General features: G+C 44.6%; 1 protein-coding gene across 2 annotated transcripts; it reads right to left on the bottom strand.

Annotated features, from left to right (window-relative positions):
• Positions 1-27,329: 27,329 nt before the first annotated feature.
• Dmrt2 (doublesex and mab-3 related transcription factor 2) lies at positions 27,330-33,478 on the bottom strand. Of its 2 annotated transcripts, XM_057779014.1 has the most exons (5): positions 33,146-33,478; positions 31,905-32,468; positions 30,715-30,817; positions 29,059-29,139; positions 28,606-28,667 (listed from the first exon to the last, which is right to left on the bottom strand). In XM_057779014.1, exons 2-4 carry the CDS (start codon positions 32,430-32,432, stop codon positions 29,084-29,086), a joined length of 687 nt encoding a protein of 228 aa, XP_057634997.1. In that variant the 5' UTR covers positions 32,433-32,468; positions 33,146-33,478; the 3' UTR covers positions 28,606-28,667; positions 29,059-29,083. The 2 variants fall into 2 exon arrangements, with proteins under 2 accessions (XP_057634996.1, XP_057634997.1); XM_057779013.1 differs by lacking the exon at positions 29,059-29,139 and having other exon boundaries at positions 27,330-28,667.
• Positions 33,479-72,089: the final 38,611 nt, after the last annotated feature.

Genomic DNA, 72,089 nt, shown 5'->3' on the forward strand with positions numbered 1-72,089 from the left:
CTAAGGACCACATACGAACAGGACTTCATTAATGTTTCTCCTGCAGTGTGAGTGGATTAAAGAACTAAAAACACACTAACATGGATCCACCACTGTCCCCTTCCAACGCTAGGGTTAATATGCACACTGCTCTGCTTGGCTCTTTATGTAGATTCTGGGACTCCAAATATAGGTCTTTCTGCCTGTGTGCCACGTACATTTTCCACTGAGCCATCGTCCCACCTTCCAGTGGCCTTAAAAGACTTCTTTTTTTTTTTTTACCTATACCCTCCTTCCTCATTAATCTACTTCAGACAAGAAACTTTTTCTCTTTTTATTTATTCCTTTATCTCCAGTAGAGACTCCTGAGATCATATTTCATTCAATGGGTTGCTTCCTTCTGTGTTCAAATTTTCCCAGATTTGGCAAGCCAGAAGCCATTCCAGCTGGTTCCTATCATCCTTTTGACATGGCTCTATCACTTTTTATGAGAACAGCTTTACTTTCTGGCATAGCAATGTATTCTCACTAATCCCTTTTTTTTTTTTTGGTGTTTAAATCGAAATGTACCAAAATTATGAAAATTCTCCACTTCACGTAAGTTGACAGTCATGCTCTCAAACGATTTTGTGTAACGTGAACTAAATATTTTATTACATACTGACTTACAATTTTGTTTTTAAATGAAGGAGCCACCATTTCTAACATTATGTGTATTTACATGCCCTCCCTCTTCTGACAAAATAATTAAAACCTTCAACATACAAATGTTTGGTTACAGCATGCAAACTGGTAATGATTGGCTTTGTTATTACGTCTGTGTATTTTGCTGAGCCATAGGGACCACTGTAGCCCAACGCATCTGCTTCTACCTTTGGTTCTTTCTCCTTAGCTCAGAAAGGAACTGCTGTGCTTTGACTGAAGACTGAGTATACGTCAGTATCAAGAGACATCTGCTGAGGAGCACAGTAGGAGAGAGATGCAAGCTTTGCAAAGAGACCTGAGCTCGAACACACCTTCTACCACTTGTTACTACAAGCGCTGGGCACCGGGTTGTCCTCCTCGGTCTCTGTTTGTCACCTTCTTCTATAATAGATACCTCAAAGGCGTGTTGTGTGGCTTGAGACGTAGCTTTGAAACCTCCCAACTCAGACACTGACACATAATAAATACTCAAAAAAAATCTATATTACTTTTTCCACTTCAAATCATAGCATTATACAGTTCTGATATGATTTCCCTCCTCACAACCCCTCAGTTGCTTCCTATGAAATTCTAAAAAGAGAAGCCACACACGATCTGACAATGATACTCTTCACTGAAGTCTACCCCCTGTAACGGGGGTGCTGGTGGTCATGCAGGGGACAGCCAGGTTCATCCCCTCGCACAGATTAAAAAAAAAAACTGAACCCAAGAACAAGCTGGAGAGAAAGGGAAAATAGCAGCTTTATCTCTTCAGGGTGTGGGAACCTATGATTGGAAAGCCAGTACATGATCACTGGCTTGAGTATTTTGTAGGGCCCTGTGTCCTCCCTTCTCCCCTGTTGGTTCTGTTTAAAACCAACCCACCATTTCTTCTCACAATGTCTTCTGGGAACAAGAACCTCCTCTCAGGGAGCCTTCCATCTCTTTTCTTGACTCCTGTGTTCCTCAAACCCTCTTTCGCCGTAGTTTCCACTTCTAGCTTAGCCTACCAGGAGCCTCTGGCATGGGAGAGTTGTTTCATGATTCCAACATCTCCTCCTGTATCCTCAGAGTGAGGTGTTGTGATATGAAGGATAAAAGGCACTGGCAATCAGCATATGCATATAACGCATCTGATAGAGTTTACCCCCAGAGAATTATGCATATAAGATATTTTCATTGCCTCTAAATTCTTGCTTCTTGCTAAGTCCCTCATCAAACACTTTATAGCAACGAGAGATGTATTCCAAATAATTCTGGACACAAGATGAGAATTCCCGTTATCACTTTTCCATTTAAAGTAGTTCAAAAAGAATTTTAAAATCCTATAGGTTTCTCAAAACAGTAAATGAAATATTAGGATTAGTTAGAAAAGTTGAAATGTAGCATTTTCAGATAATAGTATTCATTATCCACATAGAAAATCAATGAAACCATCAAATGTAGAGTTTAGCAAAAGTTGCTGTATTATAAATTAATAAAACTAACATTTCTATGTATTAGCAATAACCTTGAAAATAAGATGTTACTTATAATAGTAACAAAATAGTGTATCTAGAATACATATTTCCTCATGAGAATGCGCATAACCTTTATCATATTAAAAATAACAATATCCTGTTGAAGAACATAAAGGAAAGTCTGGGTAAATGGAGAGGTCTCAATGGTTGGTGTACAGAATGACCCTTCAGAGAAAAGGTGTCAGGGCCCCCCGAGTTAATCTACATATTCACAGAATCTCATCAAGGTCCCAAGGGGATATTTTAAAAGTAATACCTCAAACACATTCTATTATTTTTTTTTAATTTTGTCACTATGGGTTTTTTTTTTCAAATGTATATCTGTGCACCATGCACATGTCTTGTTGCCTGTGGAGGTCAGAAGAGGGCATCAAATCCCTGGAACTGGGGTTTACAGACAGTTTTCACCTGCCATGTGGGTGCTGGGAATCGAACCTGCGTCCTCTTGCAGAGTGCTCTTAACCACTGAGCCGTCTCTCCAGCTCTCCATTCTAATATCGATATAGAAAATAGCTACAGCGATTCTGAAAGAGACAATCTGAAAGTGGAGACTCGCTCCACCAGTCATGGAGGCATCTGACAGGACTATGGAAACAGCCTGGCTTCAGAATCAGGGACAGACACAGAAACCACCAGACAAAGCAGTTCTTGCGATCAAAGCAACATGTATATGAGAACTCCACGGAAGTCTGGTGCAGGGAGGAAATGGACTGAAAACTGTGACAGAAGCCCATCCCCTTCATCCCAGCACTCGAGAGGCAGAGACAGGCTGATCTCTGTGAGTTCAAGCCAACCCGGTCTACATAGTGAGTTCCAGGCCTGCCGGGGCTGCACAGTGAGACCCTGTCAAAAAAAAAAAAAAAAGGAAAGAAAAATTGTGTTAGAAATGATGAGGTAAAACATATGGACCTTTTAACTTAAAAAGGATGCCCCTCACATCAAGTAGAGACATGCATGTGGGAACCCAAGTAGAGCGAGAATGTAGAGCTATAGAAAAACTAAAATAACTAGAAAGCAAAATTTAAAGAAAATGTAGGGCATTTTCACATGGGCATGAAATAAGACTTCTAGCTCAGAACCCTAAAAACAAAATACTAAGTTTTGTAATTATGAACTGAATACTAACAAAACACAAACCAGTACAGAGAAACAAATTGATGAGCTTGGGGTAAAATATTTGTAACATAGAAAAGCAAGAATTTAACAAGTATAATATACCAAAAATGCTACTGGAAATCAGTAAGAAACAAGACATGAGCCTTGATTTTTTTAAAAGGAGCAAAGTGAAAAACAGATAATTTTCAAATAACTACTGAGAACATTACAAAGTGCTCAAACCCTTGCATAAACAAAAAAACTTCAATAAAATAAGACTATTATTACAGAAATAAGTTGAAATCATGTCAGGGACAACAGGTTGTAAGAATCTAGAAATCTTTCATGCTGTGCCAGAGGGCACAGGAAGCTGGCACTGCCATTCTAGGATGCAAAGTATCCTCTTTGTCTCCCGAGTTCTTTCTGAATCTGTGTGGCATGGAAATTCTTGCACGTTTCCTAAGAGCAAAGGCATGAGGTCATTGGCTATGATGTGATACATGATGACAACCTATGTGCCCATCCATAAGTGAAGAATAAAATACAGTGGATGCAGTGGTCACTGTCAAGACCTGGCGGTCAGGGAAAGTGAGGAGTTAGCATCTAATAGGTAGAGGCTCAGTTTGGAGAGGTGTAAATTCTGGAGACAGATGGCATAGTGGATGCAGAAGAATGTGAACATGCCTCATGCCAAAACCTACACATTGAAAATGACAAAAATGATAAGATTTTTTTTTTGGCTTTTTTTTTTCTTGCTGATTTTTTTTATTAATTAATTAATTTAATTATTAAAGATTTCTGCCTCTTCCCCGCCACCACCTCCCATTCCCTCCCCCTCCCCCAATCAAGTCTTCCTTCCTCCTCAGCCCAAAGAGCAAGCAGGTTTCTCTGCCCTGTGGGAGGTCCAAGGACCACCCACCTCCATCCAGGTCTAATAGGATCAAGAACCCATTGCCATTGTTCTTCAGTTCTCAGTAGTCCTCATTGTCCATTATGTTCAGCGAGACCGGTTTTGTCCCATGCTTTTTTTTTTTTTTTTCTTTTTTTCTTTTTTTGATTTTTCGAGACAGGGTTTCTCTGTAGCTTTTTTTGGTTCCTGTCCTGGAACTAGCTTTTGTAGACCAGGCTGGTCTCGAACTCACAGAGATCCGCCTGCCTCTGCCTCCCGAGTGCTGGGATTAAAGGCGTGAGCCACCACCGCCCGGCTTGTCCCATGCTTTTTCAGTCCCCGGCCAGCTGGCCTTGGTGAGTTCCCGATAGATCATCCCCATTGCCTCAGTGTGTGGGTGCACCCCTCGCCGTCCTGAGTTCCTTGCTCGCATGTGATAAGATTTTTTTTGAGACAGGGTCTCACTCTGTACCTCTGGACAGCCCACAACTCCTCAGAGAGACAATGCTTCCCTAGAATCCACCTGCCTCAGTCTCCCAAGGGCTAGAATTTAAGTGCTAAATAGCGACAATCAGCTAATATTGTAAGATCCTGGTTTTGGATATTTTACAACAAATTTTTAAGATTTAAAAAAAAAATGAGTCCACAATATAGAGTAAATTACAAGAGTTAAAAATAGTGAGCTAATTGCGGGGCTATAGTGGTGCCCGTCTTTAATCTCAGCACTTGGGAGGCAGAAGCAGGTGGATCTCTGTGAGTTTGAGGTCAGCGTGGTCTACAGAGTGAGTTCCAGAGTTCCAGGACAGCCAGCGGCTATTGCAAAGAAAAATCCTGTCTTGAAAAACAAAAACTAAAGACAAAAACAAAAAGGAAGTTCAGACCTACCAAGCTAAGAGGACAGCCTGGACTGTCAAGGTCCTGATGGTGCCTAATCAGTGATGAGTGGCCACACAATGCTACCCGAGGGCCTAGCAACAGGCAGAGGCCCTGAAGGTTGACTGTCAGATGTTAAGGGATTGGAACACCTGGGTATTGGAGGGTATATAAGGTTCCCCCATTGCTAAATAAATGAGTCTGCTATCCCTTTCACTGGACTCCCAGAGTCTATAGTGTTGATATCACACCTTCTCACCCCCTCCCCCAGGAAAACGTTAAGAGTCCAGCTACAGTGAGCTAATTGTAGTTATAGCAACATTTATCATAAAAACAGAATTGAATGATGAATGAAAAACAGAAACATGTTCGAAACAAGACTTGATATTTTGCTGGAATACATTTCCAAAGATTTGTTACCAGCATGTTAGCTTGGACACTTACCGGGGCTAGGGGAGCAGGAATAGAGACCAGAGGATGTGGGGTGCTAGGGAAAGGTGGGGAGTGGAATAACAGAAGGAGAAGGGTGTTCCGTGGACCAATGATGAATGACGACAAGGTATTATAAACTGAGATGTTTTCACTTTCAACTAAAAATAAATTACATCACACCATAAAAACCCTCCAAAAGAATAGAAAGTCTATGGTTTAGAGTTTGTTATTTCCTTCTTTGGAAGTGGAGTGAAGTGAATTAAAATTTTATTCCAAATGTTCTGGATCTTCGGTGCATTCTGGCGAATGGTGATTTACCCTCTGGCTACACACGTCGCAAGTTCATCTGTGTTTTATGAGCTTTTAAACGTCCCCAGTGATCTCTCATTACCACACTTTTCTTCTTTCTCCCTTTTTCCTCCCCTCCATGAGGAGCCAGATTAAGGGGTGGGTCAGACAAGAGTTACCGAGGACGCAACTATTTAAGAGGTGCGAAAAATATCACTGGAATTATAGCAAGATGGAAAAATGATTTTTCCTAGCACTCTTATTACAGAAAGTACTTTGTGAAAGCACAGAGAATCCGGCAATAAATTGTATGGGGTGGGACTGTGTGTGGCCCCACTTCCAGGCAAATATATGAATACTAACAAGAGGTTTCTTTACACTAAAGGCCACAGGAGACAATGTAGAGTTAGCCACAACTCCGACAGCCATCCACACAGTCCATGTATAAACAAGGAAAAGCCTTAACCATTTGGGTGTACAGACACCCCTACTTAATCCACTTAACCACAGCCCAGCACTCCTGTTGTTCATTTGAGTGATCATCTTTAAGACCACAGAGGGATTTAGGGAGAGGGAGGCAGGGGAGGGAGATGCTGAACTGCTTGATCTTCCTAAATGTGGCTAAATAAACATGGGATGTGTGTGCAGGTGTTCGAGACTGACCCTATCAGTTAGTCACCTGCTCCTATCTGGTTCTGCCTCCCAGTAAAAGAGGACAGCATTTCAGAGGTCCCTTCACTTCCCAGTGTGGAAGCCTGTGACTCCCTGTAGCAGGTATTCAGTGCTCAGCTATGCCCTTCCTCTGATCAGCCTACCGTCATTGATTGGAAGGGGTAAAAATGGTGAATAAGGACCACTGTCGTTCCATTTATTAAAGGAACAAAACTGCTGACTGGCTATGCCAAAAAACAAAAGTCTTACCTCACCCTTTTAAAGGACAGTTTGGAGAAGACAGACCAGTGCTGGCTCAAGGAGGAGTGGGGGTTGGTCTCATGTAACTCAAGATGACCTGAAACTCACTCAGCGCCCAACGGTGCACCTGAACTTCTGATCCTCACTTTCCCAATCGCCAGAGCTGCACATGTCTGCCGACATGCCTGGCTCCCCGGGTGCATTTTTGAAACCTTAATTACTAGGAAAAGGAAATAGGGACAATAAATCCGGGAGGTAGTTCGGGAATATCAGAATTGTCTGCCTGCGCACATCTCTGTGGGGTGTCTGGCAACCCATAATTCTGTACCCTCGGTTCTCCTCCCATCTAACACACTGACTCAACTTAATCCGAAGTATAAAGCAGGCATCTAAAGGCTTGCTTTCCACTTGCTATTGAATAAACAGAGTTCCAACTGTGTTTTCGCACATGGATTAGCGGTTTTTCTTAATATCCCAATTTTTTTCACTAATTCCACATATTAAGCTGTTTAATAACCTGTGTCATGCACTAAACAGTTTGCAATAGTATGCTCCTTAACTCTTCCAGACGACTTAAAGGCTGAATCCCAAAGAAGAGAAAAGAAGTCTGATTCGATAGCACACTTTGGTTTCGTTTCCTCCTGAGCAAAGTTGATTGGCAGACACTGCAGCAGGAACAAGGGACACTTTGTGGTGCCAGGCCTGCTGCCACTGGGGTCTAATGGGCATGTGGTTTCTTAGAAAGAGGCTGAGTTAAGACTGGGCATCCATGTGGAAAAGCCACTACCCATCTCAAAATGGGTTCCAAAGGTCCTTTCCAGCCTTTGGGTTTCATTTGTTCGTGACCTCTTAACCAATACCATTTTCTTGTGAGTCATAATGACGTCTAATTCTTAAAGACGCAGAAGCACTAGGTAGAACATTCCTCACACATTATTTTCTCACTCATTCTCAAGAGCCCTGGAAAGACTCTCTTACCCTCCTCAGGATTCAGGGCAGAAACCTGTGACATACCTCTCCTGAGGTCACAGGGCAGGTGGAACTCAGCCCAGACCCTCAAGACGTCTGTCTTTGCTCTGCTGACCCTGAAGTGTGCTTCTAATTATAAGCAGCACTTGTTCCAGGCTGTCCCTGTGACCCTCTGACACCAGGTTTTAGTGGTAAAGTTCCCCGCGGTGCAACCACTTACCTCCCCCCCCCCGACACTCCCATCCCACCCCCGTGAAACAGGGGGGCTTGCTTAGAGGGCTCACTTACAGCAGCTTCAGAGGACCAAGCCAGCCTGGAGGAGGAGCTATTTCCAAAAGGGTGGGAAACAAGGTGACTGACAGCGGTAGACCGTGTGCTCCTGCAGCCTTCCCAGTGGAGCTGAGACCGGTTCTCATAATTTACATGCTCCATTTGAAATTTTGATGCTGGGGCACCAGAATTAGACATCTGTTCCCTTGACATTTTAACCAAAGAGTGCTAGTTTATTGCTGAGCTTAAGGATAAAAGAAGCAAGAAATGAAAGTTGGGTTGAGCTTTTTCAGGTTTCCTCCTCGCTAAGTACAATCAGATGTTGGATCCGCAGTCTGACATGGGGTGGATGCTCAGTTTATCAGCTCGTTTTTTTTTTTTTTTTTTTTTTTTTTTTTTGAGACAACGCTTTTCATCACAAGAGAAAAAGGAAAGGCCCTATACAAATAGCTTCAGTTAAATGCATCAAACAGCCCCAATATTGTGGTGCCAGAAAAAAAAAAAATAAAACGGGAAAGATATCTAAACTGATTTATGAGGTTTTGTGGGGAAGCAACTGCCCTTTCATCTCTCAATACACGGTTTATCTTTGACCCTGGAGTACTAGCTGGAATTCTGGGCAAAGGGCACCTACTCAGAAATAATCTACCCAAGACCCCAGGAGCTACATCATGAGGTAGAGATCAAACGCCTTTTATGTTCTTTTTGGTCCAAGATGAAGACTGTGGACCTGTTATAGTTTAATACGAAAATAAAGAATCCATCAGGGGAATCTGCTGCCTCAGCAAATGCTTTCATCCAAAAGGACAAATTATTTGTGATATTAGATCCAGTCAGTGTCTCTATCCAGTATCATGGAGATGGGGAGATGGGATGGTACCGTTCTGAGGGCAAACGTAGGAGTTATTGGTTTGACTTTCCTTTTATAAGAAAAAAAAAATCACAGCGCTGTCTGTTCATCTTTATCCTTGACTCTAAAATAATGTGCGCTCCTATGGGATTTACACTGCAAGGAACTTTCCACGTCTTCCTCACACTTTCTCCTTTGGCCAAGAGCATCTTTTCCTCTAGGCTTCCATGAGGACTAAAGCTGTAACTTATCAGCTGAGACCTAATTAAATACACGTAGCTGGTGTATGTTTAGTTTGTTGGCTTGGTTAGGGGTTTGTGACTTGGTTGTGTTTGTTTGTTTGTTTGTTTGTTTGTTTGTTTGTTTGTTTGTTTTTCAGGAAATGTAAGGAGAAACTGGGATATCTGGGAAAAAGACATTGACGGCCACAAGATGGAGATCTACCTGGCATACGAGAATCTTCCGGTCTTCAACACCCTTGCCTCTGTCTTGTGTCGTCTTCCTGATCAAGATGGATTCCAGAGTGTTAACAGCCTGACCAATCAGAGCTTTCCTGGGGTTTATACTGTGACAAGAGCAGGAGTTTGGTATCTCAAGAATAAACACTCTAAGTGCGATGCTGACGTGGAAGCTGGTCTGTAACAGGAGGGAATGAGAGAAGCTGCGACAGACAAGCAAAAGTCCTCGAGAGAGAGAGCTGCTCCTGGGGCTCAGGTAGCCCCTTACCTTTTATGAGATTCAGTTTCTAATTCTTCTGTAATATACATGAAACATACATTCTAAAAATCCTCATTTTGAATTACCCTCGAGAAAGCTAGGGTACTACAAGCAGAGCTCAGTGGGCCATTCAGATTTCAGTGTAAAAGACTAGACAAGTACAGACAGCAGCGGTCCAGTACATGAGACTGCAGACAAGAGCAAGGACCCATTTAGAGACTGACCTAATGGCTGTTCGTGTTGCATTCTGTCAAAGACTCTAGTTGCTCTCCATTTCCTCAAACTTTAGCTTAAAAGGTAATGGATTAATTTATTTGTTGGAGAAAATTTCACAAGAGCATAGCATTTAGACTGTAGTGTGGTTATCACCAGCTTCCTTTAACCATGTTTATAATGAAAATCTAGAGCAGAGAGCAGAGCACGTGCAGTTTGGTACAGAAAGGATCAAAAATGCAGTTAAAGTTGTGGACAAGGCACTATGTGTAGACAATGTAACTGTAGCTATTTAAAAGCGTAGGGCTATTTTTAAAAAGACATACGCTTATATGGGACAATAGAAAGGTTTATTGACTACAAGACCCCATCTATTGAACTTTCCAAGATACAACAATGCAAACTCATTTGAAAATTTGAGTTCCTGAAATAAGAGAGCCTTCAGAGCATCCTGCTCCAATAGGGCAACTTAACGAAGTGTTGGTTCTCAAAGGGTGCTGCAGTGCTGGTTCAAGAGGGCCCAGCTACATCTCAAGGCTGCAATAGAACTGGGCATCACCCACAAGCTTTGGGTTTTTCAGGAATGTAAAATACAAGAGTGGAGGAATCATAGAGGCTTATATCGAAGTTCTAGGAAATCTCTGATGAACTGGAGCAATGTGAGGCAGGGTTGAAAGCACCGAGCTGTAGATGATGGAGCCATAAAGCCAGAGCTACCCAAGACTGTCAGAGTTCACATCACACCACCGCCTGCCCTGGATGCTGGACCTGGAGCAGCAAGTCTTTCGTGTAGCTTCAGTCTCCTTTATGAATGGAAATGTTTATTTGGTACTGTTGAATATTGGAAGTATGCAACTTTCTTATTTTATAGGGGCTCAACAGCTAAGGGTTTTACTTCAGTATCAGCAGAGGCTTTGACTCCTGAATGGTGTTGATACAATTAAGACTGTCGAGAGTCTTGAAATTGGACTAAAGACATTTTGCAGTCTGCGTTGGTCATGAGCTGATGGAAGACAGGAGTGGAAGGTTATAGTTTGGTTCTAAAATGCCCCCCGATAATATCATGTGTTTGGACACCTGATCTCCAACTGGTGGCACTTTTGTAAAAGACTTTGGAAACGTTAGAGAGTAAGAGGAACCCAGAAAGAAGAACTAGATCACGGAGGATAGACTCTCATCCTTGGCTCTTTCCTGTCATGTCGCTTTCATGTTGCTTTTACCACCATATACGAAGCCACTGCTATGTTCTCCATCCTCTACTGAGTCACTGACACCATTACACCTTCCCCACCATAATCCACTGAAATCCCCTCAAACTATGGAGCCAAAATAAATGTTCCCTCCCATAAGTTGCTCCAATGATGTACTTTGTCCTAGCGATAAAAACAAAATAACTGGTAATAGACAGTATGGAATTTTTAATTATTTTACCTTTATCACTAATGCTATCCATTACTTTGATATCCTTTGTCTTTTGTAATATAGCTTATTTTAATCATTTCTAAAATCACAAATAGTAAAGAGCTGGTACTAGTGGAGATGGAATTTGGTATTAAGCTTATGCTGAGCATTGGACCCATTACATTGACTGACATTAGCCAATGGTTCCTGTTCATCAAGTATTAACTTTCTCCTCCTTCCCCTTTCTCACATCCTCTGGAGGCTTAACCTCCCCCACCCACCTCCAACAGGAGTTTGGACTTGGCCATGACTTGCTCTAAACAATCACATGGAAATGCCCCTAATATCAACAAGCAGAACTTACGTCATTTTCCCTTGGGTTTTACCTCTGACTCTGCTGTTAGTAAGTTTGGTGATCTTGACAGTATGGTCTGAATCACAGACAGACCCCCTCTGGCTATGATACTGCATGAGTGGATACACCCTGCAGATGACATTATAGAAGAGAAGGTCACTGGGACTAAGGAACGCACTCAACACCACAATACAAAGATAAGCCTTGGCACAGTGCACAATGTGACACAGGAACTCTTTGGGGAATTGCAAAGATATCTTACCTCCTGGATTCTTTTAGGAAAAGCCAAATTTTTCTCCCCTACCTTACAATAAGCATACTTGTTGAACTTCAATACTGTGGCAGCTCTTTCCCCAGCCCAGAGGAAAAGCCAAGGTCAATGCCTAGAATGCCCCCCTTTTTACAGTCTTGTATTGAGCACAGCAGCAAACTGTCTCTGGATCAGTCATGAGGTCCATCCTAAACGTCTAAGAAATAAGAGAGGGGGAGACATAGGGATCAGAGGAACCTGAGTGAGTGCAGACCTGAGTGAACGTGTGTGTTTTGACATGAGTATGATGGCCACACCAAGGACTCCAAGGCTGCAGAACCATGGGAAATTGACAAACTAGTCCTAAGGGCCATGCTCAAGATGGGTTGCAAAGCTTTCTTCATGGGTCCAAGTGGGAGAAAGTGAACACTGTACAAAACTAGCAACTGCAGCTTCCTCCTCCTCCCAGATACTTCCAGCCTGAGACTGCTCACCTTCAGATACCTCCTACTGATGCTAGCTAGCCTCTCCCCACGCTATACCTAATCAACATGCTGACATTCCATGTTGTGGCCTGTAGCATGTACCCTTCATTAGAGTCCACGCCCACATCTAACCCCACCTACCCTGTACATATATCTGTGTGTCTGTCATTTCTTCATGCCCTTACTGTCCCTAGTCAGGGTTCCAGGATCCATGTAGGCAAGTTGCAGCAGGATTTCATTCACTGTAGACTGAGGTGTCCAAGAAATGGAGACCTATCAGAATCAACTAGAGATGTCTTCAGAAACACCATGTCTCATGTCCCCAAGAAGTCAATCTCAAGGACAAGAGCATCGCAACATTTCCTTAGGCAATTCTGATGACCTACAGCTCTTGATGACTGGTCCACTTCTTTCCCAGAGCAGCAACTGCATCCCAGCACGTATCTGTGGCAAGCCACTTTGATTGGCCCATCCACTCCCATTTCGGAAAGTATTAAGTTTGGAAAGATTTTCTCTGCAACTTCTACCAATACCTTCACATTCCATCCTGCGACCCTATAAGAAGAAAAGCTCTTCTGCCCTCAGGGGAAGACTTCAGCTATAAGCCAACTGTAGTCATGTTTTCTTGCCAGAAGATGTTCTAGGATTGGTCCAGTTTGTTAGTGTCTCATTTCAAATATTCTTTCAGCACATGATACTGTCTCAGATAATACAGAGTGTGCCCTGGGCTGTCATAGTTTGCTATTCCTCAGAATGCTGACTTACACAAAAGCTAGAGGCAGGAGTTTAGGAATCAATCAGAGAAAAGGGAAAACTTAAGGATGTCTGTCTGACCTTCTGAGGTAGTTTGAATGTAATTGGTCCCCATAATCTCTTAGGGAGTGGCACTATTAAGAGGTGTGGCCTTGTTGGAGGAAGTGTGTCACTGTGAAGGCCAGATTTGAGTTTGTCGCCAGCCTGGTCTACAGAACAAGTTTCAAAGCAACCAAGCTTAGGCAGTGAAGAACAATAAGACGATAAAGATATAATTGAATGAGGGGGACGTGTCCCAACCCCAGTAAGCAGCAGAACTTGGCAGCTTAGGCCACATGGTTCTGGCTTTAGAGTTAAGGACAGAAGAAACAGGTTATGGAATTTGCCTCTGCACCTAAAGAAAGCTGTTGAGGGCAGGCATACATCAGGGCTGTCCCTGAATGGAGGCTTAGTAAAGAGGCCATTGTGTGAAGCTGTGAAGTTGAAGCCTGGGTTGCCTTGAAGAACCCAAGATGCTAGAGATGCCAGAGTTGTGGGATATCTGCCAAGGAGAGCTACTAACAGGGAGTGGAACCAGCCCAAGAGAAAGAAGTGTGCCGCAGTCAGCAAAGCTGAACTGGGTTGGAGATCTGAAGAACATTTTGACATCAGACATGGAGATACAGAGTTTGGAGTTTTCCCAGCTGGTTTTCAGTCTTGCTTTGGTTCAGTATTCCCTCGCTATATTCCCTTCCTTATATTTTGGAATGGTAATGTATATCCAGTGCCATTATATCTTGGAAGTATGTGATCTGTTTTTTTTTTTTTTAATTTTGATTTTATAGCGGATTACAGTTAAGAGATTACATGAATCTCAGAAGAGACTTTGAACTTTGGACTTTTAAACACTGTTAAGACTATGGTGACTTTTGAAGTTGAACTAAATGCATTTTTGCATTATGATATCGTTACAAGCTTATGGGGGCTGGGAAGTGGTAGTTTGAATGTAATTGGCCTCCATAATCTCATAGAGAGTGGCACTATTAAGAGGTATGGCTTTGTTGGAATGGGTCTGACCTTGTTGGAGGAAATGTGTCACTGTGGGGATGGGCTTAGAGGTATCCTATGCCCAGAATATCACCAAGTGTGCCAGTTGGTTTCCTGTTGCCTGCAAGATGTCGCACTCTCGGCTCCAGCACCACATCTGCCTGCACACTGCCATGTTCCATGTCATGATAATAATGGACTAAAACTGTAAGCGAGCCACCCCAATTAAATGCTTTCTTGGCAAGAGTTGCTGTGGTCATAGTGTCTCTTCATAGCAATGAAACCCTAAGATACTGTCCCAGTACTTCCCCAGGTCACCCAGGCTTGGAAGGGAGAATATGGCATGAGCCAAGACATGCCTGTCCTGGAAGCCAGCCTCAGTTTCTCCTGTGTTCATTACAGAAAGGAACAAGAATGACTTCATGGAAACTCTTCAGCGTGCCTCCGGAACACCCAGTCGGAAGCACACCTCCCCTCTCTGCACAGGCCACGAAGTGAGAACCCCATGGTAATAGACCCTTTGCTACATAGAGGCAGAAGGGAAGCAGCAATATCCCAGGTTCTTCAAGGACAAAGAAAAGACTCAACCTTGACCACAGACAGGGCCCTCATGAATGTTCCTTGTGTCCTGAGGCAGCTTCACAGTTGCCCTGGTTCTCAAACTCCCTACAGAAGAAAAGCCACCAGCCACCATCTGGTTTATAAAGTTTCCTGATGTTGTCTTCCATTCAAGAGTCAAGGTTATCAGTGGCAGTCACGTTAAAGCAGCAATCCGTCTTCTACACATGAATGAGATGCTTACGGATGCCTTCCTCAGATCAGCGCCCCCACACAGTGAAGATGGTTCAGATGGCTTGGTGTTCCACGGTCAGGCGAACAGAGTTCTTTCCGGGAAGGAGGGGAAAGGCTTACAATAAGCTGAGAGGAAAGCCTCTCAGGATAAAGATCAAGGGACCTGAAACCTTGAAATCCATAACTCCTTGAAGAGACACAGTGTTCTCATTTTTTGCAATGAAAAGTTGTTCTAAACCAATGTAAGAACCTTTACATGATGAGAACCCAACGGCCTTAGCTCACATTAAAACAGCTCACAGGCAATGTTCTGACTAGGTTGTTTTTTTTTTAATCAACTTGACAAAAGCTAGAGTCATTTTGAAAGAGGAAAATAATCACACACACACACACACACACACACACACACACACACTAGACTGCCCTGCAGGAAAACCTGTGGGACATTTTCTTGGTCGATGATTGATGTGGAAGGGCCCAGCCCATGTGGGTAGCGCCACTCCTGGGCTGGTGCTCCTTAGCTGTATGAGATAGCAGACTGAGCAAGGCACGAGGACCAAGCCAGTAGGCAGCACTCCCTCACAGCTTCTGCTTCAGTTTCTGACTCCAGATTCCTGCCTTGAGTTCCTGCCCTGACTTTCCTCACTAAGCAGTGTGACCTCCCCAAGTTGTTTTTGCTTATAGTTTTTTGACACAGCAGAACCCCTAAGGCAAGCACTAGTGTGCCATGTTCTCTGAGACACACCAGTAGGTAGGAAAGCAAGATGCAGAGGTCAGCTCCAGACACGATCCCGTCCATGTCACATAGAGAGACAAGAGCATGCTCATATGTATCATATGATACAGGCTCCCCTAGCCTGTATCAGGGGAGACACACGAGGGTTTAGGTTCTACAGAAACACTCTACCATGAATATAGTATGTAAACTTTTATCGGCTCTAAGATTCACCTTTAAAAACACAATTTAATCCAGGAAGCAGTTGTGCACCCTTTTAATCCCTACTTGGGAGGCAGGGGCAGGTAGATCTCAGTTTGAAGTCAGCCTGGTCTATAGACCAAGTTCAGGACAGCCACGGCTACACAGAGAAACCCTGTCTCAAATAATAAAAAAAAAAAGCATAATTTAAAATCTAAAAAAGAGACCTATGTATTTATTGCAAAACATTCCTACCTACATATAATGTATTTTATAATAATATATGTATTATAATATTTAAAATTTACATGACATGAGCAACAGTTCTGTGCTAACAAGACTGATTTTCCCCATGCACTTATTTCTTAAAAGCCACTCACTTCTCCTTACGGGAGGTAAAGTTATTCACAGTAAGTGAAAAGGAAATAGGTGGAGGGAAGACCATGGGTTGGGTACTTAACGAGCCTCTGTGTATGAACTTAGCACAGAAAAGACAGCAGGAATTAACTGAACCCATTAGATCTCACGCTCAGATCTGAATGAAGGATCACAGTGTCAGATATAGAAACAGAAGTCAAAGGATGCACTCAGAGAAAATAGTGACGCTTCAAGAACAAGAAGGCTGCAGAAGAACCAGTGGGGACCACAAGACAGACAGATGCTGTCAGTAGAATCTCCTTCTTAGTCAGCTGCTTGCAACCAGGGCCTGCGACAGTGGCTTATTGTGGGAAGAGTTACCCTCCTCCTGCAAACGTGGACAGGGAAAGAAGGACACAATCCAGAGCTGGTTTTACAGATCCTCAAAGCCCACAGGCATTCGGCATCCTTTGGTCTTCCCATTCCAGCCTTTTTTTTTTTTTTTTTTTTTTTTTTTAACCAAAGCCGCCAACCTTCAGGTCAGAAGATGCTGGCAGAGGTTCAAATTCCAGAAAGAAAAGAAAAACTCAAAAAGTGTTCATCCTCTCTGTTTGGGTCTCTACAGAGGTCTTCCTGAAGTCCCATGCACAGCTGGCCACCTGTGCCCCAGTGACCACACCTGGATGCAAATGCAAATAGCCCTAGAAAGTAGTGTGTTTAACTGCATGCATGGCCAGTCTAAAAAGCTCCGCTACCAACAGACAGGAGAACAGACATGAAGAGGCAGCAAGCAGTGCCTGGTTCTCTTCCTAGCATAAGCATTCAGCTAGGAGAGCAATAAGGAAGCCAGACCTGAGCTGAGTCATCTTTTCTTATCTAAGCCAAGGCCTGTGCGGAGAGAACCGCTGAGTGCTGAGATTGCACATTCTCTTTAAACAAATCCTGTCGGTGTGGGGAGGGGTGTTTGTTTGTTAAATGACTTGGAGTTAACTCCAGACTTTTTTCTACTTAAAAGAACCGAAATTGACGGGGCATGGCGGCATATGTCTTTAATTCCAGCACTCAGGAGGCAGAGGCAAGCAGATCTCTGTGAGTTCAAGGCCGACCTGGTCTGCAGAGGGAGTTCCAGGACAGTCAGGGCTACTAACAGAGAAACAGTGTCATGAAAAATAAAAATAAAATAATATATATGTATATATAATAAATTTCAAAAAAAAGAAAGAAAAGAGTAGGAAAAAAAGATCACACATAAACCCAATTTTGAGCATATGTCTGGTTCACGAAATGTTCTCACTAGCTGTTTATTGGACTGGGAGGTTCAAGAGACGGCTCAGCAGTTAGGAGCACTGGCTGCTCTTCAAGAGGACAAGGGGTTGGATTCCCAGTACTCACAGGGTGACTAACAGCTATCTGTTACTCCAGTTCCAGGAGAGCAAATGCCCTCTTCTGGCCTCTATGGGCACTGTACACACATAGCATACTGGCATCCATGCAAGTAAAACACACATGCACATAAAATAAAAAATTAAAAATTAAATATGTTTGTTGAACTGAACTGAATTTTAGGGGAAGTCACACAGCTCTGTTGCTCACCCACAATTACTCCATGCCTGCCTTGAACCTTCCACCCGTTACCCCTGACCACTGTGCTGAGGGCTTAGACTTGTTTTCTAGTAGGACTTTGCAAATACTTCATATGAAGCTGTAATCGACAGCAAGCTTTTAAAGCCTTCTGGTGTGTAAACGGCTCTACATCTCCAGTGGTTTCAGTGTAGGGGTGAAAGTACCACTGTGAGCTGGGAGATGCTCCGTGGATAACGGCAGGGAGAGGAGAAGCTTAAGAACCGCAAGTCCAGTATGTGCAATGGTGAGCAACAAGAGATGACGTCTCAAATACAGTGGGAGGAGAGGTCAGACTGACCCCTGAAGACACACTAGGCTGTCCTCTGTGTCCTTTGACCTCCTCCCCACACACACTATGGTATTCACAAACACACACACACATACACTTAAAAAAATACAGACTTCTATTGGTTCTATTGTCGTAGTCACCATCCTTGAATATCACAGCAAACTGGAGAAGCTGGGACAAAACCCACTACTCCTCTCTCTGAAACTCCTTAATCCACAGGTCTTATTTTTTTAAAGCCCTGACCATAATAAAATGTGCAGAGAAAAGTGAGAGAAAGCTGAGTCAGGTCCAAATGATCGATTCCTAAAGTAACTGTGAATCATCGTGGACCGTTTTCATGAGGAATGCAGGGAAAAATGGTTGCCTGCGTTCAGAAACCATGGGGAAAGAAAAATAACCAATGTGATATGTTAAACTTCCTGATTACACATTTCTGAGGTCTGGGGTGCACATGTGTGCATGCAAACCAGAGGATAGCATTCCTGAGCCATCCACCTTGTGTTTTGAGACAGGGTCTCTCAATGGGACCTGAAACTCACCAGTTAGGCTAGGCTGGCTGGCCAGTGGGCTCCAGAGATACGCACATGGTCATCATCCCAGGGCTGGGATTAGAAACACCAGCTAGGGCACTTGGCTTTCAGCGTGAGTACAGAGATCCAATTCAGGTCCTCATGTCTGCATGGCAAGTACTTTCTCAATGAAGCTATCGCATTAGGCCCCAGATGGGACATTTTTGAAAGCCATATCTTAATGTTGATTACTCTAATAGCTTAACATTTCCTAGCTTATAGGAGGTGCTTAATAAATATTTATGGAGCTAAATGACAGCAGTGTGTCACATATAAAGAATCAGATTTACAGATTTGACTATACTTGAAATAAAACCAAAGCTTAACTTTACTATACTTGAATAGAGTCAGATTTCACCTTAATGAATGTCAATTTACTTTACTCAATATTGATTTAAGCCATAGAAAATCTGATTTCTCAATCAAAATTGATTAAGTTGGCTAAAGTAAGAGAACCATTTTCAGAATTCAGCGTTTATCATATTAAAAAATATTTAAATCTAATCAGCCCTAAGATTTCATAGATAAATTAATGTAATTTAAAAGCAAGCCAATGGAAAAGCATATGTGTGTGTGTATGTATACATATATATATATGACTTTCCACACTACTAAACCCCAAGAATATCACAATAGAAAAAAATCAGTAAATGTAAGACATTTGTCCGTCTAGACACTGGGTGGAGTTATTATTCAGTTTCACACGTATGCAGCAGAGGTGCAATGTTCTTAATCACAGTGACTCGTGACTTCCGGCCTTAAGAGGGTGTATTCTTTATAACTTCTTCTAAATCGTAACAAATTTTGTGATAAAAGCACCTAGTCAGGCAGCGGTGGTGCACACCTTTAATCCCAGCACTCAGGAGGCAGAGGCAGGCAAATCTGTGAGTTGGAGGCCAGCCTGGTCTACAAAGAGAGCTCCAGGACAGTCAAGACTACAGGGAGAAAAACCTGTCTCAAAAAGAAGCACCAAAAACTATTTTAGCAAATTTCTAATATCTAATTGAATATTATTAGCCATAAATTCATATCTACCATACATTTGCATTTTCAGTTTTACATCTTACTACACATGCTCTAATTCTGTCCCCAGAACCAACCTGTCCAGGCTCTATTTGTATGTATTTGATATCATTTAAGATTCCACATATAAGTAAGATCTATATCAGAGTATAATGGTAATTTGCTTGATTATATATAAGTATTTCAAAACATTATGTTTTTATCTTAGATAGATAGAAAAATAATAGATGATAGATAGATGATAGATAGATGATAGATAGATAGATAGATAGATAGATAGATAGATAGATAGATAGACAGATAGATGATAGACAGACAGACAGATATATAGATAAATAGATAGAAGAAGAAGAGAGAGAATGTGTATGTGTTCTGTTTAAAGACAAAATGTTTTAATTATTCTAAAACATTTATAAAGCTCGCTAATCTTTCATCCGATCCTTCTCCCAAAAATTTGTCATAAAATCATGGATTACCAGAATTAGAGATAATTCTTATTAAATACTTCTTGTGTTAGAAACATGTCTTATTCTGTAGCCCAGGCTGCCTACTCATGGCAATCCTCCTGCCTGAGCCTGCCTGGGGTGGTAGCTTGAGTCACACAGCTGGCTTCAGTTAACCCTTCTCCAGCTGTTTGTGTGCCAAGGTGTGCAATAGGATACAGGCTGGAGCAGCCTCTGCTTGCCAGTGCAGCCTAACGCATAGTGCAGAGCCTTCTCCTTGTTCCTCGTAAAGACCTCCAGATATTCTTTCACATATACACAAGCCAAACCTGAAGATGGCCATCCTACCACTGTGCCTCTCTGGCCCCTCCATATCCTTGGCCTGTCTAGTTTCTTCCAGAGACTCCAAGGGAACTTGACTGCCCCTCTCAAGATAACATTTCCTCTACATGAAATGAACTCTTTCCCTTGAGATATCTCTGCTCAGGACCACGTCTGCAACATCCTGAACTTCATAATTTGAAAAATTTGGAAGTACTTTCACCACCTTCATTGCCAAACCCATCAATGACTGCATTTAATGTGCAATGTTCAAAGCTTCTCACACACTTCCATATCTGATCTGATGCAAGAAATGGGTTGTAGCATTTCCTTTGATCTGCATGCTCTAAAAGGAATCCAAGTCTGCCTCAGCAATTTCTTGCAGTTTTGACTCCTTCTCATTCCCTTTTGAGCTTTGCAGTCCCCTCTGACTCTCAGATCAGTTTCACATAAAACTAACAAGAAGTTAACTCTCTTTCAACAGATTGCTTCATAATTCGGTGAAAGTTGTTTTTAATGTCTGACATGAGATTTGCTCTTCGGGCCAGGCATAGGAATGTACACCTTTAACCCCAGCACTAGGAAGGCAGAGGCAAGTGGATCTCTTCTGAATTTGAGGCCAGCCTGGTCTACATAGTGAGTTCCAGGACAGCCAAGCCAACAGCGTGAGACCCTGTCTCAAAAAAAAAAAAAAAAAAAAAAAAAAAAAAAAAAACCGACTTACCCTTTGATCAATAATTTTATTTTAGGCTAGTCCAACCAGCCAGCTATAGCTGCCACCCCTCCCAACAATGTTATCCACAAGATTGATAAACTGCGTTATCCTTATCTGCCAACTAGAATATGGGTGAAGACAAGAGGATCTGGGAGCCAGGAAATAAATGACCTTCCACAAAATTGATATTGATATATTGCTCAATGTTTTTGAAGCTAGCTATTCAAACAGGTACAAACCTCTATGACTTCACTGTTAATGTCTTTGTTATGTTTTCTATTGCTGCAAAGAGACACCATGACCATGGCAACTCTTATAAATGAAAACATTTAATTGAGGGAACGGCTTACAGTTTCAGAGGTGTACATCATGGCAGGACATGGTGGCATGCAGACAGACTTGGTGCTGGAGAAGGAACTGAGAATGGAGAAGAAGCTACATCTTTAATCTTGATCCCACAGGCAACAGGAAGTGAACTAAGACACTGAGTATAGCTTGAGCATATATGAGATCTTAAAGCCCATCCAACAGTGACACACTTCCTCCAACAAAGTCATACCTTACTCTAACAAAGGCACACCTCCTAATAGTGCCACTCCCGATGAGCCTACAGAGGCCAGTTACCTTTGAACAACAGTTACCAATTCTGAAATCCTTCATCCCGAAAGAGTCTGCCTAAGTGCCTTGCTAGATTGGGATATAGTTTGCTTATGCCACCCTCCTGGGACCTTCATAATAGCTGCATCAAAGAGTAAATGCATTAGTTGACTTCACAGCCTCACAACATCTCAGGTTCCTTCTTATGATAATATCCTATGTAAACAATTTGATATTGACTGAGGGGGCAAATGACTGGGGTGTAGCCCATGCCACTTAATAACATCAAGGAGTGACCACATGGTTGCAAGATACCTCAGGGCTTTGCCAACATATTGTCTTAAGTTCACTAACTCCAACTAGGATATAGATGACGCCACTTCTCCAATTTTCTTTGTTACTCTGAAAATAATAATATACATAATCATTAATGCAGTTAGTAAATCTGAAGTGCCCCTTTCCCCTTGTTTATCTTCAGCAAGGACTTAAATTTTGATTGCAGCCATGAAATATAAATGCATACAGTCTTTGGTTTGACCTCGATTCAAAACAAAGAAAACAACAAGTGCATGCATGTTAAGTCAGAGGCTTAAAGGGGAATAGCTTACCAGACTGATGGGTCTTAAAGGGGAATAGCTTACCAGACTGATGGGTCTTGGGTAAGAAAGGGCTTGGGGAATCTCTTCCTAGTCCTCTCGTTCTTGTCAAGAGCCAACCTGCACGCAGAGGCCATAGACTCTCAATCACTGCTCACATGCCAGACAGGTGTGGTGGGCCAGGTGTTTCTAGGTGGGTGGTCTGTGTCACTGGAGTGGTTAGCATTAGGAAATCTCCATCCTGCTAGGTATTCTCCAAGGTAACCGTAATCATTGATAAAGTAGATAAGGATATCCTCACCCACAAATGCCAGGCCCATGTCTTACAGCTTGATGAATGGTGGGTGTGCCTTCTACCCCAGTCCTGAAACAAGGGCTCATTTTTAGGCTCATCAAATATCATAAATAGCACGCTTAGTTCCCAGCTAAGGATGCCAATGAAAGGATTCTCGTGGCCAGCAAAAGTGTTCCTTTCCAGTCATATGCTAGAGATAATAAATGCAAATATGCGTTCTAAATTGTACTTATTCTTGTTGCACGTTTACTACACTACATCTTGCCAGCCCATTTCCAGGTGTCTCTGTCTAGCATGTTCTAAATGTATTTAAACCAAACAAGTTTGAAACCAAAACAATGAGCAGGTGAAACATGATTAAAAAAAAAAAAGCTTAGTATAATCCTAAAAATAAATGTAAGTGGGTGCCACTGGCCCAAGTTTATTTAATGCAGAGTCCAGCCATTTAAAAACCCATCAGCTCCATGAACTGGGCCCCGGTTGTGGAAATCGGCTGCGGCAGTAAAACCTAGAATAGAAATAAAGAAGTTGATCCAAAATTCATGAAATCTGGTGGGCTGTAATAATTCTTGTCTCAATTGAAAACACAGCCTTGACATTAAGTGATGTCTTTATTATTCAGCTGGGAATTGTGGATTCTTATTTCTTCATCTTGACCTTCAGCCATTTCTTTTTCCCTTTAGCACCTCGGAGACTCCGCTTAAGGAACTGCGGGACATTACTTAATACAAGTTGCAGCCTTTCCTTACACAATTGGAACTCAGCTTTTCAGTTCAAATGGCTGATAACACACTCAGATTCATACTGAAAAGTATGTAACAGATGCCAGAGCCTCTGGGGGTGACAACCGTGTTAAGAGGAAATACTGCGCACATTGAGGGAGGTATGTCTACCTGAGACAGTACAGTTTCTAAAGACAGGAAGTGGGTAAATAGATTGGTGGGGCCTGGGTGAAGGGAGGGAAAAGTCTACCCTCAAACTGTGGCAGGAGCATTTCAAAGGGATGTGCACACTGTTGTGGCTTGAATATGATCTGTGTGCATTGGGTGCCAGGAACATGGCACCCGCTGTGGTGATGTTAAGCTGGTGGGAATTGATTAGACTATCAGGGGCACCAACCTCAGAAGAGGTTACTGTGGGTTTTGTGGCCTTTGCCTGGGTCTCAACCTACTGAAGCCACCAAAGGGTTAGTAAAAAGGGAAATTTTTTTTCGATATTAATGTATATGGAATTATTCAGGCTAATAATATTATCATTGCATTAGTATCCACAACCCACAGTACATTGCATTAAATGTGAATTAAAGTAATGGAAATGTAATCATTTGCTACTGAAAGTGTGGTCTGAAGCCAGTAGCATCAACATCTGGGAACTTGTTAAAAACCATAGGCCCACCCAGACAAGCGGAATCAGAGTCTGCATTTTACCAAGGTCTAGAGAATCCAACTGTCCATTAAAGTCTGAGAAACACTGTCGTCAGCTTTTGAAAACTGCAAATAGAGCAAAAACTAACACTTGATCAATTGACATGGAAGGAAAACAACTCATTAAAACTGCATTATTGTATTGTGAGTTAAACTGAGAAAGGGGTGAAAGTTTTATTAGCCCTTAAGTCCTCAAGAAACGACACAAGCCAAATCTATCCATTACCTTACACATCAAGACTGATCAAAGTGAACCAGGAGTTCAGCTTAATATGTCAGAAGTAGAGTTCTTTGAAGACCAGAAGCTTTCAGGGAAGCACAATGATTTTTAAAAAGCAAAGAGCCAGCCAAGAACAAAGCTCTGGTTACGTGGCTAATGGTAGATTTGGTAGGTTGAAATTCTAAGAACTCATCATCACAGCAGAACTAATAAATTTGCCAGGAAAAGTACTCTCCCTCATAAACATTCAAGGACAATAAAATTCCAGTCACTCGTATTGTGAGAAAAACCACTAATAGCCACAGCCAACTGGATTCACTTAATGGGATTAAAATAATCTAGAGACAGGACAAAGATGTCCCAATTGGTCACTGGATACAAAAGGGAAAATATTGACAAATATGAGTATTCAAAATAAGATTCCCCGCAGTTGGTAGAGGATTTACCTAAGGTGAAGCCCTGCATTCCTTCCCCAGCACTGAATAAAACCAGGCGTGGTGGTGTGTGCCTGTAATCCCAGCGCACACAGGAGGATCAGAAGTTCAAGGTCATTCTCTGCTATAGGCCTGTGTTACGTGAGACCCTGGAGAGAGGGTGCTGGGAGCAGGGACGAGAATAAATCCATCTCTGGTTGAAGAACCCTTTCTCACCAAGATATCTTAACATGGTTGGTTTTTAACAAGTTTCCCCTCGTTGATTCTGGTGTGGTTCAGTGTTCAGTTTGCATTTAAGGCTTTATACAAAAGGCAAATTATCAGAAGAAAAACAAAATTGAGTGACTGCGTAGATAAACCCCAGGTGACTAAAGGCAGACCCCTAACACCTAACACTGGGGCAGACTTGGCTGGAAAACCCCTTTTCCACTTAATGATAATCCTCAAACAGCTATTGAAATCGCTGCCTGCTTTCTCTTCTGTTTCCCTGGCATGCTTCCATTTGCTCTGGCTTTTGCAAGAGTAACAGTAAGTAAATTTGACTCAACAAAACCAAGTATTATTTTACAAGTACAAACTGAAAATCAACCTAAGTTTGGGCTTGGGTTTTTGAAACTGATGCTAATTTTAAGCAGCAACCCTGAGAATCCCTGGAGGTTTCCATGAGCTAATCGGTAGCACCAGCATTTCCACTAGATGGTAAACTGTTTTCAAGAGCAAAAAACCTTTTCACAAGCCCAAAATGGTTTTGATATCCAGACTTGCCCCATGGCATCCCTTTCAGTGAAATGTCTAAACCTTGTCTTCCATAGTGAGGTGACTTTGACTGATATCTTAGAGCTTCAAAGTTTTGTGGTTCAGTTACATGTGTGCATGAATATGTGCATGCATGCAAAGTTCGTGTACTTGCATGTGGAGATCAGAAGAGGACTTGCAGGAACTGGTTTTCTTTACCCACTAAGTCATCTTATTAACTCTAAAATTTGAACTTGGAGTCCACAAGTGAGTAGAAGGTGCTTTATTCATTTGGTGTGGCTTCGGTTTTTTGAGACAGGGCCTTGCTACGTAGCGCGGGATGGCTTTGAGTACACCATCCTCCTGTCACCATCAACGCCCTCCAACCTCCAAGTGTTTGGATTACATGTGTAGCAAGGGTGTCATGAGTCCCCCTGGTCTCAAAGTTGACGTGGAGCCAAGGATGACCTTACACTTCCGATTCTCCTGCCTCCAGCATGGCTGGGATTGCAGGAGCCGCCGGGTTTACAAAGTGCAGCGAATCAGACTCAGGGCTTTGAGCATGCTAAGCAGGCACTCAAATCATTCCTAGCCCACAGGTAACCATTGAAGATTAATTGTTGTAATAGGAGCGGTGGGCCGCTTCCCGCCACCCGGCTAGCTTTACCCGAAATAATTACACGGAAACTGTATTCTTTTAAACACTACCTGGCCCATTAGTTCCAGCCTCTTATTGGCTAGCTCTTACATATTGATCTAACCCATTTCTAATATTCTGTGTAGCACCACGAGCTGGCTTACCAGGAAAGATCTTAACCTGCGTCTGTCTGGAGTGGGAGAATCATGGCGACTGCCTGACTCGGCTTCTTTCTCCCAGCATTCTGTTCTGTTTACTCCGCCTACCTAATTTTCTGTCCTTTCAAAGGGCTAAGGCAGTCTCTTTATTTAACCAATGAAATTAACACAAAACAGAAGACTCTCCCCCATCAATTAATATCTTCACAAGCGTCCCACACTCATTTTATCAAACTTCTGAAGCAGCACTTAATATTTTGTTAAGCAAAACAAGAGCCAAGGGCATAACAAAGAATTTACAATGGTGGGGGAGAGAAGTCGCCTGTGTTCAATGATAAACATCCTCAGCCTTCTGGCAATTGATAACATTTGAATAATTAATGTTTTTAATCTCAGAAGAAAATGATACTGACAGCCTTTGACACAGTACACCTGGGAGAGGTATAAACAGGTAGTGAGGGACCAGCTGAGAGTTGGCAGAGCCTACATCTAAATGGTCAACCAATGTCACCGATCTTTCAGGACTAGTGAACTAACTCAAGAGCCAAGGGGGATTTGACACCACTGTGGGCTAAATGGACTGCACCCAATAAGGGGAATTGATCTGTGGTCACCAGAAAACTAAAGACATGGTGTGTTAAAAACAACTACAAATGTCCAAATGTCTGTTCCTTTCCTAGAAAGAAGTGCTTGACATACAGAGGCTTGCCTAAGGGAGAAACAGGCCCAGAGAATTCACATTTGTCCATCTCCAAACACACAATCAAATACATATCTTGTTGCACCTGATTTCCCTTTGAATTATTTAAACTTTGTCAAACCACAGGAAACTAAGTTCCATCAACATGCAAAGAATCCCAACTCTATTCCCAAGTTCCCTTTACCTCCATCTTAAAAAGTTAAATTGAGATAGATAGATACTTATACATCTATATCTATCTAACTCAATTTAACATATATGTATGTATATATTTTCTTCAAGAAGCTCCGGGAATGTAGTTTAGAGAAAGAAGAGCATTCACCCAGCTTGTGTGGACCCTGAATATGACTCACACTACCTGCACATTTTAAAACATACAAACAAAAGCATTATATGCTTATAGGTATTCTCTGTGACTCACAAGGACCATTAACAGAGCTTGAAAGCACACAGACTTATAGAAAAATAAGGGATGCATTTCTAAGGCACAAGCTTTCCAATCTAGACAGAGACAGCTGTTTGCTTCAACAAATTCTAGGTCTTTTGAGGACAATGTTATTTTTATTGCTTTTTGGAGTGCTGTGTAAAGCATAGAACCTTACAATTTACATAGTAAGCAATTTCCATCTTTAAATATACTCATGTGATAAGAAAAGGTACAAGCAGAGGAAATACGTAGGATCTCAGGAATCATCATTTACATTAGAAATTTCTTTATACAAACATCTTAACTGTAAAAACAGAAAGGGTATCTGCAAAGAACCCCCTAAGACTGTAGAAAATCCAGCTTTCCATTTAAGCAGCCTTTCACTGGGAGACATGAGTGGTGGCAGATGAAGGCCTCTTAAGAATAGACTCAACAGAAAACGACAGCGGCTCATTTGCCGAGAGTTTCGTTCCAACTTGTTTGGCTACAAAGAGGTCCTTTGCGCATCTGTCTATTGTAAAAGTGTACTTCTGGTTCTCCTTGACCAAACACTCTCTGTGTTTCTTTGGGATTTCATCAAAGACTTCTTTGACAAATGGTGTTTTCAGCTCAAGGCCTGATTTGTCGTTAAGCGTCTGCTGGAATACTGAGTGGAACGGATTATGTTTAAGTGGCAGAGGGTGCCGGGTGTTTTCCTTGCTGATCTTCGTTAAGACGTGCCCTTGAGCTGCCAGGCAGTCCATATCAATGGGAGAGAAATTTCGCCTGGGTGGGGAGAAGGCAGACCTCTCAGGGACAACCTGGTGAGCCTGAAGGTCAGTTCTTGAGGTTGGGACCTCAGGTAGATGAGGCAACACCAGGGAACCTTCTGGTTTGGGTGGACTCATGTCATGCTCTGCGCTAAGGCCATCCTGAATTCGGGTTCCTTTCAAATCCCAGTTGGCCCCAGACTTCAAGGCTTGAACAGAAGTGGTAGCATTTAAAAGGTATTGCTGGTAAAGAAGGGTGTCACTAATGGGACCGCATTTGGGCCAAACTAAAAATCGTGAGGACAGGGGATATTGCCTGTAAGTTGTGGCCACACTGACGTTAGAAGAAATCAGTTCCATGTTCCCCGATCCTGAATACTGCATGGTCAGATCGAGGCAGGTTGGTAAAAAGTTACAAAAGTCCTTGCTGTGTGACTCCCCTGCAGTGGGGCTGTAGGCACTTTTGTAGGAACTGTATTCAGGTCCTGGCATCATACGGTTGGGCAGGAACAAGGCCGCAGCTTGAGAAGCTTCCAACATCTCCCTCTCCTTATATTCTCTCTCCAGCATGATGTTCTCCAACTCTTTGTCCGCAAAGGCTCTTCTCTTCCTCATCCTGTCACTAACAGGTGGTGGTAGAGGAAGGGTCCCTCCCAGGTACGTCTCCGCAGTTATTGGGCGATAGCCTAAAATAAGCAAGTATTGGTAAAGAGAACAGATTAACATCCTGACAAGAAAAATCTGGAAATCCAGAAGGCAAACGTAACATCATAAACCACAGGATAAATCAATTATAATTCCAAATCACTGATATTTTAATATAGAAGCAAAAGTATATGTTTGATTTAATATAGTTTCCCTATCGGGAAAGGTGCCCATATGCTAGCTTCTGGCTGTCATTGGTTTTGTTGGGATAGGTATGTCTGCTTGCTTGCTTCAGCAAGTGTATTATGACTGAGATTTTAATATCCTTCCCAGATCCCTAGAAATGGAGAGACAAATCTGTCCACCTTATTTTCATCAGTGTTTCATTGCCCAGATCATCTTTTTTTTCATTATTATAAAAGATATCTATACCTACAGCTGATGTCACTTTTATTTTCTAAAGATGTCTCATTATGTACACAGTGTTACAGCTGTAGAATAATCCAAGGAGAACTAGGAAAAAAAGAAAAAGAAAGTTAAAGAAGATTAGTAAGGAGAAAAAAGAAGAGAAGACTTGAGGACATAGAGCAACATAAAAAAGCTGGAAATAGCTGCTAACTAGTGCAAACACACGGCACACCTAATAATCCATCAGGCTTCCCTTTGACCTCTTGAGCAAACAAAGCGAGACAAAGCAATAGAGAGGGGAGTATCTCCATCTACAGATCTCAAGTGTTTTCCCCCAAGTTCATTCATGTTGGCCAAATACCAAAAGGGCCGAAAGAGCAGTCGTTAAGATGCAGATGAAGTTGTGCACAGTTCAGAAATAGAGACAAAACCAAAAGCAAAAACTAACAGAACACAAATAGAACGCGTGGGGTAGTGCACCACTCCCAAACACTTAGCAGGACTGGCAAATTTTTCTGAAGGATCCCGTGTGGCATTTGTATTTACACAGTGACAAACCTATTACACTCGTTTGCAAATAAAATAAAAATTGAAAAGTATTCCTTCCACTTCTAGGTGAAGTGTCTGCCAGAAAGTTATTTACTGGAGTTTACGTTTTTCCATTGAGTCCTCAAAATGCCTCAACTTGCTTTGGCAAAATTTTCGATTTATCAGTGTACTCCCTAGGGTTATGAATGTTTACCTACTTTGCAACCAAATTCAAAACTCTTTCAAAGGTCAGAATGTGCACAGCACAGACTGAGACACAGACAACCTTTAAAACCACTCAGGATCAGCTAAACTCAGAAGAAAGAAAGAAAGAAAAAAAGACTCAAGTGTCTACTTCCGGGAAGGAAGCCCTTCTGTTTAAGCTGAACTGGCAGTGATTAAAGGAAATGGAACTTCACCTTAGATAAAGGCAAAGGAAGTGTAAAGAACGTTAAGGGAACAGGTGATGGTAATACATTGCTTAGCCAGTCACTAAATAAACACCATGCCTAAATCCAGATGCTCTAGAAAATCACTACTTTTAGAAGAATTAACAGGTCTCCAGGGTTTGTAGAAAATGAAGGCGAGGGGAGGTCTACTCAGCGAGACTCCAGTTTGCTTGTTTGCTTCCAATCTTTTCCCACTCTACAGCCTTGAGGGACAAAAGCAGTAAGAAGGAAGGGGGGGGGGGAGCAGTATGCATCTAGATTTCCAAGGAGGAAAACAGAACGCTAAAGAGTGAAACTTGAGGCTAGAGGTGACTCTTGGTCCCAGCTGCAATCGTCTGGCTCCACTTACTCTTCCCATTAAGCTCCTACCATAACTATGGCGGGGGTGCGTTTTAATTGTCTTCCTTTCCCAAAGGTAGCTTCCAGGATCACTTGACGGTGCATCTTTGTGCATCCTCACACTGGGGCAAATTTCACAGACGCTGCAGCGGAGCACTTAACTAGGGAGAGGACCTTATCCTGGTGGCAAAACCCTCCGCCAGTAAAGCGCCTTGCATTTTCTAGATATGAATTCCCTTCCGCGAGGCAAAATTTCTAAAGAGGATTAGCTCCTTCCTGGGTTAATACAAACGTCATGCGTCTAAATGATAAGCACCTCTCAACTGGATTTAAAAAGCCGAAGGACAACTTGACGTTATTTTACCTTCTAAAATGCTTTTGGCCAGCAAACTTGGCGCCCTGACTTGCCTCTGGTACACTGCTTTCCTCTCGAAATTATTCTGTTTCCCGGAAAGCCCCTTCTTGTCCTGTAAACACATACACACACACACACACACACACACACACGAAAAAGAAAAAAAAAATCGTGAGAGTGGGGGAGGGGCATCCACAAGCCTCTAGAAGTCTCCCCAACCGAAAACATATTTTATTTGTTTGGCCGTCTCTTATAAAAATTATTTGAAAGAAAATTAATGGGAGCGCTCCTTAATCTCAGCTCAGTCAGCTAGTGGGCCACTCCCGCTTTCTTTAGATACCGCTCCAAAAGACGTTTAAGGAAACCGCTAGTGGGAGTTGAGATCCACTGTCAAGGGGACTTTAGGAATCTGGACTAAGAGAACTGGATTGGGGGATGGTTGCCTCCCCAGGGTGCATGCACTAGGCTGAAGGTGCCCTGAACCTGCCTCTGAGGACAGTATGGTTTCTCCCCTAGATGGAGTGGAGACGATGGGGTGCCAGAGACTGAGGGAGTCTTCAGTGTCTGCCTTGTTCTCAGGAGGAGGGCGGTACGTAAAGACGGAAGAAACTCTTAAGGGACACCAGCCTGGGAACCCTCTGCTCGCTGCCGGGTTGCTTCCAACTCAGTGAACTGCAGAGAAGCCTAGCAAGACAGGACAGCATCTACCTCCAACCAGGAAAGAGATTGAACCCAGGGCCACCTGAGGTCCCGAACAGCTTTGGGCTGAGAGGCTCTTACTCAGCCCGAATTTTTGTCTCCTCTGGAAAACGGGCATCAAGTTCTGCCTAAGTGTTAAGGTGACACCGCACAGTGATAGCAGCGCGTGCTGCATTACTCTCGGTGGGCGTAATTAACACAGTGACTGTACACACCGCATTGTCAAAAACCCTCGTCCCTCGCCGAACCTGCTAAACTAACCCTAAAATATTTTAATGACTTTTCCGTGGTGTCCCAAATGAACCTAATTATTTTCAATGCCACACTTCGTTTTTTCAGTAGGAGACTTTTCTAGCATTCTCTGCTTAGTCCACGGCTTTCCCTCCCGAGTCCGCAGATTAGCGTGGGCAGAGTATCTGCAGCTCTCCTGCTGCTAAGGGGCTCCCCATGCTGGCTGGACACGCACCCTCAAGACGCACCCGGGGCCTAAGGGTACCCACCTCGGTGGCCTGCTGCCTCCGGAGCGCCACCTGGGCGGCCATGACACGCTGGCGCTCCACCACGAGCAGGCAGTTGGCGCACTGGCAGTCCCGCCAGCGACAGAAGCGCTTGTGGCCCTTGAGACAGGACACCACGCCGTGGTTGCGGCAGCGCGCGCATTTGGGCGTGCGGCTCAGTTTGCGAGGCTCCGCGCCGCCACCCGCGGTGGCACCGCGCTCAGGGGCTGCGGCGGCGGCTGGCAGCTCCTGAGCCGCTGGCGGTGGCCTGGGTGCCGGTCCTCCCGGCTGCCCTGGCCGGTCCGGTACCTCCGGGGACGCGCCCGGTTCTTCGCCGTCACCCTCGTCCTCTGCGTCTTCGTCCTCCTCGTCTTCTTCTTCGTCCTCCTCGACGTCCCCGTCTGCTGTTGACGGACTGGGTCCCTGAGACGTGGTCCGCTGCGGAGCCCCACTGCCATCCTCCTCCAGCTCTAGGCTCTCCACATCGATCTCCCAGTCCCCGAATCCCGGGACTGCCTGTCCTTCTGTCATGGCGCTAGGCTCTCGTTCGGGTCGGTTGCCGGCACTCTAGGGAAACAGAAAGAGGCCCGAAGACCCGCCTGTCGCAATCAGGACCCTTTCTGAGTCTTGGCCCAGAACTTCTTTTGCAAGACCAGAAGTTACCCAGTTTCTTTCTGGTCCCTACAATACAAGCCACATGGACCCAGAGATCCACAACTCAACGAAGGTTTCAGTTTTCTAATTCTAAGTGGTCTGTGCACCTGACCTTTAACCGCAACCCTGTCTGGCCTCTCCAGACCAGTCACCCACTGACCTTACACACTCTCCGGTTTAAGCCACTTGTCAAGCTTTTCCACAGTCGGATAACATGGCCATGATGCATATAAAACTGTCGATGGAACAATTATCTTCCCTTTAATTACAATGGACCTTAAAACACGTTTCCCAAATGTCCCTCACTGACTGACCTATGCCAACGCCAAGACTCTGGAGTGGTCTTCGCATCCCTACCCTTCCCCTACACCGACGCTGTGCTATTATTAGAGGGCCCACACACTCACAGGGAGTGGAGGACACTGGCCATAAAGCTGCAGAAGCTAGTCTGGCATCAGCAGTGCTTGGGCCGAACAGGGTTGATGCAATTTGTTTTTTATCGTTAAGGCAAGACAACCGGAAGCAGAAAGGATCAGTAATGATGATTCAAGCCCCCATGCCCTCCCGAGCGGCAACATCACAACACTCACCAAGACTCAGAGACCCAGGCTAGCAACCCAGTAAAAAAGATATCCAGTTTTAGGATCTCTCTCTGGAGCTGCAAGCAGCAGACGCAAACTGAAAGGGATCTGACAGCAGGAGGCCGGATAGTGGGTAGTGGGGAGGGACGGAGGCAGGAGGTGAGTCAAGTCCTCAGCAACCTCACCCCGTACATCCCAAATTCTGCAAAGTTCTGTTCGGTCCTCTGTAGCCCGGGTCGCTTGACTTCGCTTTCCACTTCTGGCCCAAAATGGGCAGGAAAGGTGGGGCTCGGACCCAGAACTCGGCCGCCGCAGGCGCACTCAGCTTGCTTTCTGGGCAGCAGCGTCACTCACTGCAGTCCTGGGCCTCCGCGCCCCTTCCTAGTATTATCCACCCACCCACACCCACCCCCGAGCTCCGCGTCCTCTGATTGGTCGATCATCAGGCGGTGTGCACGCCGATTGGCTGAAGTACTCAAGCTGCGCGCCCTCCTCTTCACAGCGGACGCTTCCCTCCTAGTTTTACTGAGCTGGAGTCCACACGCCAGCCTTCGCTGCAGCCGGGTCCCTGATCCGGACGCTGAACCTGAAAGTGTGAACAGCGATCGCAGCAGAGACGTCTCCGTTTATCTTGGGAACTAGGGAACAAGCTGAGTCTCACTCTTATGCACCGTATTTTTCTCGAGAAGGTAACTAAGAGGTAGCGATCAGAAAGGTTAGCGTTGATTTCTATCGATGGTCTCATCGTCTCTGGTATTTAACCATCGACCGGCAGCTGGGCTGAAAAAAAGGGACCGCTCTTTGTGGCATCTTTCTCTCCACACGAAGAAGTCCATGCTTATCTTGCAGGATAGCGCCTTACTGTCTTACAAATATCTGTATTTTGTGGATAGCACTGAAGTGCAAAACAGTTCTTTGACAGAGTGGGGCAGGTGGCTGCCTCAACTACAGGTCACTTACATTTTCCTTCTGTCAGTGGATAGCACAGTTCATACTGGAGAAATGGAAATCATTCACGCCAATAGCAAATTTAGATACAAAAATATTCAATCTAAGCATGCATGTATACCAAATTTTTTAAACTGTTTTTTTAGCGTGTGTGAATAGTGTTTGTAAAGAAAATGGACTTTTTTCCTTCTCCCTCAAAATACCCGTCCCATAAATGTTTGAGACAAAGTTAAATTCCCCCACGAGTTGCAAGGAAGTCCCTTAAACTGCATTCCATATTATCTTAAGCTAAATGTAAAATCTCATTGATACTTTTGAAATCTCACCTTTAAATATAGCCCTCTGCAGGAGGACCGGCTTTAAGAAGAAGAAGAAAAAAAAATACTTCGTGTCGTTCTCCTGGACTCGCGGTAGACCAGTGGTGGATATTTGTTGAAGAGAGACAATTTCGGAGCTGATTGTAATTTTCCTCTAATCCGAACCTGTCAGAAAGTTGAGAGTCAATCAAGCTCCCCTGAAGTGGAAACAAAGACCATCCGCCTGCCGGAAACACAGGTATCCTCACGCCCCTAGTGAGGCTAAATTCCTCCTAGGTCGGGCACTGGAGCTGCATTCGTGCCCAGAGCCAAGGGGATGTCCAGCTAAGTAAATGGACGTGGCTTTCTGTATGTTCCTGTGGATTTTTCAGTGTCTCTTGAGGGTCTTGAGAGACAACTCGTAAGTCGCAAAACTCCCTAGGACAATTTCACTGAAGTAAACAGGAACCAACTCTTGCGGCCTCTCCATTAGGTTAGCACCTCTTAGTAACACAGAGGAGTTTCTTCGCCATTTGTGTTCTCCCTTATCTAACAAAAGATAAGGTTCACCTGGGTGGGAGCTTTTGAGTTCTTGACTTGTTTAGCCTCTGTTTTCTCCCGTGAGTCCCGGAGAGACCCATTGTCCTTGGAAAAAGCCAGGTACTGGGTCAAGAACCTTGGACCTGTGTAGCCTCCCCACTGATGTCACAGAAAGAAGGGAGTCCTCGATTCTCAGCAGCAAATACTGGCAGAGGGTTTGCCATGGTTTTTTGGGTGTTTTGTTGTTGTTGTTCCTTTGTTTTTGTTTTTGTTTTCATAGCTCCTCCGTATCACTTCTGAAGTTAATGCATGGAGTTAGGAATAGATTCTCCAGGACAGGATTGGGCACTGGTCTTTTTTTCGTTGTTTTGTTTTTGTCAAATAATGCTGAGTTTTCTCCAGCACAGTCTCACACACACACACACACACACACACACACGTGCGCACGCGCGCGCGCGCGCCATACATTTCTACCTTTGCAAACAGGGTATTTCTGTGCATCTGCCCTCCGATTGAAATTCCACCACCACTACCCTGCCAGATCATGTAGACAGAAGGCTTGGTTCTTTATTAATTGCTTGTATGGCGGGCCCCTAAGAAGAAAGAGCATAGAATAATTAGCCCTTCCCCAGTAATTTTAAATATTAACGAAGTTCAGAAAATAGGATTGCTCGCTACTAGATGGCAGAGAGGGGAGCCAGGAAGGAACAGGGGGAGGAGGTGTGGGTAGCTGCTTTCTAAACTGAAAGTAAACAGGCTAGGGAATCCAGCAGCCCTCTTACTAGTTCAAACTTTAAACAGCACTTGAGAGAGAGAGAGATAATATTTGTGTACATGAACCAGTCAGATAAGACCAAAACTTGAAAATGGGACATGGGGTTGGGGGCCCTAAGGCAGAGGAGCAAACCCAGAGGACCAACCCTTGGGAATGTCCAGGGGAGAGACCAGACTGCCTATTGTGGGCTTGCTGGGCCAGACCAGGGAAGGATGCTGAAGAGCTTCTTGGCTCACTGGATCCCTAGGTTGCAGGGTGGATACACCCAGCGGGTCTTCTTCAGCACTCCAGCACCCCATGGACAGGGAAAACACAGGACAATAGCTTCATGGCTGTCTGCTGATTACCCCCCCCACACACACACACACACACACATCGCCCCTTTTCCCTGTGTGTCTTCCTTCCTTATACCACCATCTGTGCAGCTGCGATCAAGATCCTGTTGAATTACACTCCATCCTCTGGTCTTAAAGTCCTCCAGGGAACCACTGGTGGGGATTTATCCAAGGACAAACTTCAGGAAATCCAAGACACTCCCATACTAAAAGTAAAAAATGTGTGCACTCCTTCTGGGGGTGAATGGTCATGCGTTTTATTGGACTGCCAAAGGATGCCATAGTTACACAAACTGTTCAGTAAACTAAATCTTCAGGAGAAATGGGGGTGAGGGAGCCTGGGCTCCAGTTGGTTCTTCCACAGACTAGTGACCTTGGATAATTACTTTTCTATGTCTTTTTAAAAAGTGACCTTTCCTGGCCTGGCACATGAAAACTTCAATTTACAAGCATAGGGTGATCGAAGAGTGTGACCTCCGGAAGAGACCTCCTTCTCCTCTCTGAAGACAGCACTTGCATCCAGCGAGAAACTGGCTTCTCTTCGCCCTCTTAAAAAGACCTTCCTTGACTCAAGACTTGTTAGGTGAAGAAACAAGTCCCTAAAGAGGACTTGGAAACCAACACCAGGTCACAAAGCACTGTTCTTTCCAGTACTTCTTGCGCTGTTGTTGCAAGCTGTGGAGTTGGTGTCCTTCCCCCAGTGACCCATATGGGTGAAGGTGGTGGGACGTGTCCTGGCTTGCTTGTGACTAATCTACACACACACACACACACACACACACACACACCTCCACCCCTTCCTGCTCCAGCACTTTTTGAGCCTAGCAGCTGAGAAGCTTACCCTCAGAGAGTCAAAGGGAAACAGAACTGAGATGAAGGGAGGGAGGGGGGGTCTTTCCTTGGTAAAAGTGACTTGATGCTTTCTCCAAACACCTGTCCAAACATAAATAAATCATTTTCAAAGAAGGCACGCCTATATCAGATTGGCCCCTGCTCATTGTACAATCCCTTGAACACACTCCACTAGAATGGCCCAATTGGCATCTCCAACTCCGCCCTGAGACCTCCACTTGCTCAAGGAGCCACTGGGACTCTAAGGCAACCAAGCCTAAGGACTCATAAAATGGACCTGGGGGGCCGCTGCCACTAGCAGCAGCTTGAACTGCCCAGTGGAAAAAATCCATGTGGTAATTGGCTGTTGGGCATTTCTGGGCACTTTGGTATAAGGGCTTTGCTGTGGCTAACTGTGGCTCTGATTTCTTTAAAGATGACCTCAAACTTGTGGATAGCAACAGTGTCATACGTTCGACAACTTTAACTGACTATGGACATGGTAAAATAAATAATCCCAGATGGGACCACAGAGATATGATTTCCCAATTTACTTTGCGAAATCAGATATACGACCTGTCACACTCAGTGGGGGTGGAGGTGAGCAAGGAGAGATTTGAGGAGATAACTGTTCTCCACCAAGACAGTTAGCACGCCCCCCCCCCCCCCGGCTTTGGTGCCCTAAAAAGCAAAGGGCGGGAGCCCTCATTCCTTCTTGCTCCTTCCGTGCTAAGTTCAGTGTTAGGAGACATTGAAAAGAGAAAGGGAGCAACATCTTTCTGCCTGCCCTTGCATTTAAGGGAAATTGAAACTCAAAGGAGATCATCGAGATGTGGGGTGTGGGGTACAGGATGCATAGCAATATAGAGGCACTGCAGGCCTAAAGAGGCCTTGGCTATTTCGGGTCCTCAATGCTTCCTGTGTTTCGCAGAACATGCCCTTTGAGGTGGGACATAGAATCCCACGCACGGTGAAGCAATCTTGCAGGCATATCTGCCACGCTGCCTATCCCAACCCCAGCCAGACTCCAAGTCACAATGATTGAGAGTCCTCTCGTCCTCCCAATAGCTAAGCCAAAGATTCCCCAGGAGGCACTGGGACCTAGATTCCACCCCAGAGGTGGTGGCCTTGCTATGGAAGGCAGTCAGGAGACTGTATGTGCCAAATGCTTCCTTGTACACACACCCTCGTGGGGAGGCGGGATGGCCTTGCCTTTGGGAACTTTCCATCCCCTGTGCCTGTGTTAGAGTGTGATAGCTCAAGAGTTAGATACTGCCCGCACTCACGTCTCATGTCAACACTCTAACCAGCAAAGCAGAAGGGAGTCAGGAGAGGCAGGGGAGCAGAGTGTTGGTCCTGCAGGAGCTACCCGGAGAATGAACTGTCTTCCTTGTATATGAACCACAATCCTGCCCCTGCAGGTCCTTGAGTGTAGACTGAAGGAATCCAATTGAATGGTTTCTAGTTAGTCTCCCAAACAGGAGAAAAATGGCATGGAAATTGAACAATGATGGCCTGCTTGCTCAGGTTGATAAGATGGGGGTGGAGACAGAAACAGTGTGGCACTGATTTTGACTGGCTGGTCACTTTCTCCTTCCCCCTAGTTCTGCTACTAACCCTGGGCAATCAAAAACCCCTGAAAAATCAAAAACCAAATCTATCCACTAAGAGAAGGGTGACTCCAGTTTCAGAAAGAACCCATTGCCTAGAGTTTAGACCGGATGGGATGGATTCATTCCGGTGGCCAAAAGAGGCCACACAAGCCACAACCTACCTGTGACCCTGTGACTTCTAGATTATGTATGTCTTGGCTGAATTTTAAGCCAAAAATCAGAGACCGATTCTTCAGACCTCTTTAGCCCTGTGTTAGGTTCACCCTAGGGTCTGGGTTTGGGTTCCGACGAAAACTAAAATGTTTTCCTTACTGTAGGTCCAAGAAGGCTCTCTAAATGTGTTCTTGCTGAGAAGGAAGTCTCCCTCTTTGCTGCTCAACTCCTTCAGTCTCCGAAGCATATTGAAGGGGGGCTCAAACAATTGAATGGGGGTATGGGTGGAAGAAAGTTTTTGAGGAAAGAGGGAATCCTAACTCTCCTTGGCTGTGTGTCTGTCCAGGACCTCAGTGACTGGAGTGTGATTCTGTGCCTCCAATCCAAATGACAAAAACACAGGTCCTAAAGGGGCCTGAAAGAGATTCTTTCTATCAATATTGTAAGTGGTAAAAATGGGGAGTGGGACTAAAGGAAGGAGGAGAGAGAGGGAAGGAGGAAAAGAGATTGGGAGGAGAGGTAGGATTGGAAACTAGCTCTCTATGGATCCATTTCTCTACTGCCAAGTAAAGCAGCCCCGACCTTGGGTCTTTTCTTCACTACTATCTGTGAGGCTTCTACATAGTTAATGGGTTGATCATCGCTGAATTCTTTTCCTAAGTTCAGAATACTTCTGGGTGTGATGGAGGGGAAAAAAAGAGAAGAATAAGAGGCTTGCCTGAGTGGTCACTCCTATGAGATTGTAGGAATTAAGAAGCAGGGAAGAGGACCCAGGCCAGCTGGAGCACGCCTTTACGACCAGGCGCTACATAAACTTTAAGAGCCGAGGAAATCTTCTCTTTGAACGAACAAGCTAACCGCCAGAGAATAGGAAGGCGTTCCACGGGAGGTGAACCACTGGGAAGTGGCGAGCTAGGAGATGTCACTTGCTTCACGCTGATTTAACGTGGGGGGAACGCAGGTGCAGGAAAACTCCGGGCCCCTTCTCTTGTTCACCTAGAGCCCCTGAGCCCTCCACCCCTGCCCTTTCTTTCGTAGAAAATTTATTGACGGGGTGAAAGCCGGCAAACAAAAAGGCAGCCTTGTGAGCTTCGGGCTCCACAAGAATGCTTTGATCCCCCTTCAGTGTCTAACAGTCCCCCAAACGCCTGAGATCCCTGCAGACCAGTGACTCAGAAGTCTAGCATCTATAAAACCAATGCCTGCGCACTGTGCAAGAAGGCCGCGCGGGGGCGCTGTGGGCGGCCACCCGCCTAGGGGTCCAGAGCCTGGGAAACACTAGTGGCCTCTGGATTACATCCTCCCTCCCTCCCACTAGCTTTGCCAGGCAAGCCTGGCGGGTGGCCGGCTCTCAGTGAAGGAACTGTCATCATGCGGGCTGTTCGCTTCCTTGGCCATCCTGATTACTTCTTCAAGCTGCCTTGTCCCCACTACTTGCAAGAAGCGGCAGGATCACTCCCCTCTGGAAAGAGTCACCATCATTGTGGGCCCACATTTTTGTCAGATCCCGAGTCTGACTCGCAACAGGCTGCCGGTTCCAGAAGGGTTATCCTGTTTAAAGCACTATGGGAAGGGAAACAGAACAAGATCTCAATCTGAGGCCATCCCTCTGCAGCACGCTTCTCAGCAGGAGCTAGCAGCTGTGGCGACCCTGGAACCCCAAGGTGAATTTTGTTCCAGCTGCTTCTGCCTAAAGCTCCCCCCCCCATCAGCCTTCCACAGGAAGCTAACTCGATTTCCCTGAGCACGCATTAGAGAATTGCCCCATCCCACCTTCCCCGAGGCCACCGCTCCTGCTTCCGCTTTGTAAATCCCGCAAAAATGATTTGGGAAACCGAGGACTTTTGGGTGGAAAATAGGTTTTCAGAATTCCACTCTGTTGCAGATGATGGAGGTTCAAGTTTGTCAGGAGGAAATGTGTAGACAAGCCACGGTTCTAAAAGCCCATGGTACCACAAATCATTTCTGGGGTCCCTGAGAAGTTTTTGCACAATTCATTCTGTGTCTGTTTCCTCATTTATAGAACCCAGACTCTTGACAACATCAAGCTCACAATGGCAGAAGCAAAGTAACTGAAAGTCTCTGAAAATTAAAAAGCGCTGTGAGTGTAAGGTGCCCAGGTCTCCCTGGTCTAATATTCTTTTATTTTTCACGTCCTGGGTAACGGAGAAAAAAGGTCAAAGATGGCAGTGTTTGAAGGGTCACAGATGGAGTCCTGTTTGTTAATATGCAAACAGCTCTTCTTTCTCAAAGGAAGCCACCACCCCACACCTTCTCCACCAAACAAGCAGAGAGACTTACCTTTCTTTGACCACCGTGGAACCAGCCTTTGAGTGTCTGTAGGAACTGCTTGTCCCTGCAAAGCGTGAAAGGCATGCCCTCCTGACTTCAGGAGGGTGGTAGCAAGGTCCTAATCTCATCAGGGAGCATTTCGCTTCCTGAGAAACTGTTACAGAAGCAGGAAGGGACAGTCAGGTTTCCAGTCCTATATCTTACTGTAACGTTCCTATAGCCTTCGACCCGCAACTCTTGGCTGGGCTGGCTTTTGTTCAGTTGGTTCTTGTTTTTGCCTGTTGTTGTTTCATACTTAGGGGAAAACTTAACCGTACACAAACGTAGGCCAAACTGCATAAGATCCACTACAGTAATCTAATACCTGTGATGACCCAAAGAATAAATAACATCTGCACAGACCTTCGGCAGACCAGCCATTGCCATCTCTGCACAGCTTGCTGGAGAGGTCCACCGCAGTCCTGCCTGGGAGCTGAGTTGGAAAGATTTCATCTTACTGAATGAATGGCATTTCTGCACCACGGTTCTGGTGCATTCTGGACTTCACAATCTGGGGTGAATCATTAGAGCAAGATACTCATCAACTGAGCACCCAGCGTGAGGGCAGTGGGCAAGGGACAGGGACACAGGCGGTCAATGTGAATGCTAGATTTACACTCTAGTCTAGCGACTTAATTATATGTTTCTTGATCTGCTAAATAACTTGGGAGGGTGTTCCCTAAAAAACGAAGTCTTGACTCTCAAACAGTAGGGTGACTGTGCTCTAAGGGGCTAAAATTACTCCTTTAACAGAGAAAAACAAAATCTCAGGCCTAGCTCTGAAACTCTGAACCTATTGGCTCCTCCCAATCAGGAATTCCGTCTCTCTAAAACCTCTTCGATCCTGTCTCATTCATATCAACAACCTTCCAGCATCGCGAATAAACAGAGATTTGCTGGGGTTTGTTGCTTTATTTTTCTCTTTTTAGTTTTCTGGATCCCAGTTTGCACAACACACGAACACATCTGTACACTTAACTTTCGTCCACTTAAGCATTGCAGAGTCACTGAACTTGGCTTATCGGTTCCAAAAAGAACCAAATCTGGCTTCAGCGTGGAATCCAGCCTAGTACATGAAAGCACAGAATCAACTCTCCAATAGTGGTGTTCTCTGTAGTTTTCCCAGATGTTCTCCTATTGTTTGGCAAATGTTTAATGTAATAAATATTGATGGTTCCCTCACATGTGGTGGTAAGATTTGCTCATCCAAAAAAAAAAAAAAAAACTTCTTTTCTGCAATCTTTTAAAAATATATCCTTAGGTTTGTTGTCTTGAAATTAGCTTGTCCTCTGGCAGCTTTCTTGAAATGTCAACCAGATGTGGAGTTCCAACAGAATAATGTTCTCCTGTTTTTTACAAAAGCGAATTTTCCTTGTCGCATGGACTGGTGACATTCTAAAGCAGTGTTCTTCAAAAGTCTTCCGTCTGTTCCTGAATAAAATTCTCTAAGAGTCGATGAATCTCCTCACATCACACACACGTGTCTTGATTCTCTTTGCTGGCTCCAGGATCACGATTCCTGCCATCTCAGATGGATTTTTCAAGTCGCCGCTAGTGTAGAGGCGATCCTTAGAAGAAACCTGTCAATGACAGCCTTGTCCCTTCCACTTCCAGTCACACACACTTCCATTCAAAGCTCCTGTTTGCTCCTTTCCAAAAATATTATACTTCTGGGATGAAATTTTTCACGTATAAACCCAGCCCGGCTGAATAGCCTTTTTTTTTTCTAAAGGAAGTTTGAGAAAACAAATTCTCAGTTATTTGAGAGAGTTAACACAGGCTGTTTTTCAAACCTGGATATATGTGTGTATTAATCATTAAGAAGGGAATAGGAGAATTGGTGAATCGACTCTGTGAGCGAGACTCTTGAGCCTGTGGAAGTCACCAAATGCTTAGTAAAAGTGAGGTGATTTATAAATCTTTGTAGATTACAGATCTTACAAAATTTATTAAATCTTTAGGATGACAGGTTTATTCCCATTCCTCTCCGGAGCCACAATAGTAATCGGCCTTCACTGCCACGGGAGAGTGTGCATTTGTTAGCTCAGATAAACCTGTAATTTCATTATCACAGCGACAGGAGCAGTTTTGTCTGCTTTTCTGCTTTGAAAATAGATCTATTTTTTAAAAAGGTATGGGGCACAAAGATATCTCTAATACTATTTTGAACCGAAATATAAAATGAGGGTTCCAGGTCTTGGGTGGTGCAATTAGAGCTTGGAGGGTATAATCCCCAGCACTGGGGGGGAGGGTGGTGACAGGGTGCAGACCCCTGGAATTTTCACAGAAAATTCATGTCATGCATATGTGTCACTTTCTGGAATTAATTCTTAAATTTAGAAAGTCTGACAAATATACACAGCAATGAGACTGAGATCATCTTTGTCTTTGTCTGAATTGTTTTGTCTTTTAAAAATGTTACATGTGTGGGTGTTTTGTCTGCATGTATGTCAATGCACCATGTACATGCCTGGTGTCTGGGGAGGCCAGAAGAGGACATCAGATCCCCCAGAACTGGAGTTAGTTGTGGGATACCATGTGGGTGTTGGAAATCAAATCTGAGTCCTCTGCAAGAATACCAGGTGCTCTTAACCACTGAGCAATCTCTCCAGTCCCTTGTCTGTATATTTTAAAAATATAAAGGCATAGAGATTTTATTCTTAAAAGCTTTCATACTTGATACAAATAAAAAATCTTGCTAAAGATAAGCTTTTTGCTTTTTGGTTTGGGTTTTTTATTTTTAAATAGTTTCTCTGTGTAGCTGCTCTTGCTGTCCTGGAACTTTCTCTGTAGACCAGGTTGGCCTCAAACTCCCAGAGCTCAGCCTGTTTCTGCCTTCCAGATGCTGGAATTAAAGGTGTGCACCACCACCACCCGGTAAAAATATACTTTTAGTGTTTTGTTCCAATATTGAAGATCAAACCCAAGATTTTGCAAATGCTGGACAAGCACTCTGCCCCTTGGCCACATACACAGCCCAGCAATTAGCTTTTATTTCATTGTAAGTTTTCTCAAATATATAAAACTAGCCACACTTAAGCTTCTATGAACATTACTAGCCTGTGGTACTTGGTTTGGGAAGAAAGAAGTCTCTATAGAGCCTACCATTTCATTTCTATGTCTTCTTCATTATTTGTAAAATTTTAAATGAAGTAACCAAAATAGAGTCCAGATCAGTTATCGGGTAAAGGTGATTGCCACCAAACCTGGCACCCTGAGTTCTATCCCCAGAACCCATGTGGCTGTTTTCTAACAGAGGATGGTGAGAGAATAATTCACCCTGTGAGGAGTTACTCAGGATGACAGGCAAGGACGGCTCGGTGTGATGTCATCAAACTTGTGCTTCTGTGTTATCAGAATCCTCCCTTGGGGACTCACCTTCCTTTAGAATCTCACCCAAGCAAATGGTAACGAATTTCAGTCTAAGTTGGCCGTGCTAGGGTTCAGCACAGACATATTGACAGTATAGGCAGCTGCTTGCTGCAGAAGTGGAGTGGCGAGAGAAAGCTATTCACAGACTCCACCAGCCCCCTGTGACTGCATCCCCAACAGTCCCACCCTACTTTCATGGGCAATGTCTGTGAAGGCACTTCTCACTCTTCGCTGTGCCACTGCCTTCATCTGCTTCTGAGCAGAAAATATTGAGCAAGCTTCTTTCTTTCTATACAGTGATGTGCTATTGTTTTCTTCCCCAAAAATTCAACGTCTGTGAATTACACGTAGAAATTTAAAGCCAGATCGAATGATGTTCCAAGCCATAACCAGATCTGTCTACTGTGATTGAAAACTTAAAATCATACCTCTCACCAGAACACCCAGAAGGCTTGGGACATGAAGTTAAGTAGCTTATTGCAGTTTGAATGTAAAATGTTCCCCATAGATTCGTGTGTTCATACACTTGGTCTCCAGCAGGTGGCGCTGTTTTAGAAGATTGTGAATGTGTAGGAGATATTGCCTTGCTGGAGGGAAGTGTGTCACCAGGAGTGGGCCTGGAGGTTTTATAGCCTCACCCCATTTCACATCTGCTCTCTATTTCCTGGCTTCACACTCAGCATGACCAGTCACCTCTTGTGTCTGGCTCCATGGCTTCTCCGACATGGCAAACTATATCCCGTCCAGCTGTGAGCCAAAGCAAACCCTTCCTCCTTTAAGCTGCTTCTTCTTGTCAGGCATTTGATTACAGAACAAGAAAAGAAAGTTAACTCATTACAGAGTCAAACTGTTCTGCTTCTAGGACTTGGCTTTGTGGACTGGAGAGAAGGGAGGAGCCATATCTCCAGGCAGATGGGAAGAATGATCACAGAGGTGAGCAATTATCCGCCGACCCACAAGGCCTCAGAGGCCAGCCGAACTAACTCCATTATACTTTACCAGTGGAGGACTGTCTAAGCAGAACAGGCTGTGGACACTGCTGTAAGACAGCCAAAGGAGCTCCCAGGACAGAGCCCTGCTCTCTGCCTCTATCTGTTTGAAACTGGTAGCTTGAATGAGTTATAGTCAGTGATTTTAGATAGAATAGTATTTTATAAAGTCAGTGGTTTTAGATAGTACAGTATTTTATATAGTTACTGCTTTAAATGCTTATTCAAGTACCTAGATCTGGGCCAGGAATTCATCTCCATAGGAGAGTAATTGCCTGGAGTGTAAGAGGCCCTACATTCAACATCCAGCTTGGACCAGTTATTGGGCAAAGGTGCTTGACACCAAACCCCAGTTCAATCCCCAGAACTCATGTGGGAGAGAAAACCAACTCCTGTAAGTTGTCCTCTGACCGTCTCAACCACCATGGCACATGTGCGCCCATGCAATCAACCAATAATAAAAAGCAAATCCCTGGGTCTCTGCCCCTCTGAAAGATTATTTTAAACTAGAGGTTAAGAAAAAAATCTTTAAAGACTAGCTTTCATTCTTCTGCTCTTCTTAAAGATGCCAAATGCCAAAAACTAACCAAGAGACTAAATGTTTGTGTAGGGAAAATAAAAAGATACAAGAGGCCCACCTAGGTCCCACACTCTGTCACAGCCTCAGCATAGTAAAGTTTACTCACAAGGTCAGTATCTTAGTTAGAGTTTCTACTGCTGTGAAGAGACACCACGACCACATAACTTAACTCCTATAAGGCAAGTGTTTAATTGAGGGGGCTCGGTGACAGTTTCAGAGGTTCAGTCCATTATCGTCATGGCAGTGAGTATGGTGGCACACAGGCAGACATGGTGTTGGAGGAACAGCTGAGAATCCTACATCTTGCAGGCAACAGGAAGTCAACTGAGACACTGGGCGGTATCCTGAGCATAGGAAACCTCAAATCCCACCCCCACAGTGACACACTTTTTCAAACAAGGCCACACCCACTCCAACAAAGCCACATAGTGCCACTCCCTATAAGATTACGGGGCCAATTACATTCAAACAACCACAATCAGCCTCTCTCTCCTACCGCTCAGCCTCCAGCCCTCAGCCTGACCTGCCCCCATAGCCTGCTCTATTAGCTGGCCTCTGCATTGCTGGTTCTCCTGTGCAAACTCGGTGCCTCGTCCAGAACCACCTCTGCATGAAAACTCTCACCCTCATACCATCACCTTCCCCAGTGCCCCCAGTCTAGGGCCACCACCTCTCACTCTTGTTTTTGTGCCTGCAAGCTCAGTTTCCGTTTTTGGCTATTGGAACCCACACACGCTGTACCAAGATCCCTCTGCAGATCTTTACGGACACCTGGCCTGTATCCTCGCCCTGTTGTTACACCCGGTTCTCCAACAATTATAATCTGTCATCCTTTTAAAGATCTGCTCAAATTCCACTTTTTTAGAGCAAACCTCTGTCTGCCCTTTCAAGAAACGCCTTCCTCTGTTGACCCCTGGCTTATTTGAATGTCTATAGTATCTATAATCTACCTCCATGTATGTACACTTATTTTTGTATGTCTTTTTTTATCATCTTGGTAAGCTGCCTTTCCAAATATAGGTTGTACATTTATGAAGGACCAGGACCACATCTTAAAACCCTTCATGTTCCCAATAATATGTAGAGCGATACCTGGGAGAGAATAATGTGCTCGGTGGTCATCTGCTGAGGAGGTGAGAACCTCATTTAATTTTGTGATTGAAAGGTGAAGCCTTTTTTGTTTTGACCCCACAGACATTTATTGAGTATCTATCTATTCCTTAATTCTAGTACTAAGTGCATAATACAGACAAAAACAATGGTCTTGTTTACAGAAGACAATAAACAAATAAACAAGGAAGTACAGAATATGTCCAATGGCGTGATAAGAGAATCCATGTGGGGTGGTAATTTATACAGAGTGACTTCACCGATAAAGGGAGAGGTGAAATGAGAAGAGACTCAAAGGGGTTGATATTTAAGGGGGAAGAATTCCAAACAGAGACAACAGTAAGGGTAAAGACCCCAAGAAAGAGAGAATTCCTGGGATGAACGTAGAAAAAGAAGTGGCAAATGCCCCTGCTGGGAATAAGGGAAGGAAGGTAGGAGGAAAACACCATGGCGAAAGCCCATCTGGGTCAGGAAAGGACGGTCATGCAGAGCCTAGATCTTACACTCTAAAGAAGATGGGGAACTTTTGAGGAATGGAGCAGATAGGAATGACAATCATTCACTTTTCCCGCAAACAGAAATGCAAACACTCAAGCAGTTCTTGATGTCATTCCGCATGGACTCCAGTGTCTAAGACAAAACCGGGACTTAAGGCATTTAGCAACATTAAAATATTTCTGTACACAAAAGCATCTTGCTGGGTTAGACACATGATGAGATGAGAGAGCTACTTCTTGAAACAGTACCTTGTGTGTGTGGCCCTGGTTTAGATCAAACCAGTACCCAGTAGTAAATAAGCAGTGGGGAAAAATGAGGCACAATAACAAAATGTCCTGGTATCCAACAGATGACCAATAGATTGTAGATGACCCAATAGATTTGTGGAGGTGGGATAAGACCCTGTCCAAGTCACAGGTTGGATCCAAGCAGACTTTGTTTCATAGCCTTTGACTCCATGCCAATAAGTAACAGCAACATGTTAGTATCACCCTTAGAATCTGTAACATTCCCAAGTCTTGACATCCATTGCTGACAAGATAATGACAAGCTAAATGCCATCAACTTATTTCTAGAAACCCTCTCATAGAACTAAGTTGAATGGAGACCTGAGAATAACAGCTCTGTGCCTAGAACTCTTTGACATCCACTACTGCAGTCTGTTACTATGGGCTCTCTGCTCACCTTCTTAATATCTGTGGTGGTTTGAAAGAAAATGGCCCCCAAAGGGAGTGGCGCTGTTAGGAGATGTGGCCTCGCTGAAGTAGCTGTGGTCTTGCTGGAGGAAATGTGTCAATGTGGGGAAAGCTTTGAGGTCTCTTCTCAAGTTTCACTCAGCGTGACAGTCAGTCAACTTCCTGCTGCCTTCTGGTCAAGATGTAGCCAGCAGCACATCTGTCTGCATGCTACCATGCTTCCTGTCATGATGATAATGGACTGAACCTCTGGAACTGTAAGCCACCACCTCAATTAAATGTTTTCTTTGTTAGAGTTGCCATGGTCATGGTGTCTCTTCACAGCAATAAAAAGAAACCCTAACTAAGACGATATCCAAAGGGGTAAGTAACACACACACACACACACACACACACACACACGACTTTCTCATCTTCTGCCTCAGAAAGAAATTATTCTGAAAGACTGGTACTCCTTCTCCTCAGAATATGCTCAGCCCAGCCCTCCCACAGGTGCTGATGACCTGAAATGGTGGGAAGCAAACTTTAGTCCCGGGCAGGACTTAGAGATCACTAAGTCACTGGATCTAGAAGTCTGTGAGTGGCGTGGCATCAGGACACCTGTGCGGCTCTGACTTGATCACTGAGAGGCTCACTAGCTAAAGGATCTATGCCAGTGGTTCTCAATCTGTGTGTCCCGACCCCTTTGGAGGTCCAATGACCTTTTCATATGGGTTACCTAAGAAAATCAGAAAACAGATATTTACATTATTATCCATAACAGTAGCAAAATTACAATCATAGGGACGGGCGCACGCCTTTAATCCCAGCACTCGGGAGGCAGAGGCAGGCAGATCTTTGTGAGTTCGAGGCCAGCCTGGTCTAGAAGAGCTAGTTTCAGGACAGGAACCAAAAGCCACCAAGAAACCCTGTCTCAAAAAATCAAAAAAAAAAATACAATCATAAAGTAGCAACAAAATAATTTTACGGTAGAGGGTCATCACAGCAGGAGGAACTGTATTAAAGGATCACAGCATCAAGAAGGTCGAGAACCACAGGTCTATGTGGTGATACGTTTTTACCCTTTTTGATTTTAGAATCATAAAACATTGCATCATTTGGATAAACTTCTAGAATCAGAATGCATTAAAGGAGAGTCAGTCATAAAGACCTCTAATCAGTGAAAAAGGTGGAGTGCTGTCGTTACCGCGAAAGGGACCCACTGGCTAGCTGAATCCGTCAATCAGACAGGGATGGCAAATGGCTCTTAGGTCCAGTGTTAACTCAGCTCAACAGTTCAGCTGCTGGACACTGGGCTACGAGGAGGATTCTGGGGCCAGACAGGAAGGCAGAGAAACTAATGAGCATGGCTGTGCAGGCAGCAACACCAGAGTCTGAGAGCAGCAAACCAAGCTAGAGAAGGCGCCCAACCTGACTGGAATACAAGTTACCAGGAGCACTATACTCTGCACTGAAGAGGGGGGAACCAAACACCTGTTCCCTCTACAACCACAGCAGCCAGCGTTCAGTCAACCATCCATCAGATCTTGATCGTCTGATCTTTACTACTTATTAACTTAAACAATGCTATCATTGACAGAAAAGATAAATTTAATTGTGTGATTTATCAAGCATGTCAGGGTTAATGATACACCTCACTGCAACCCGGGAACACTAGCAAGGTCACCAACAATTAGCTGGTCATCAGATTGTCGATGTACCGCCACTCACTCTACATCTAACGGGCTGTTGGTTTAACTGCTGCCCGCTGCCTCTGCTATGGGCTTTTGGCCTCCGAGGTTTTTTGAGCTTAGACGTGTGACATTGCTTTTTCATCTTTGTTTGCAGAGCCCGTCTTTGACTGGTTCTAATGGCCTTGGAAGTGCCAACTTTAAAACAGTTGACAAGCACATCTTGTGACAAAAACTGTGTTTTTAAAAAAGTCACCTGCCAACCACTCTCAGGCTTTCTCTACCCCTAAAAACCTTTTTCTCCTACTTTTATGGAACCACTGATAATATATAATGCCTATATTTTACACTGTCTTGAATGATACATAATTATATTCTGCTTTTCTTTTTTCCTTCTGGGGATTGAACCCAGAGCCTTGTGTGTGTCCTAGGCAGGATTTCTACCACTGAGCTACACCTCAGTTTTGTTATCTCTTACTTCACATAAAATGCTGGACAGCCAATAGCTAGGCAGGAGGTATAGGTGGAACTTCTGGGTAGAGAGAGAGGAAATAGGAGAGGAATCCAGGTGCGCAGGAGATACCAGGGAGACATGAAAGAAGCTGTGTTGGGGGAGGCTGCTCGTTTGTTTCCTGGCCTCCCAGACTCCCAAAATAAACACATAGAAACTGTATTAATTAAATCACTGCTTGACCTATTAACTCTAGCTTCTTATTGGCTAGCTAGCTCTTATATCTTTGGTTAACCTATTTCTATTAATCTGTGTATCGCCACATGGCTGTGGCTTACTGGCAAGGTTCCATCTGGCAGCTCGTGTCTTTCTCCTCTGATGGCTACATGGTGTCTCTCTAACTCCGCCTTCTTTCTCCCAGCATTCAGTTTAGTTTTCCCACCTAGGTCTACGCTGCCCTATCATAAGCCAATGCATCTTCTTTATTCATTAACCAATAAAAGTAACACATAATCAGAAGGACTTCCCACATCAGAGTTGGATACACAGAATAGGAGAAAGGTAGAAACCATGGGGTAGAAAAATAATTAAAAATATTGGTTGATTTAAGTTATAAGAGCTAGTTGGAAACAAGCCTTAGCCAAAAGCTTTCATAATAATAAGGCTTCATGTTGTTATTTGGGAGCTGGCGGCCCAAAGAAAAATCTCACTACAAGTAAATGGTTTTTAAATACAGCAATATCTTAGACTGTGAGCAACTATGATTTATTCCTATATTACACATTAGGCATACCTCTGTGAAAAGATTTATGGTTCATTATGTTAGTGAGTATTTCATACTGTAACATACTCATGCTAAAACCTAATGAAGCTACAGAGAGAGCAAGACATAAAGAGATCTGGAGAGAGGGCAGTAGAAACCATTTACTTGAGTAATTTGAGCATAGTTAGCTCAAGATTTCTTCTACACAGAAGGCTCCAACATGAAGCAGTTAAATTCCAACTTACCCTGATCAAAACAGAAGTGAGGATTCCAAGTTGCCCAGTTTCCCCATCTCCCTCTTCCCAGCCCCATCCCGCCCAGCAGAGTGGTCCCTAAATCATGAATGCTCACTTAAGAAAGGGAAGTTGAACCAGACACTGTCTTGGGCAGCATCTCTTTGCTGAAACTTTTCAACACCAGACAAGAATACTTTCTCATGCATTCCTCAGATCACCCCTTCATAAGAGGCCCCCAAATCAGGAATTTTTAATATCATCTGTGACAACCCTTGCTAGTGTATCATTCTCCTCCCTGAAGGATTTGAACATGCACTTCCTACTTTTTATAATAACTTATAAGTTTCTGTTAATAATCATTTACATTAATGTAAACAAAGTCATTAGCAAATAAAGGCCGCAGGATTTGGCACACGGGATCATGGGTATTATGTAAGCCTCAACATCAGTTGCTATCTATAACTTGTTTTAATGAGGCATTCAGAAACTCACAGCTTCCTTCAGACGCGTGACTACAAAAGGTCATTTTCCAAATGTCCTTATTAAGAATGAAGTTATATGCGATGAAAAGCGCTAGTGCTCACTACGATGGAACAATGTTCAACAAATGTGTATGTTAACTACTATATAGGGAATGTTCTAGCCAAGCTACTGATACACGAATTGCCGCTTGGCTGAATTTGGAGGGGGATAAATGCTTGTTGCAGTGTGGTAGTAAACCAGTTCTCATTAAGGCAGAAGACCTTCCTGGAAGGCTTAAAAGCTGGGAACCAGGCGGGCTCTAAAATTCCAATGGGAACAGTAGCCCAGGGGGTCAGAGAAACATCGCTGGCTCCCACCCAGGCACAGCTGGGGACCCAGGCTCCCAGGAAGCCTTACCCAGTCACAGCCCTGGGAACTCAACCCCAACACAAAGCCCAAACATTAAGGGAGCAGCGGGCACCCTGTTGGTGGTACTCAGCAGCCTCGCCCCCCCCCCCATCCCCCGCCTGGCAGGGAAGACCAAGCCAGAGAGAAGGATTGAACCTCCTTTCCCTGGTGTGTGCTCTCGCTGGGTCAATAGCAAGATCGTTATGAGAGTGAAACCGGAGCTGGGTAATGTGTGTAGGCTCGGTGGCTTTATGGTGTCCCTGCTATGTTAATTAGCATTAGGAGTATGATGGATTGGCAACACGTGTGCGCTCGGAGTCTTAAACAGGCCCTGAGAGTTTAGCACTCCATTAGTTACACCTCACAGAAACCCAGGGGATGTTTATTCAAAAAGAGGATCGCTTACAGGAGGGAAACATGCTAATTCATTCCTGATACCATCTGGGGAGAGGGACGCCCCATCCCTGCTCTCCCTGCGCGTGAATAGCGCAGCCGGTCATCTAAGACAGGGCTGGGATTAGAGGCTGGCGGGGAACTACAGAAAACCTAGGGCCCCTGGCCTGGGAACCCTGAAATCTCAAATCCTCAGTTGTTCCTACTCGAATCCCTCTGAGACAGAAGTTCAGAGAAGACTCCGTGTTGACATTTCAATCCGCTGGGCTGACTCAGAAGCTGGGAACTCGGCAAGCCTCTCCCACACCCTCCAGGCCACAGAGAAGCCAACTCCTGCTCTGCCTGCCTTAGCGCCCAGGCTTTGAGCAGCTGCTGCCTCTCAGGCCTGCACCAGCTGGACCTAACCCATCACAAAGCAGGGGCCACAAGGACCCTGGAGGAGAGCCTAAAAACTAAGACCCACTCAGGCGGGTGATCATTGCTGGGCTGTTTTGTATTAAAAATTATAAAAATTACTATTTATTTATTTTTTATTTATTTTTTTTTTATTTTTTTTTTTTTTTACTATTTCAGGGCTGCTTGAGAAGAGAAACCCAACTCCATTCAGATTCTATGTTTACGGAGGGTTTTTGTGTTTCTTGCCTTTTATCTTTTAGATTTTTAAATTTTATTTTTTGTGTAGAAGTGTGTTAGCTGCATGTATGGTGTGTGCACCTCGTGAGTGCAGTGTCAGAGGAGGCCAGGGCAGGATGTCGGGTCCCGTAGAACTGGAGTTAGAGACGGTTGTAAAGTATGTGGGTGCTGGGAATTGAACCTGGCTCTTAAGCACTGAGCCATCTCTCCAGCCTCAAGTTTTAGAATTTTCATTCTACCAGAGTAACTGTGGAAACATGAGAAAATACAGGTGTGGCTAAAGGACGAACAAATTCACGAATAATGCTGACTTTAAATTAACAGGATCACTTGTATTTAGCATCTACCAGGTATAGATCATATACATAGCAATGTTCATACATTAGTACAGCTGTGCACTGGGCATCTAACACTGGCGAAGAGGTAGGGGGCGGGGCAGAGCTTTGGCCTGCAGTGTTCTCCAGTTTCTGATATAAATGGTCCCACCAAGGTACATCTCCCAACCTGACCTCACTGGGCAGAGTGGAAGAGAGGAGACCCTACCTACCGGCCTTGCAAATCTGTAGGCGTATAACCAACACACAAATGAAGACAGAAAAACAGGAGGGAACATTTGTCTCCCTTCTTAATCTACAGCATGTGTTTCCCCGGCTCTCTTGCCCCTGACATCAGTCCCTAGGATAGCACATCTGGGCTGGAATCCATGTTCTGCTGGTGTGGGATATCGGGGGTAGTTTCTCATCACCTACAAAATGAGGACTTTGGGGCATAGCTTAGTGATGCAGTGCTGGTATATATGCCGAGCATAGGAGCCATTGAATTCAGTGCCCAGCACTAAAAAGTGGGGGAGGGGAGGCTGAAACAAACAAACAAAAAATAGATTCATGGAGACTAGAAGAGAGGTTAGCAGGGGTCAGGGAGAAAGAGAAGCAGGATGCTGCTGACCGAGGGGTATAAACCCTCAATCAAGTTGAGTGAGTGTGCTCTGAGGGTCAGCGAGCTACGGTGTGGTGGTGAGCACTGTGCTGCGTATGTAAGAGTCCGTGCAAAAGTTTGTGTGAAGCGTCTAACCGCCAAGGAGGGTGGGAACAAGGGTGACTCTGGGGTGATGAATGAGTATGCTTGGTTGGCAGTGTGTATGTGTGCGCACGTGCGTGTATGTGCGTGTGCATGTGTCTGTGCGTATTTATATACTTTACGCAAGTCTGACAGTATTTTAAATAAGGATGCTGAACTGACTTGAAGCTTTCCTAAGCACATCCTAAAACAGTGGTGTTCAAACCTTAGTGTGTATCCTAGTAACCCAGGCAATGCACTGAAACAGCTCTCTGCTCAGACCCCAGCATCTCAGATGGAAAGAGCTAGAGTGGGGTTGGGAAGCTATGATTCTAATATATTTTCAGGCACGGCCTGAGTCTGCAGGTCTTATAAAACACCAGTGATAATTATACAGCTGGCCCAAAGCTCACAGTTAGAGTGAGATACTCCAAAGGTTTCAGAAGACTTCATAGAGGCTTCTTAGCATCAGCTCCAAGAGGCCAGAGATATTACATCTCATCAAAGACCAATCACCAAGTCCCCAGGTCCGAGACCAAGGTGGAATTCTATAAAGACTCCTCCTGACCTTATAGAACCCCACACACCCTGCCCTTGATCAAGGACAAGCAGGGAGAATTGCTATACTTCCTCCTTGCCTTCTTCATTAGTCAGTCACCAAACCAACACCAGCAAAATGTCCAGCTCTGTATCTGCCAGCTCCAGGGAAAAAAAAAAAAAAAAAAACCAGGCTTGAGAAGGCCACACACTGAAGCAGCAGAAAGAACCAATCAGATCCTGGGGACACTGGTCAGGAGAACTCCCCAAAACTCACCCAACCATCCTCCATCAGGCATTCACTTTTGGGTGGTTACTTGTTTCCTTAGTTGTTGGTGCTATGGGTGCCTAATAGTAAGCACCAGTTCTTATCGGTGACAGCAGGGGAAGTCAACTCTCAGCAGCAGAGGTGGCAGCAAATTATCACTGGTCTTCTCTGCCACGCACCGTTCATAAATGCCCCATCTTGGGTGCCAGCTGAACTACCCCTACATGGTTCAGGCAAATTCATCTTGCCTCATGATTGATCACTGACTGTCCCATACCCGCTGCACTCATTACACAGTCAAAGGGAGTGGGAATAGTTAAGTCTTTTTCCTCTTTCTCATTTTGAGAAATAATATTTGTACAGATTTATGGGTTAAGATAATTCAGTATGTATTTAGAGTATGTAATGGTCAAATCAAAAACAGTGATATATCCCTCTCCTCAAGTTTTATGTGTTGGGCACTATGTGTTTCAGACTCCTCTGGTTATTTTGAAATACATCACAAACTGTCAAAGAACGTAGCTGCCCAACAGCACCATGGACCACCAGAACTAATTCCTCCTATCCAACTGTATTTTGATACCGTAATCCACCCTACCTCCCTACCTCCTCCCAGGCATGATAAATCATCATGGCTTTTTACACCAGCTATTCTATCCTGCCAAGTGATTGGTTTCTGCTATCACAACACACAACACACACCCCAGGGCCAGGCCACAGGGTAAGGGTAGCATCATGTTTAAAGCAACACACAAGAAAGCCAGGCTCACCAACTGAGGAAGAGACTTTGGGCAAACCCCTCGTACCCACATGAGCAGCCTGGGCAGAAGTTTAGCTTCTGGGAGTTGAGGCACATGCTCTGTTTGTTCAGTCAACAAACAGCACTGTGCCTGCCCAGCCACTGTGAACACAGATGTGCCCAGAGTACTGCAAGCCCAGGCAGGGACCTTGGGGAAGCAGGCCCTTCCAGTCTGCATGGACCTCAGCCTACTAATGGATCTGCGTTCCGATTTCCAGATCCACCCAGACTGGCCTAACGTTTCCATCTAACTTTAATGACTTTCTTTTCTTCCATGTAGTAGCTTCACATGGATGCCAGTATAAACACTGCCGCTGTGACCAAACCTAAGTCAACCCTCTTGGCCTGCCATGCCAGAGCCAAGAAACACTGACTCCATCCTTCCTCTGCTCCTTATTTTTCACCAGGAAGGTAACTGCTCCCTCCCAAGGCCTCTCACTGTGGAAATCCCTTTCCTTCCTGTGGTACCCTGGCCAGTTACCCTTCTCTCCAAAGGGGAGTGTGGAGGGAGACAGGCCTGCTGCCTGTCTGGTCATCCATCCTGTGGAATAAAGATACAATGACAGAAATGTCTGTGGTGCATCATTCACTTCCTGCTATGAACTAATCAAACTGCCGCAAGATGCCCATAAGGCATCTTTCCTAGCTTGTGTTTTATGTGCCGTTTCTCCCTTCTGTGGGTTGACACATTCTCGTGGCATGTGGGACAAGTCAAGAGAAGAATGGCAGAGCTAGCTGCATGAGCATCAGAACTGTGGAAGGAAACCAAAAGGGAAATGGCTCAGTGCGTAAAGGGGCTTGCAGCCAAGCCTGATGACCTCAGTTCAATTCCTGGGACCCACATGGGAGAAGACGAGAACCATCTCCTGAAAGCTGTCCTCTGGGGCTTCCACACATATGCTGTGACATGCCCGCACACACACACACACACACATCACGGCACGCACACATTTGCACACTCATGAAGAAAGAAAGGGAAGCAGGATAAAAAAGGAAAAAGAAACTAAAGAACACAGTAGCCATCAGTCTGACTTGGAGATAGAGACAGAGACCCACACTGAAGCACTGGACTGAGCTCCCAAAGTCCAGTTGAAGAGCAGAAGGAAGGAGAAGATGAGCAGGGAAGTCAAGGCCACAAGGGGTTGGTCCACCCACTGAGACAGTGTGTCTGAGCTAATGGGAGCTCACCAAATCCAGCTGGACTGGGACTGAATGAGTATGGGATCAAACTGGACTCTCTGGATGTGGCCGACAATTGGGGCTGACTGAGGAGACAATGATAATGGCACTGGAATTTGTCTCTACTGCATGTACTGGCCTTTTGGGATCCTAGTCTATTTGGATGCACACCTTCCTAGGCCTAGGCCTGGATGGAGCAGGGAGGGCCTTGGACTTCCCACGGGGCAGGGTACCCTGCCCTCTCTTAGGACTGGAGGGGTAGGAGGGGAAAGTGAGTGGGGGAGCGGGAGGGAAGTGGGAGGAGGGGAGGAAGTGGAAATTTTAATTGGTATTATTTATAAAGTAATAAAAAGTAATCTGCTGGAAAAAAAGAACACAGCAGCAGGGTTATACATAAGTTGGGTGAGCGCTCAGCTGATAACAGAAAACAGAACTGACAAAATGATCAATAGGAGCACTACTGGAGTACTGCTCAGATACAGAACAACATCTGGCCCCACTGGAAGCTCCATTAAGAGCAGAATTAAGGTAGAACTTTATATGAACATATGAAGCTAGTGAGGTGGTAGGAAGCTGGTGCTCCCATGCGGTGGGCAGTTCGATCATGGATACAGTCCCTGGAAAAGCACTCTGGAAAGATACAACAGGAGACATAGTTTGTTTGCATTCTTTGACCTCGAAATCCCGCTTCTGGAAAAGGAAGAAGCCAACCCACAAGTCTATTAAGGGGAAATTGCTGACACCATTTGTAAGAATGGAAGCAGCCTCATTCACTCATCTCTCGGCGGTTTTCTAGTCACCTCCACAGGCTGTCACTCCTTCTAGGGGTAACCATGAACAGGTGCAGCCAAATAAATATTTAAATATTTTGACTTTAAATCAAAACATGTCAGCCTTCCAGGTTCATTAGTGTGCGCGTCATACCCAAATCAGCAGAGAATAAAATGCCTAGTGTATAAATATCAAGGGAACTGATGCCCATTTAACTCCTTAAGGCGACTGCATGTAGACAGCAAGGCCCAGGGTTCCCAGTAGCCCAGAAGTACAGCCCACTGCTTTTAGGAACTTCAATTTAAGAGTCCAGAGTCAAACTCCTTCTGCCTCCTTCCTCACCTTCAAGACCGGAAATGAACAGCTATTAATCTCATGAGCTATTTTTAAGGAAATAGTGATAGTTTTTTTTTTCTCCCTCAAACCCTTAGATGCACGAACCTAATATAAACCAAAACCAAACATTTTGTCCACTTTGCTTTGGTAAACTCTTTGTTACATTCAAGCTTTGAACGGCCTCAGGTTACACTATCCAAGAGCCTAGCAGACCAAGCCCCAGGCCAGGAGGAGCCCCAGATATTTCTGCCTGAATCATACCTTTCAACCCCTGGGCACATGGGCTCCATCTGAGCACACTTGTGCTGTATCCCTAGCTTGTCTGCAGGCCTCTGCCGTACCACTCGGTGATGAAGGTTCACCCTCCTCTGTGATCTTACTGACAGGTGCTCCAAGACCCAAGCGAGGCTTCCTGTGCCTCATATGACATTGACCGATTCCCACTTTGGCTCTGGCAAAGAACTTTCCTTGTTCCCATTTAACTTGTCAGGATATGGAAGTGTTATTTAGCACAGAAATCCAGGGCTATCGTGGGTTCTTGGGACTGTCAGCTTCCATATTGTCTTAGTCAGGGTTTCTATTGCTGTGAAGAGACACCATGACCATGGAAACTCTTATAAAGGAAAACATTTAATTGGGGCTGGCCTACAGGTTTAGAAGATTAGTTCATCACCATCATGGCAGGCAACACGCAGGCAGACAGGGTACTAGAGGAAGAACTGAGAGCTCTACATCTCGATCCACAGGCAACAGGAAGTGAACTATGTCTACACCAGCTTGAGCATAGAAGAGCTCAAAGTCCACTCCCACAGTGACACACTTCCTCCAACAAAGCCATACTTACTCCAACAAAGTCACACCTCCTAATAGTGCCATTCCTTATGAGCCTGTGAGCACTGATTACATTCAAACTACCACACGTATTCATGACTCCAGCTCTCTAAGAGTAGAGTAACCTGTAAGACCCAGGGGGGTGGACTTCATTAATTTTACTGGGGCACAAACCTGAATCTGACTCACTGCACAACTGGTATGCACAGGAGTGTACACCAAGTCTCCAAAGTCCAGCCCTAAAGCACACACCTCTGAACCCTACACTGTGAATCTTCTCTCAAGGCCTCATTGCATTGGATGTAAGAAGGAAAGATGTAGGTTCAATACCCAGCTCAGAACTGACGGTTCCTGTATCGAGCTCCCAGTGTCCTCTTCTGGAGATGGGGAATTAACAGGCTTGGTTTCCTCACAGAGTGGTTATGAAATTTTAATGTAAAATGTGTGTGATTCATGGCACACAGTATCTGGAAACTACAGGGGCTCCATTAATGTTAAACAGCATTTTTATTGTTTTATTTTCTTGTAGAAAATGATGGAAATTGACATTTTTCTCAGCTGTCAAATTACCAGGTTTTACTGTTACTGCTTTGATCTGAGGTTTCTTCTCAGCCAGGTGGTGGTGGTGCATACCTTTAATCTAAGCACTCTGGAGGCAGAACCTGGCAAATCTCTGTGAGTTCAGAGCCAGCCTGGTCTATACACTGAGTTACAGGATTGTTGAGGCTACACAGAGAAACCCTGTCTCAAATAAACAAAACAAAACAAAAAACAAACAGAGAAAGAAAGAGAGAGAAAGAGAGAGAAGGGAGGGAAGGAGGGAGGAGAAAGGGAGGAAGGGAGGGGAAAGGGAGAAGAAAGAGAGAGAGGGAGTAAGTGCAGGAAAAAAAATTGGAGATATCTTCTCTCCCTCTGATAAATGTCCCGTGGGACTATCATGGCCTCCAATACCATCCTCCCTGCTAACAGCAATAGACAGAACACACCTTGCGAGTACTGCACAGCTCAGTCTCTGAGGTCCACAATGAACAAATGACTGGATAATAAAAGCCAGGACACTGCAGGAGAAAGAAACAGAACATCAGAAACATGCTGGACCCCTCCTGTGGAGACCAGACATCTGTTTGCTCCATCTTGTAGATCTTGGGATGCTGGCACTGGAGGTGTCAGGGAGAATGTTGTTTCTGTGCTTGGAAAGGGTGTCTTTTCAAGTCCGAATGTCAACACCCAGCTCCAGGAGTGGAAGGAATACTACTTTGCTGGAGCAAACAATTACAGGATACCTTTTAAGGAGAGTCCCCATTTGTGACCCTTTGGGGGCAAGTGAACCCTTGATCAGTATCTGTATCGCCTGGGCTATTCGAGGCTCTTTGTCAATAAAACAAAGAGAAAGAAAAATGAGTAAAATTTTTTAACAAAAACTTTACCAAAGATACACAGATTGGTGCAAGCCCATGGGAAGGTGCTGGGCAAGACCTACTAGTTGTAGATGTGATTCAAACCTATGAAAGGTGGTAAACACACTTATTCAGTAGCTGGCAATATCCAGTGCTGGTCCATGACACAGAGAAAACAGAACACGGTGAGATGGAAAATAGTACCTGTGCTTTGGGAAATACCTGGTAGTTTGTCTGGTGCACATTTAACAAGAGAAACAAAAGCATGTGTTGCTAAAAATCCCTCCCCTAGGGTAGACATGAACAATGCCCATATCCTCCACGAGAAGTTCGACCAACAAACCAAAGTACAGTCCTACCACAGTTCACCACTGAGGTTATTAGACTTACTTAGGAAGCATGGGTAGGGGGTGTCTGCAGGAAACCCCAAAACAACTGCACTGTAAAGTTCTCACCTAGCACAGATGATGGCTTCCCTACAGATGAGTAGATGGAGCCCCTTCTCCTAGTCCTCCCAGCTTATATATTCAAGCTCCTCCCTGGAACCTTAAATGCTAGCATCCAGGCACACCTGGACCTGGCCCTGCCCCTTGGGGACCTGGCAGAGTGAGTTGCCCCTGTGCATGTGGCAGCCAGTACCCTGGCTCTGTCTGCAGACACAAAAGGACGCTTTAAGAGGCAAGCGCCACCCACTCCTGCTCTCTGCCTCCCTCTCTCTTCTCTTCCACTGCTCCTGTCCCCAGAGACTGGTCTCCCCTCTCCTCCTCCCTTTCCTATTCCATGTCTCTTAGTAAACTTTTCCACATAAGCTTTGTCTGTGCATAGCATCATTGGGACTTAGATGAGGATGGCACTGAACCTATGTTAGTATCTTTTTGATTTCTTCCTTTAATATCTTAAAATGTTCACTGTAGAGGTCTTATAGCTCATTCATTAGGTTTATGCCAGAGTATTTCATTAGATTTATGTTTTATTATTTATTTATGTGTGTGAGAGAGTAAAAACCACATGTGGGCTGGTGCCCATGGAGGCCAGAAGAGAGTGTCAGATCCCTTGGACCTGAAGTTACAAGGCTGTACAATGTGGATGCTAAGGTGTCTCTCCAGCCTCCACTGTTTTAGACTTCAAATGTATTTATTTCTTTAGCTTAGAACATCTGTTAGTTTGATAAGGCTAGTCCTTATCAAGTCTTTCTTACCAAATTATAAATAGAAAAAAATTGCTAATGAGAACTTAGTCTAAGAATATGTTTTTCCTATTCAAGGAGTGTGTGTGTGTGTGTGTGCGCGCGCGCGCGCGCGCGCGTGTGTGTGTGTGCGCATGCCATAGTAGAAAAGATTCATGTTACATATGTGCCTGGACCTTTTATAGACGATTATCTGAAGCCTGTGAGGAAACTGAGGTACAGAAAGGGCATCTTAGTTTCCAAACGGTGGGGAAAAAGGATCATGACCCAGACAGTGTGGCCCAGAAGTCTGCTTCCTTCACTCCTGCCCTGGATGGCACTTTAGGCTCTGAGACTTCTACCTTCCCAGACCTGAAAGCCTCTTGTAAAGGGAAGAGGCTAAGCAAGGCAGAAGTGGGCACTTCCTAATGATGATGTGCAAATTGTCCGATGAGAAATCCTTGAAAAGTAATGGACAACTATGTATGGGTCTTTTTTCCCCAAAAAAAAGGCTTGAAATACCATTGAAAAGCCTCTACCCATCCTTGTTCCACTGTAGTTTACAGGGTTTGTGTCCTGGAAAGGGAGCCACACACCTGGGCCACATACTTATTCCTAAACTAGCTGATTCAACAAAGGGCGAGGAAAGAAGCTTGAGGACATGCAGAGAGAGGGTTGTTCAGAGTCTAGTAAGCATGAAAATGGCCTGATGTAATCCAGTAAAACAAAACACAAAGAAGATGTGAATGTTCACTGTATTAGCAAAGTGTAGACACTGAGGGAAAGAGGAAAGGGAGAGAGGGGAAGGAAGAAGAAGGGAAGGGAACAGAGAGAGGGAGAGAAGGAAAAAGGGAGAGAGAGAAGGGAGGAGGAAGGGAAGAGAGAGAGAGAGAAAAAAAACTTCTGCCTGCTAGACCAATGGCTTTCTTCCACAGACTACGAGTTATGGGGTGGCCTCCTTTATAGTAAAATATTCTGATCACACCCCACCCATCCGCAGCCTTCCCCCAAATTTATATAGATTAACATCAAACTCTCCTACGTCTTCCATTGTAGACCAATATACACCCTGACCCAAATTCTTCAATGAAGTGATGTCTAATCCCAACGCTGCTATAGTGAGATGGTAAGGCCGGACTAGAGAACTGTCAGAAGCTCCTGGGCAAGCTACCACACAGCACAGCAGAAGCAAGAGAGACTGCCTCAAAGTGGGAGAAAAACGATTCCCCAAAGTTCCACACATACACCGTAGTGCACATGCTCCCTCACACTTCAGCATGGTGATCACATCTGTGCACAATAACAATGAACTTATGGAAAAGGATCCAAACTGACATTTCCCTAAAGAATAGACGCAAGCGGCCAATAAACTCACAAAAAGATGTCTCCCATCATTAGCCATTAAATCATGAAATCAGCCACTGTGCCATGTCACTTCACACCCACTGAAATGGCCAGAAAGGAGACAACATAGAAATGAATTTTAGAAAGAAAGTGTATAAAAACATGTGTAATTAAAAATAGAAATAAAAAATACTTTAACAAGGCTATCTTGGAATAACCCTGGAAAACACTTAAGACTTCATTATAGAATACTATAAAATTCTTGAACATAGTGAAACTTTAAACAGATAATGAGATACAGTCTGAGCTGAGAGACTCTGTACCACAGAAAGTAGGTCCCCAAATCTATTTTCAAAATTGTCACAGGCCCTGCCAAGGGGCAGAGCTTAGTGTGAGTGCTTGCTGCAGGCGCCAGGCTGAACCTCCAGGACTGACCAGGTGGGAAAGAGGGCCAGCAACTTTAACTATTCTGATGAGATTAACAACCTGAATCTAGAACTCATATAGAAATTCAAATGGATGAGAATTGTCAACCAAGTCTAAACAAAACCAAAGGGTTCATATGACGAGACACACAGAGGAATTGTGGATAACCTAAGACAGTGTGATGTCACATGCTGACGAGACCTGTGGACCCAAAGCCACCCTCCCTACCATTCAGGGCAGAGCACTGATGGGTGGTCCCTCCAGGAAGGAGTGCTGTGTATCAGGCTTTCTCTTTTAGGCCACCAACCAGCTCCCAAATCATGACAAGGAGACTTATTAGTTATGAATGCTTCACTGTAGCCTAGCTCTTATTTGAATTTGTTTCTCTTTATCTACATTTGGCCCCAGGGGTTTTGCCTTTCTTTCCTTTGTATATCTTACTTCTGCTGCATCTTGTGTCTAACTGGCTGGCTGGTGGCTGCCTGGTTTCTGCCGGCAGGCGTGTCCCTCTCTCTCTCATTCTCTTTGTTCTTCCTCCTTACTCTAATTTACCTAGAGTTCTCCTCTTACTTATTCTCTCTGCCCACCAGCCCCACCTATTCCTCTCCCACCTAGCTAATGGTCGGTCAGCTTTTCATTAGACCAATCAGGTGCCTTAGGCAGCTAAGGTGAAACAAATGCAACACATCTTTACATAATTGAACTAATGCAGCCAGAGCAAATGCAACACTTCCTTATATCGTCAAACAAAGGCAGCACAAACAAGGTCAACTGGAAATGCATACGGTAGAGAAATGGTCTTGAGCCCTACCTTACCCTCCACCAAAAATCAGTTCCACATGGACTGCAATTCTGTGAGACATCGAAAGTTCTAGATGAATAGACTGCCTTCAAAATGGTAGGCATGATTTAGAATTAAGAATTATCAAAATATCCACCTATAGACTCAAATTCACAAACTATAAAAGGTAATACAAATCAATAAGAAAAAGAAAGATAGACAGTTTTAACGAGAAAAAAAAATGTGAAAAGGAAAAACAGGCCAAGATGGTACACAAACATGTGGATCGGTGCCCAGCAGCATTGCTGTTCAGGGAAGCCCCGTGAAATTACAGGAAGATAACTTGTGAACACGCCCAGAAGGGGTAAAATTAAAAAGACGGACAGAACCAACTGTTGGCAAGGACGTGCAACATCTGTGGCCCGCGTGCTCTGCCAGGGCAGGACAAACCCACATGAACTTGGGTGACCTCTGCCCGCTCGTGTCTGTTTCTATGCACGTACATGGCCGGTATGTCTACATGTGGTCACCAAAGCCGGGTTTGTAGGAGCCAAAATTCAGAGACACCACGGGCAATGGAAACAACCGTGCCAGGGGAGATGCCACAGGTGCTGGCTGAGTGGAAGGCAGCCTGCGTGAAGTTTGAGAACAACAAAATGAACCCATGGTGATAGAAACCAGACTCGGAGCACTGAGACATGGCTTAGTGGGAGAGTGCTTGCCTCGTGTGACCAGAGCCCCAACACACACCCCACACCCACAAAAAGACATGGAAAGAACATGGGCTGGGAGGAGAAAGAGAGAGATTCTGAGGTACCAAGAATGTTTTAACTCTGATCCAAGTGCTGAAGTCTTGATTGGATTCATCTTACAGAATGCATTTTGCTCTACAGTGATGGGTGTGTGTCGGTGTATATCTGTCTCTCTGTGTGTACATTTTTTGTATGTTACACTTGGAATCTATTGTTAAGTTGTTATTAATCTGAATTTCATTGGCTTTTTATATTTATATTGGTTTAAGTCTTGTGAACATCAACAGATGAATGGATAAAAATATGGCATAGATACAACTGTAGAGTTTTATTTAGTTATGAAGAAAATGATGCTGTGTCATTTACAGGGAAATGGATGGAGCTGGAGAGCACCATGTGAAGAGAAACAAACCAGACTCAGAAGTACAAATAACATGTTTTCTCTCATATTCAGAATCTAGATTTAAAATAAGATATGAAAGTAAAAAGGGAACTATGTGGGGGGGTCTGTGACAGGAACAAGACAGAAATGAGAAGGAATAAATGAATATATATTCTCCTCATGCACAAGATTATATTTTTTTATTTTATATTATAGAATTATATGTATATATGACATATAATTGTGGGGGAGGATCAAAGGAATGGGGGCGAGCAAGGGTAATGGGCAGTGAGTGTGAACAAGTGTGATAACGCACGTGTATGAAAGCGCCACATTACAGCCAGGCAGTGGTGGTGCACGCCTTTAATCACAGCACTCAGGAGGCAGATCTCTGATAATCAAACCAGACAATCAAAAATCCAGACGCTGAGCGGCAGGTCCAAGCATGAAGTCTGCATCATCTTCCGCGTCTACATCACCATGCGGGTTGGTCCTGAGACCACGCCCGGCAGAACGGCTATACACTTAGCTGGCCGGGTTCCTGCATCACCGTGCTGAGATCACACTTAGCCGGCCCGGTTCTCTTGGTGGTCCGGTGGCCTCAGACCGTCACATTGGTCATTGCCATCCCCTTGGTGTGGCAGAACCTGCCCAGTGCTGATGCAGTAATAGATTTAGACTGCGCTTTTTAAATGTTGCCTGGGGCTATGTGAGCTCACGGCATCAAAGAACAAGAGACAACTTCAACATAGGATCTTGATGTTGTCCAGTCCGAATTTCAAAGACGCAAATTTCACAAAATGTAAACTATTACCTACGTTTTCTAAACGCTAAACAAAGCTCAATGATTATAGCTCGAGTCAGCGCTTCTCCTATAAATTAACTAAGCCAAAAAAAGAAACAAAAAGAAAAAAGAAAAAAAATGCATCTTCCACTTGGCACCAGCTACAAAGTCAAAAGCACATGAGTGGTATGGAACCAATAAGAGAAAAACAGAGAAAAATTGGTCATCATTCGGGAACCTGATAGAAGACTGCTCACCCGACAACTGTGCTTTTTCTTATAAACATGAAAGACCACAATTCTAACACGGAGGTCCTTGAGAACGCCCTGGATATTTCTAAGCAGGATGCAAAACCCGACCAGCCAAATTGTGTTTGCGCCACAGCACCACAAGATGGCGCTGTAGGCCCGAGGAACGCACCGCGCGGGCGTGGCTTTGTTTCCTTGGTACTTCATGCAAAAAACAATTTTTAGACCTTGCAGAGGGTGGGAAGGTCGGGTGGCTGCGAAAGGTGTGAAAAGCAGTTCTGCCGAAACTGGTTTTGATCAGGCAGCAATGCTGACTTTCGTTATGACCTATTAATGCTCATCCTAAGGCGTTCTGTGGGGCCAGGTGAGTTTGAGGATTTCAGGACCACGACAAATCCTGGCGGCCTTTCTGTGTCCACAAACACTAGTGATGGGGAGGAATCCATTTCTGAGTTTTCACTTTTAAAAATATCTTACATTTGTTTATTGCGAATACCCGTGGAGGTCAGAGGACAACTTTCTAGGGAGTAGGTCCCCAGGATTGAATTCAGGTCATCAACTTGGTAACCATTGCCTTTACCTGCTGAGCCATCTTGATGTCCTCCCTACTCCCGTCGCCCCCGCTTCACTTTTCTTCAAAGTTAGTATATACTGAAAGGTTAGGTGAACAGAAATAAATTGTTTTAAATTTATTATATCATTTGATCTTTACTACCTGGTGGCCTTATTGTCACGTCAGAGGTGGGGAGACTAAGGGCTGCAGGGAGGCACATGGCTTCACAGGCGGTGGTGCCTGTTGGATCGATCTCTCTCCACTTTCATGATACTAAGTAGAACAAAATAAGAATTCCATGGATCAACAAATTTTGACAGAAGACAGGAGAACTCACATGGGCTGGGTCCTCAAAGTGCTGTGCATTCAGTAGGTAGATGGCACCATCACCCTGGGTGGCTATGACTCGGTGACTAATACACCAAGGAAATCAAGAGGCCTTGCAGAAGACACCAACTCCAAATGTTGGTGTTTCCTGCTAATTTTGAGCCTGGTCTTTGAGGAGCTGGAATCCCCGAGACTGCAATGTTGTTGAGGTGCACGGCTCTAACATGGGAAAAAATGTGCACCACCATTCCCAGGAAGAGAACACAGAGCACCCTGGTCAGAGCACAGTGGGGGCTCACCTGCAGAACCCAGCATCCAGGAAGTGAAGAGTTCAAGGCCAGCCTAAGCCACAAAGTAAGCCTCTGTTTTCCTTGAACACAAGGAAGTATGGGTTCTGCTAAACAGCAGAGCATTTTCCCAGTGTATACAAAGCCCTGGGATTGATTTCCCAGCTCTGAAAGACAAGGAAAGTAGAAAAGGAAGAGAGGGGAGGGGAAGGGAGAGGAAGAGAAAAGAGAGGAGGGAAAGGCCATAGTAAGATGTTCAGAGTGTGAAGAATCAACACTATAAAAGCGATATTCTTTGAACAGGTAGGAAAACAGTCATTCACAGACTTTCTTGGTGGAAGTAAAAGATCCGGAGCAGTAACAGCAGGGGACAACTCGGCAGCATTTAATAAATGAGCAATGCATGTCACCTTTGGCTTGGAAATTCCTCTTTTATGGATATATTTAACTCATACCTGCTCCGGCCTCAAATCACTCTGCCGAAGATGACTCACTGCTATCATTTGAAATCCACAATTTGAAAACATATCTCACTGCTGAGGAAGCCCCTGTAGACATGGAACAGTCATGTACAATGAAGCAATGTGCAAATTTTTAAATAATCTTGTTCTCAATAACATCCAATGACCTTTAAGGCAGTGGCAGAGGGCAAGGTAGAACAACAGTCTAAAGTGTTCTTTACATGAAGTTCTTACTGGGGAAGGGGAGGAGTGGAATGCTTATGTTTCCGTATGTCTGAAATCCTTCTGGAAGGTGCCCAGTGTAGCAATACTGGTTGCTTTCACAAGGCTGGAAGAGGAAAGAATTTTCACTATGACCTCTGATTTTATTTTCCCATAGAAACTCTGTAGATGCTCAAACTGTTCAAAAGATAAAACCAAAAGAAGGGGCCGTTTTTCACGTGGGGCGGGGCTAGGACAGGAAGCTGGAAACTGTGGCTGCTGGAATGTGGGCCACTAAGCAGCAAAAAAAAAAAAAAGTAAAATCTCCCTGTGGGGGGGATACTAATCCATTTTACATCGAATTAAAGCCACCTCACCATAGTTAGTCAAAGAAAAGCTATGTCAACATCCGGCGTCTTCTTTCTCAGGACTTAACTCACCACTCTGCTCTGAGGTCCCACAGTCCACTCAGGAACCTGGGCTGCTAAAGACCCTGAAACTGGGGTTCCCTATGTCAGCCTAGACAAAGCCACAAGGAAACAAAGGACTTTATTAACATGATACATAGGACAACTCAGTCAATGGCTTTATTACTCTGAGACATCAAATCATTAGCATTATGTTGTCTAGGTAGCGAAGTTGCTCTAGATCACATATGCTGAAGGCTGTCCCTCCCCTGGTGACCTCATAGTTACAAAAGAAGAAACAGAAGTACATTTGCATATCCTGACCATCTGCCAGGATTGAATGGAGCGATCTTAATGTCAAGAGAATCAAGATCACATCCTGAGTTGGGACCGGCAATTATGCTTGACAACCATTTTGAGCAACCTCCAAACTCTCTGACCGACAGACAAGGTGGAAATGGGCCCACATTTTAGGGCCCCCACATATGACTCCATCCTGGTTTCTGAAAGCCTCAGAACCACCAGGTAGCTTTCAGGCCTGTCAAATATCATAAGCAGGTTTGGGTGTGTCACTTTCTTGGGTAGGCAAGACCTTTCAAAACTTTAGATCCACGGAGGCAGAAAACAAAACTGTTTGGAAGTTTGGAGCTCATGCCCTCTTTGTAAGAGAAGGAAATGGACCTCAATTGGAGGGGGCGGGGGTCATTCTGCAAGAGAAAAGTGAAAGAGAGGGGTTAGCACTCCACACACGGCTCAGGTGGGCCTTCTCCAGGACGGCCATCAGCCAGGGATGTCAGCACCAAAATACATCCACCCAGAAAGCCACCTTTTCCAGATGCGTCTGTCTAGAATTCAGTCACAGGAGCCAGGCACAAGTGGGGACAGGTGTGGACCAGCATGTTTCTGTGAAATATATCCACATGTCCGCTTCCCAGCAAAGTCCTAACACAGCACATACACAAGGTCCTCCAACATATAAATGTCGGCAATCATTTGCAAATGGAACAAAAACTCCATACTGGTTAAACAAAACACATCCAAGGGCTAACTCGGGCCTTTGGACCATCTAGCTAGACTCTTGTCTGCTTTGTTTCCTTGTACTCTGGGGCTGTGGATATGATCTCAGAACAGGCCTCTCTGGGAAGGTTCAGCAAATAATATCACAGAAAGCACTGAACTACAGCAAGAAAGAGGCCTGGAGAGATGGCTCAGCAGTTAAGAGCACTGGCTGCTCTTCCAAAGGACCAGGGCTTCTATTCCTAGCATCCAAGTGGCAGCTCACAACTGTCTGTAACTCCAGTCTCAAGGAATGTGATGGCCTCTCTTGGCTTCCCAGGGTACCAGGTATACATGTGGTGCACAGATACACATGCAGGCAAAGCACTCATACACATAAATATAAATAAATTATTTTTTAAATTAAAAATGGGAGGCTGGAGAGATGGCTCAGTGGTTAAGAGCACTGACTGCTCTTCCAGAGGTCCTGAGTTCAATTCCCAGCAACCACATGGTGGCTCACAGACATCTATAATGAGATCTGGCGCCCCCTTCTAGCATGTGGGCACACATGGAATGTTGTACACATAATAAATAAATAAATCAAAAAAGTTTTAAAAATTCTTTAAATTAAGAATGAGTGGCAAGCCGGGCGGTGGTGGCGCACGCCTTTAATCCCAGCACTTGGGAGGCAGAGGCAGGCGGATCTCTGTGAGTTCGAGACCAGCCTGGTCTACAAGAGCTAGTGCCAGGACAGGCTCCAAAACCACAGAGAAACCCTGTCTCGAAAAGCCAAAAAAAAAAAAAAAAAAAGAATGAGTGGCAAAAAGGAAACACTCAGGAGATCTGAGGAATAATAGCGTTTAGGGGCTGCAGGTTTAAGGAAAGTTGCCAAAGCCTCTGTTGGGCAAATGAGTGCCCAGGACGGTGAAGAAATGGTTCGGCCCCGTCTGCAGAAGCTTCTCCCATGGACTAATGGCTTGCCCTCCTTAGGGCAGGATTACCCTTTCTTCCCTGCTCTCTCCCTTCTCCTGAAGCAGGTACAGGGCCCTCACTGGGTTCTTCCCAAGGACACCCTGGCTCCGTGTCCTTTGCCACCTGCTCCGTCTGTGGCTGCAGGGCAAGGATGCTTGGAGTTTAGGACCCGGATGTCTTCCACAGCCCTCTACCCAGTCACTGACCACAGCCACGGATCCCAGTGTGGCTCCCGGGCCACACCCTGGGAGCAGGATTCCAGGGCAGGAAACTGAGCCCTCCCTCCTGCCTGAGGCCTCTGCCGCCTGTCACTGTCCACCCAGTGGAGCTGAGGTGGACAGCATGGGACATGGGAAGCTTCAGACCACACACATGACCTGGCAGGAGGGAACGTGGACCCTGCAGAAACCTGCTCGACGCAGCCACCATCTCACTTCTTCTATCTCTTGAGTCTCAGAAGGAGCCCCTGTAAGTCAGCGGGGCTCTTAACCCACATTTCAGAACATACACTCACTCAAAGACTTGCTTAATTATATTTGTCAGAACAATGTTTCTCGTAATTGATTAAACCAGTCTCTAACTGCGAACGGCAAGTAACTGCCCGTGGAAGTGATCTACTTAAGGTCCCAGATGTCTCTGAGCAGCAGAGTCACCCCGCCCCCACCACACACACATATACCTTATTACAAGTAATTTGGATACATTCACATCTGCCAACCTGAGAGAGTAGCTTGCTCCTCTAGATCGACTTTTTAAAGATGAGTAATATATTCTCAAATATTGTGACTAAAAGCTTGCCATTGCCTCACTGAAGGGCTGGACTGAGTTTCCTCTGGTGGGACTAGACCCCAGTGGCTCTCTTTACAACTCCTTGTGGAGGGCTGTCCACTCTTGGAGCTATAAATGAAAAGGCTCATGGGAGATCTGGAATATAAATTATTAGCTGACACCTAGGGGCATTTCAAATCCAAGAACATATGATGTGGGATTCCCCTCTGTATGCTGTGAATATCATTGGTTAATAAAGGAACTGTTTGGGGCCTATAGCGGGGCTACAGGGGAACAGAGCCAGGTGGGGGAAACTAAACTGAATGCTGGGAGAAAGGAGGTGGAGTCAGAGGGAAGCCATGGAGCCACTGCCGGAGACAGACGTGCTGAAACTTTGCTGGTAGGCCATGACTTTGTGGTGATGCACAGATTACTAGAAATGGGTTAAATTAATATATAAGAGTCAATAAGAAGCTAGAGCTAATAGGCCAAGCAATGATTTAAATAATACAATTTCTGTGTGATTATTTTGGTTATGGGTGGCTGGGACAAACAAGCAGCCCCTTCCGACGGATATACACTCCCCCACCACCACCACAATCCAAGTCACTTCCAGGCACATCTGTTCACTACCTCCTGTGGGGCTGGGTATGTGCTACCAAGGCCTCAATCACAAATGTCCTGATGGGAAGATCCTTGAATTTAAAAGAAATGAATAAAGATTTTGTCTTTATTCCTTTGAAATGACCCACACATTTCTTATTTGACCAAAGAAATAATAATGAATACCCAGAGAGAAAATGCTAATTTCGTTCCTTCCCTCCACTAACCCCTAGGGGG

This window comes from Chionomys nivalis, chromosome 8 (genome assembly GCF_950005125.1).
Source record: "Chionomys nivalis chromosome 8, mChiNiv1.1, whole genome shotgun sequence".
Taxonomy (NCBI): domain Eukaryota; kingdom Metazoa; phylum Chordata; class Mammalia; order Rodentia; family Cricetidae; genus Chionomys; species Chionomys nivalis.

Coding starts and splice junctions, on each gene's coding strand:
- Dmrt2 (XM_057779013.1), bottom strand. CDS start 32,432: ATGACAGAAGGACAGGCAGTCCCGGGATTCGGGGACTGGGAGATCGAT. Junction 30,818..31,904: donor GGAGGCAGCAGGCCACCGAG/GTGGGTACCCTT, acceptor ATGTGTTTACAG/GACAAGAAGGGGCTTTCCGG. Junction 28,668..30,714: donor GGCCAAAAGCATTTTAGAAG/GTAAAATAACGT, acceptor TGCTTATTTTAG/GCTATCGCCCAATAACTGCG.